The sequence below is a fragment of the Coccinella septempunctata genome, chromosome 5 (assembly GCF_907165205.1).
Source record: "Coccinella septempunctata chromosome 5, icCocSept1.1, whole genome shotgun sequence".
Classification (NCBI taxonomy): domain Eukaryota; kingdom Metazoa; phylum Arthropoda; class Insecta; order Coleoptera; family Coccinellidae; genus Coccinella; species Coccinella septempunctata.
Genome location: NC_058193.1, coordinates 11,676,466 through 11,748,554, shown reverse-complemented (window position 1 = coordinate 11,748,554; position 72,089 = coordinate 11,676,466). Strand labels below are relative to the sequence as shown.

General features: G+C 39.1%; 7 protein-coding genes across 7 annotated transcripts; 6 read left to right on the top strand and 1 right to left on the bottom strand.

Moving 5' to 3' along the window:
• The first annotated feature begins 6,518 nt into the window (after positions 1 to 6,518).
• On the top strand, positions 6,519 to 8,525 carry LOC123314004. Its single transcript, XM_044899115.1, has 2 exons — positions 6,519 to 7,433; positions 7,572 to 8,525. The coding sequence occupies exons 1-2, from the start codon at positions 6,519 to 6,521 to the stop codon at positions 8,523 to 8,525; spliced, it is 1,869 nt and encodes a 622-aa protein (XP_044755050.1).
• Positions 8,526 to 31,518: 22,993 nt separating this feature from the next.
• LOC123313380 (NADH-ubiquinone oxidoreductase chain 2-like) lies at positions 31,519 to 35,082 on the top strand (the record flags this gene model as incomplete). Its single annotated transcript, XM_044898241.1, is given in 1 exon segment — positions 31,519 to 35,082. A coding segment is annotated over 1 exon segment (1,110 nt), but the record flags the coding sequence as incomplete, so codon positions are not given.
• Positions 33,509 to 35,082, top strand: LOC123314002 (cytochrome c oxidase subunit 1-like; the record flags this gene model as incomplete). Its single annotated transcript, XM_044899114.1, is given in 1 exon segment — positions 33,509 to 35,082. A coding segment is annotated over 1 exon segment (708 nt), but the record flags the coding sequence as incomplete, so codon positions are not given.
• LOC123314001 (cytochrome c oxidase subunit 2-like) lies at positions 34,347 to 35,082 on the top strand. Its single transcript, XM_044899113.1, is given in 2 exon segments — positions 34,347 to 34,357; positions 34,388 to 35,082. Coding segments are annotated over 2 exon segments (693 nt in total). The 3' UTR covers positions 35,070 to 35,082.
• A 148-nt stretch (positions 35,083 to 35,230) lies between these two features.
• Positions 35,231 to 36,021, top strand: LOC123313379 (ATP synthase subunit a-like). Its single transcript, XM_044898240.1, is given in 1 exon segment — positions 35,231 to 36,021. A coding segment is annotated over 1 exon segment (657 nt). The 5' UTR covers positions 35,231 to 35,362; the 3' UTR covers positions 36,020 to 36,021.
• Positions 36,022 to 40,578: 4,557 nt separating this feature from the next.
• On the bottom strand, positions 40,579 to 41,648 carry LOC123313895. The gene is made up of 2 exons (XM_044898997.1): positions 41,331 to 41,648; positions 40,579 to 41,176 (listed from the first exon to the last, which is right to left on the bottom strand). Exons 1-2 carry the CDS (start codon positions 41,527 to 41,529, stop codon positions 40,989 to 40,991), a joined length of 387 nt encoding a protein of 128 aa, XP_044754932.1. The 5' UTR covers positions 41,530 to 41,648; the 3' UTR covers positions 40,579 to 40,988.
• Positions 41,649 to 58,663: 17,015 nt separating this feature from the next.
• On the top strand, positions 58,664 to 60,875 carry LOC123314000 (aminopeptidase Q-like). The gene has a single exon (XM_044899112.1). It carries the CDS (start codon positions 58,664 to 58,666, stop codon positions 60,836 to 60,838), a length of 2,175 nt encoding a protein of 724 aa, XP_044755047.1. The 3' UTR covers positions 60,839 to 60,875.
• The last annotated feature ends 11,214 nt before the right edge of the window (positions 60,876 to 72,089 follow it).

Genomic DNA, 72,089 nt, shown 5'->3' with positions numbered 1-72,089 from the left:
ATTTATGCATAAGCAAGGGACAGCTATCCTCTGCCCCTGTCATCATCGGGCCAAAATATAGGTCACATCAACCATAACAGCTAGGTTACTGCCGTGGTCTGGAATGTACTGTAGATGATAAGTAGTATTCCAACCACTGGATAGGGGTTGTGACCACCCTAGTCAATTTATGCATAAGCAAGGGACAGCTATCCTCTGCCCCGAGTCCGAGACGAGACTAGTCTGACAGGTGTCCAGTTGCTTGTTGGTCCGGTGGGTGAGATTTCAAATCCTTAACATGCCAAACACCCTGGTATTTACCATCCTCACCCTGCAATTCATAGGTCCAAGGGGAGACTCGCTTCGAGACCAAGAAAGGCCCAACATACTTCGGTGCCAACTTAGCTGAAAAATACTTCGCCTCATCGGACAACACCTGATTCCTCCTCCACACCAATTGGTTAACCGTATACTGAACATCCCGTCGTCGAAGATTGTATGTGCGGCTATTGGTTTCGTACGCTCGCGACAACTTTCTCTGGACATCCGCGTACAGCCTCGCGAAGGCTTGTTCGCGCTCCTTAGTCAAGGCTGATCTGTCGAACTGAATCCGATCAGGGCAGGCGTTTTCACCCTTTAATGAAATTTCTCTTCCGAAGACAATCATATTTGGGGAATGACCGGTTACTTCATGCTTTGAGGAGCGAATGGCCAAACCAACCTGGCTCAACTGTCTATCCCAACCTCTCTGATCTTCTGAAAGATATGACCTCAACATAGTTTTAATAACCCTATTAATTCTCTCGACCGGATTCGCTTGAGGATGATATAAGGCCGTATACTGAATGTGAACATTATAAGACTTCAGAAAATTAGTAACTTCCTTGGAACGAAACTGCACGCCATTATCCAAAATGATGGAATTTGGACACCCAAAGATAGGAAAAACATGGGTATCCAATATCTTCACAATCGCCGATGCGGTAGCGAAACGTAACGGGAACAGTAGAGGGAACTTACTGAAACAATCAGCGATAACAAAAATATATTGGTTACCTGAGCGAGTTAGAGGCAAAGGTCCAACCAGATCGGCAGACATAAGTTCGAATGGTCGATGGATTGATACCTGTTTAGAGAGCATGAAACCAGGAGGTTTTCGCTGCTCCGTTTTGATGGCATGACAAGTGATACATCGACGAATAAACGAGGCTACGTCGGATCGCATTTTGGGCCAATAATAGCGCTCGGCCAACTTATGATAGGTCTTATACACGCCAACATGCAAAAGAGATTCATGAACCTTTCCAATCAAGGCCTTCCGATGAGGTCGCGGAACAACTTCTCTCCAGTAGTCAGAAGGAGATGCCAATTCGGGAATGCGGGGAGTGAAATTTTTGAAAAGTTTACCCTGGATCAACTGCCATGCAGGGAAACGGTGCGGGGTTTTGACTATCCCGTCCAAAAGCTTTCTGTACCACGGATCCGAGGAACAACCCAAGGTAGTGTCGATGGTATCGAGTACGGGTACCGACCTAGACAAAACGTCAGGTACGATGTTATATTTACCTTTTCGATGAATAATGGTATAATCATATTGTTGGAGCCGGATCGCCCAACGGGCTAGTCGACCAGAAGGTGATTCCAATCGGTCCAGCCAGAGCAAAGATGCATGATCGGTGATCACTGTGAAATGGGTGCCTTCAATATACGGCCGCAGCTTTTCAATCGCCCATAGAACGGCAAGACATTCACGTTCCGTGGTGGTATAGTTGCGCTCTAACCGAGTCAAAGACCTAGAAAGATAACATATCACCTTTTCTCCATCCTCTTGTTGTTGAGTAAGGACTGCACCTATTCCATAACCTGAAGCATCACACTGTATAGTGAATGGCTTCGAAAAATCAGGACAAGACAACACAGGGGCACCAATCAACCGCTCCTTCAAGTTATTCAGAGCCCCATCACATTGGGCACTCCACTTGAAAGGTCTACCCTTTTTTAATAACTCCGTCAGAGGAGCAATTAGATCCGCAAAATTTGGTACGAATCGTCGATACCATGAAGCTAGTCCCAGCAGACGTCGAACCTCCGAGACACTTGTAGGCACCGGTATATTCAAGATGGCTTGGACCTTAGCTGGATCCATTCTTAACCCTGTAGAATCCACCACATATCCCAAATATAAGAGTTTCGGTCGGCAGAAATGACACTTCTTCTTAGAAACCGTTAAATTGGCAGCCTTCAGGCGCTTGAAGACCTCCTTTAATACCTCAACATGCTTCTCAAAGGTATCCGTGATGATAATGATGTCGTCCAAATACGAATACATAAGGCTCCAGATCGGGACCAAGGACTCTGTCAACCAAACGCTGGAAGGTGGCTGGACTATTAGATAATCCCATAGGCAGGCGAAGGAAGTGGAACAGACCTCTATTGGGAACTGTAAAGGCAGTCAGAGGGCGAGAAGATTCCTCCAGGGGCACCTGAAAATATGCCGACTTGATGTCCATTGACGATAGGAACTTGGCATTGCGAAGTCGATCCAAAGTGGCATTTATATAGGGGAGGGGATACGCATCTTTTTCCGTAACCGCGTTTAGTTTCCGGTAATCGACGCAGAACCGGTACGAGCCATCCTTCTTTTTCACGAGAAGAATGGGAGATGACCAGGGGCTGGTCGAGGGCTCGACAATACCTTGCTCGAGCAATTTATCCAACTCAGCATCAATATGACCCTGCATCACCGGACTAACCGGATAATACCTCTGTTTGATGAGACGACAAGAAGTTTTTATCTCATGCTCCACCAAATTAGTACACCCCAACTCGTCACCCATGTCCCTGAAAGCCTCCTGCACAACCTCATTCAGAATTCTGGTCTGGTCGGGCTTCAGATGTTCCTCCGAGGCAATTGCACCCACAGACACCTCAGCATCACGCCGGAAGACCCAGTTCCCTCCATGAAGATCTGGTACGATACCAAACTTCCTCCAGAAATCAACGCCCAAAATCAAGGTGTGCGGCAAATCTGGAACTACCAAGGCTGAAATCATCTTAACCCGATTCTCAAGCTTAATTGGCAGATCAACCGAACCGATACTTGAACAACTTTGACCATTAGCGACCCTACAAGAAGCAACATTATCAGAATTGATCTTAAGCTTCAACTTTTTTAATATATCCCATCCTGGACCTCCTATAATCGTGCTCGAAGCACCCGAATCTAATAAACCTAAGAATTCAACATCAAGAACCGAAACGGACAAATATGGACGTTCATCATTATGCGCATGCGCCAACACATAATCCAAGATGGCTTTCTGACATCGAGGCAAACGAACACTGGCAGTCGATTGAGGGAAGGCACACGTACTGCCATGAGAGGTCTTCCCCATCAGTTTTCCGACGGCTTACACCCCGGACAAGTCCGAACAGTGAAATCTGGACGACCACAGCGGAAGCAATACTTCTTCCTCGCCGAGCGGCAGTCCCTAGCGGCATGACCAGGCTGCCGACAATTCCAACAGGTCAAAACTGCATTCACCTGAGGAGAAGAGGAGGAGGGGGTTTCGGCATATACGTAAGCCAGATCTGGCTCTACCAAAGAGCTTCTATTTCGTGGAGGGGGGACATATGATTCAATTGACTCTTTGCGAGCCTCCAGTTGTCTTCCGATATCCAGAAGTTGCGAGATTGAGGTTATGTTGGTCAAACCTATCTGACTCTGATAGCAAGGGGAAAGATTACGGAGAAGGATCTTCAGTCGGACATCGTCATTAACAGGGACAGTGAGGCGCTTGAACAGGTTATCCATCATGGCAAGGTACAAACCTATGTTCTCGTCAGGACCTTGAGTTCGGCGCTTAATTTCATCGAAAAGTTTCTCGTTATAATTGGGGGGTAAAAACTGTTTCCGTAATTCCTCCACTAATTGAGACCAGGTTGACACGGTGGCTCGAACCGATCTGAACCAGATAAGAGCCTTACCTTCAAAAAGATCGCTAGCAGACGAAAACAACTGCTCTTTAGTAACGTTCCGTGAAATGCACAATTCCTCCACATTTTCTAGGAAGGAGCTCAGAGAGCACCTATCATTATTCCCACTGAATTTAGTGATACTCCACTTAGCCACCGATACAGAAGGGGCCCTACAATTATGGACGGCAACCGGAGCCGCGGATTGGTGAGCGATATCACTATCTATATCAACATCCGAGCCAGATTCCGAAGCTGAATCCGACGCATCAACCGAGGCCATCAAAGTGCTCAACTCCAAAGGGGTCTGTGCCTGCAACGAAAATCTTCGATATTTCCTCGCGCGCGCACGTAACTCCGACTCTAGCCCAATAATCTGCGCCAAATATCCCGACCTGAGAACTTGTTCCGTCTCAGAGAGTGCTTGAGAACGTTCAGCCCGCTTAAATAAATGCACCAAACGAGAAGACAGCTTAAGGAAAGATGAACTCCTCTCATCACCCGAAAATTCTGATACCTCTCTTTGAAGGACCGATATCGTACCTCCGATTACTCCCGAGTCATCGGCGAACTTAAATGGATACGGTGGGTATTTGGTTTCAATTCCCGATCGTTCTAACCTTAAATAGCCCCTAAGACTTTTCCTCATCTCGACAACCGTAGTTACATCGTCTACGCCTCTAATTGCCAACTCATACCCTAACTCATCTTTATCAAGACGACCTACATCCATACGGCCCTCCATACTTAAGTCGATACTCAAGAACGAATATGACCGAAACAAAATTACTATACCTAACCTCACAACACGGAAGAACTGTATCTAAAAGAGGAAGCAACAAAACTAAAATAATCACCACGACAAGTCACGAAGTTATTGATTGTAGGCCCCACGTTGGGCGCCAATTTGAGACCTTTCGTCACACCGAAATGCAAGAAATACCTGGGCTGCCAGGCGAGGGTATCCACGGCTCACTCAGTGAAGATGGGGTGGGTTCAATGTAAGGAACCGACAAAAGAGAAGTAGGGCGCCAGGTAGATTTATTTCCCCAGTAAATACCCTTAGGAACAGCAACAACCCCAAATCAACCAAACGAGTTGTACTGAAGAACGGTTTATTCAGGCAGCAAAGAAAATACACGGGCCTACTTGTATGGCTATAGTTGTATTGAACGCCAAGGAGGGTGTGTGGTGTCTAATAATAATTGTAATACTTCAAAAGGGATGGCCTTTATAAAATTAACCGAAATCGCGTCGCTTGAGCTCAGGCGCAGCGCGAAGTTCTTCAGAATTCCCAAATGTACGAGTAACACTAATTAACGTTCAATTTAACTGCACAGAATTATCAACGTCACCAGAGTGACGTGCTCTAACTAAATTAATCTATATCTCACTCCACAAGCAATAGAATGTGATAATAATAGCAATACGTTAAGGTTTTACAATATAAACCGTTGTCGTTAAGGAAAGCAACGATATAATACGATATGCAACTTCTATAATACACTTGCGTGTCCTGAGAGTGCTCTCTCCGCTCCTGAATGGGGAAGATGGTCTCTTCGTTATGAAATTCTACAAGGTTTCTGTTGTAACAGCTCCACTTGGACTGGATTTCACGAGTAGTTCTAGAAGGCTCGACTTGGACTGTGACTATACTAGGATTTATAGGACTTCTTCCCTACACGATGATTTCAGGGACTTCCTCTTTATACTACGATATGTCTCCCTACACTAGTATATGTCTCCCTACACTAGGATATGCCTCCCTACACTAGGAGATGTCTCCCTACACTAGGAGATGTCTCCCTACACTAGGACCCTGTCGATACGAAAGAACGTAAGAACTTAATCCTCACCATATAAGGAAGAATGAGTGACAAACATTGTATCACAAAAGATGGTTTTATACATACCCAGTTCTTCGGGGGGAACTATTCAAATCTAACGTGAATCCACCAAATCTTTCCAAGCTCGAATATGCAATTAGACAACCAGAACCTCGGTTCTATCACAATCAACGTAGGATGCTCTCAACTAATGCTTCCAATCAACGAATTTCACGGCAATAGCTGGTAATGGAGAGAAAATAACACACAATAAGGAATTTGCAGAACAACGTACGACGAACATACCTTTATGAAGAAAAACTTCACGTGCCACAGCGAAGAAAACTCTCGATCAATCCTCCTTAAGGAGATACGCCAATATAGAATCCAAATAAACCAGTTCGGCAGGAGATCACACAGATATCCGAAGATTAATCCCACAAATGGACGATTTTAATTATCGAAAACTCCAGAAATTCCTGATGGATACCTCCAAACTTACAAAATGGCTAATCACATAGAAAACTCATCTGACGCTGTCTAACCTTCAAAATTCTGTGAGCACGGAAAACTAAACTAAAACGTCAAGATCTAACCCCACTTGACCGGTAGCGGTAAAATAACAGTAGGCCGATCGCCCCACATCGACATAACCTGCAAATTCAATTCGTACCGTATTTATTGATGGTATTTGAAACCGTTACACCATCTTCATCCCCGTGGAGTTCACCGATAGTAATGGTCAAGAAAAAGGATGGTAAACCCCGATTTTGTATAGATTTCCGAATTGTTAACAATGTCTCCGTTAAAGATGCCTATCCGTTGCCTTATATTTCAGGAATTTTAGACAAGTTGAGAAAAGCCAAGTATATATCCACTATTGATTTGAAACAGGGTTATTGGCAGGTACCGTTAGCCCCCGAGAGTCGACCGATCACCGCATTTACCGTCCCTGGCCGTGGGCTGTTCCAGTTCAAAGTAATGGCTTTTGGTCTGCATTCCGCACCGGCATCCTTTCAACGTCTTTTAGACCGAGTTATTGGCCCTGAGATGGAACCATATGCATTTGCGTACTTGGATGACATAGTAGTTCTTGGAGAGACATTGGACGAACATCTTGACAACCTAAGGAAAGTTTTCCACCGCCTCAGGGAGGCCAACCTGCAATTAAATCCGGAAAAATGTGAGTTTGTAAGAAAATCATTGAAATATCTGGGACATGTAGTAACCGAGGACGGCATTTGTACCGATCCTGATAAGATTTCAGCCATAAATGAGATGCCTGCACCGAAATCCGTACGAGAATTGAGTTTCCTTGGTGTTGCTTCATGGTACCGAAGATTCATCGAAGACTTCTCCAAAGTTGTGACTCCGTTGACCGCATTACTCAAGAAGAAGCAAACCTGGAAATGGGAGACCGCCAAACAGACCGCTTTTGAGACCCTGAAACAGAAATTGACCCACTCACCGGTATTGGCCTGTCCGGACTTTTCAAAACCGTTCGTCCTTCAAACCGATGCATCCGATGCAGGACTGGGAGCTGCCCTGACACAGACCGTTGATGGACAGGAAAAAGTAATCGCTTATGCTAGCAGGACCTTGTCAGGTCCAGAGAAAAATTACTCTGTTACAGAAAAGGAATGTCTGGCAATAGTTTGGAGCATTGACAAGCTGCGTCCGTATCTAGAAGGCTACCGTTTCACCGTTATAACCGACCACATGAGCTTGCGATGGCTGCAATCTATCAAGTCTCCCACCGGAAGAATTGCGTGATGGGGCATATTTCTACAGCAATACGACAGTCTATCCAGAAATCCGTTACCGACCACCGAGACTATATGTCTGACCGAGGAGACAGTAAGTTGTAAATGGTACCGAAAGAAATTGGCTGAGGTAAGAGCGAGTCCCGCAGCGTTTCCCGATTACAGTATTGTGTCCGGAAAATTATACCGCCATTTTTGGGATGCTGATGATTTTACCGAGCCTGAATTCCGCAGTCCTTGGAAGCTATGCGTTCCAAAGGACGACCGAATAGATATTTTACAGGAAAACCACGACCGACCGACCGCTGGACACCTGGGGATAGCGAAAACCATAACCCGTATAGCCCGAAATTACTATTGGCCAGGAATGTTCAAGGAAATAGCCCGATATGTCCGTAAATGTGGTACGTGTCAGAGATACAAAGTTCCGCAACAGAAACCCCCTGGAAAAATGCATCCGTATGTGGTAAGAGAACCTTGGGATACCGTTAGCACCGATATTGTGGGACCGCTTCCTCGTTCGAGAAAGGGAAATTGTTATTTAGTTGTGATGCAGGACCGATTTTCGAAATGGGTGGAGGCCAGGCCCCTGAGAAGAGCAACCGCAAATGGTGTGTACCAGGCTTTATATGAGGATGTAATCCTGAAGTTTGGATGCCCGAAAACCGTGGTCAGTGATAATGGTTCACAATATGATAGCCGATTGTTCAAGGGAAGTCTGCGAGACCTTGGGATCCGACATTGTTTAGCACCAGTATATTCTCCCCAATGTAACCCCGTAGAAAGAGTCAATCGTACCCTCAAAACAATGATAGCCCAGTTCTGTGAAAAGGATCAGCGTACCTGGGATGAGCATCTGAAGGAATTGACATTCGCAATAAACTCTGCAAGGCAGGAGTCGACCGGATACACCCCAGCGTTCCTGAATTTTGGTAGGGAGATGCCGTTTTATTTTTCTTGCACACGGCAGAGGGGAGTGTGACGAACCAGATTTTGCTCCGCCACAAAAATAAATTTTTCAACCGATACTTGCATAATAATGCCTGATAACCGAAATATTTTTGAAGAAAACCGTAATACTGTCATAGGGGGTGTACCGATAACAATAGTTGTGTGTTAGATTGAAAGGAGCCTTACCGATAATTGTTAGTTCATAGCTTTCCACCGGTCAGTCCATGTTAGTAGGAAAGACCGTATCTCTTATGTTTTCAGAAATAATTTATTTTAATAATTCTTTTCGTTCTACCATTTTTTGTTTGCTCTGAAAAAGTTCTCATAACTTTTTCTACTTTCCTTCTCATCCGTTGCCTCTGTCTTTTTCTGGGCCAATTGAATAACCGTATTATTTTGCTTTATCCAATGGATTGGTGAGTTTCCCATAGGGGGGAGAGTTTTTCCGAGTAGAGAGGGGATATTTCTTCGCGGCCCTGGAAGGTGAAGAGAAAAAAAAAGAGACAATCGTTGTTGAGAGTTGAGCGAGTGAGGTGATTGTCAAGTGAAAACGTACTTACGAGACACAAAGGAAATTCTAAGGCAAAAGAGAGTCTATTTATTAAATCAGTTTCATAAGAGTTTAGTTAGAAGAGGTAAGTACTCTTTCTGACGCCTAAAGACCGTTGAAAAGCAGACACTTAGAAGACGCTACCGCCCTAGTCTTCATCGATACCCTTCTCCACTGATACTAGAGTCTACCCGGGCTCTCCAATTCTTTGGGGATTCTGTGAGAGACGTGGGGTTTGACTGATTGCCCCACTGGCGCCCGAGTAACCGTAAGGATCTGCCAGAGTACAAAAAGTCTATCACAGGTTTCGTTGATAATTGTTCGGTCCAGAATTGTTCAATGGCTTCCTTTGGTGGTAACTTTCCATTTTCTCCATCCGACGATGTGAGTGACCGGTAGAAAGATTCTTCCGACTTTTGGAATGAATTATTGTCTCTTTTCCGGCTATAATTGCTTTTATATCTCCTCCGGCGTTCTGCATACAGACTTTATTTTTGCTTCAGAGTGTCGAGGCAATGGTGAGCTGTAGAATTCTCCGTCTCTCGTTCTGTGTGTGTCCTGTTTCTATCCATGATCTCTTTGGCAGCTTTCACAACCTTTCTTCCTCGATTCCCTTTCAAGTACTCCGTCAGTCGTCCAATGTCTCTTCTTAGCCTTTCTGTTTTGTGTTGAAGACGTTTCTGCCATGCTGGCGCGTGTAATTTGTGTAATTTTGGACCATCGTTGTTCGTTCGGCGAATTTTTGCCCCTATGGTTTTCGCTGTCGTTAGCGCTGCACAGTGAAAAACTAGATGCAGATATTCCAATGAACTTCCGTTCTGTAGGTATTCAGGTGAAACGTCCTTATTCAAGATGTCGATTATAAGTTACAGTTTCTTGGATGTATTGAGTCGTGGAGGTGCTACTCGATGAAGAGGATCTGTTCCTTCCAGTTCGGCAAAGTATCTCCTCATGTCAGAGTCAATTTGTCGGTGGAGCTCTTCCCTATCGTCCTGGTGTTCAGGCTCACTTGCGTTGCAAGATGGACTTTCAGTATCAGTTTCTTCTGCGTGTTGTTGCCCAGGCATGTGAATTTCATCAGAGGTGTTGGTGTTATTCTCTATTGCAGGCAGACGCTGAAGTTCTTGTTTAATTGCGTCGATTCGGGCCGTTGGTATTAGTTCATTTCTCAGAATTACGCGGTACTGGTCTGCCACTCGTTGTTCAGTGACAATGAGATTTGGGTAGGCGTTGCAGAATTCCTCATGGAGCCTTTTCCTATAGTTGTTCGTGTTCTGCCCTAGTCCCGTGATGGAGTTATATATGCGCACAATAGTTTCATTCATGGACGTTGTCCACTTCATGCGCTTTCTAACTAACCTCGCTTGGGTGACCACTGGCTGAATATCCTGCGCAGCACCTTCAGCGGTTCGAATCGGCAATTGAATTGGACTCGTTGGTTTCTGTTGTTGCTTTGGAGCTGTAACTTCTTTTGCAGCAGGAGCCTGCTTCCTCAACATCCTGTCACCGACGTCCCGCATGCTGTCATGTCCAGCGCCGGCTCCAGACATGCCCTGACGATCCCCAGGCAGCGACTTGTTTCCGAGGCTTCTCGTTATCACCATTCTCATGGGTTTGTGCTCCCCTTTCTCGGTTTGGGTGAGGGGTAGAGAAATGAGAGCAGAAAGAGCACCCCTATTAAGGATGTGAAAGAGAGAGTAAAAAGGAATGGGACTGCGGACAGCAGGCCATCTACCAGATAGCTGTCAGGCAGGCCAGACATATTATTATTATTATTATTATAAATGGATCTATCCAGTTTCTATTCTGAACTGAACCGAAATTATTGTACCGTCAATTTAACACTGTCTACCTGAAGAAAACACCGTCTACCTGAAAACAGGAAACAGAAAAAACCTTTCCAAGAAGAAAAGTGGACCACGAGGAACGATGAAGATTAAAGAAGTTACTGTTAGAAGTTACCCACCTCCAAGTCTCATGCCGGATCCGAGAGTCCCAACGTCAGTGCAACCGGGTCGGAAGGGCTAAACCAGTCCATTGAGCCCCTACGTCGAGTTGTCGGAGGCTCTCCACCTGTTGCAGCTTCCAAGAATACGGGATAACCTACAAAACCATGATGGAATTCCAACATCCGCCAAACACGATTAAATTGGGTACTCACCGGGAAAATGGAACATAGCACGTTTCCGACCAGCGATAAAGATGGATTTCCACATAGAGAAAGAAGATTTTCCACTATAATAATGGTACACCCACACCATGTACCGGCGTACCGTCCTTTAACTCGGAACCACGGAACCGCTGAACAAAATGGCGGAGACCTGCGCCGAAATAGCTGACGCTGACGTTTCTGCGTGCGCATTGGAACTACCACTGCCAACCATAGAGAAGAATAGGACCTTCATTGACAAGGTTATTTCACTTGTAAGTCCGGTCACATGCACATATATAGATGGCGCACGCGAAAGTTAGGTCATCATTTCTTGGGGTAGATAGAGTCGTGAAATTAAACTCACTATTTCATCGTAAGTTAATTTCTTCCCAGCTGCGAGTGTTGTGTAATGAATCCCAGTTTTTCTGAGGAAAATTGGAGTTCATTTTAGTGCATTCCTTTCGTTTTCATATTTCCACCTTTAAAAATATTTAATTCTCAAATATTCAGTACATTCATTCCGATAGGCAGAGTAAATGTAAAAAACCGTTTATCTGTGTTTAACGTTGTTTTTCTTGCATGCCGTTTGTAACGGTTTCAAATACCATCAATAAATACGGTACGAATTGAATTTGCAGGTTATGTCGATGTGGGACGATCGGCCTACTGTTATTTTACCGCTACCGGTCAAGTGGGGTTAGATCTTGACGTTTTAGTTTAGTTTTCCGTGCTCACAGAATTTTGAAGGTTAGACAGCGTCAGATGAGTTTTCTATGTGATTAGCCATTTTGTAAGTTTGGAGGTATCCATCAGGAATTTCTGGAGTTTTCGATAATTAAAATCGACCATTTGTGGGATTAATCTTCGGATATCTGTGTGATCTCCTGCCGAACTGGTTTATTTGGATTCTATATTGGCGTATCTCCTTAAGGAGGATTGATCGAGAGTTTTCTTCGCTGTGGCACGTGAAGTTTTTCTTCATAAAGGTATGTTCGTCGTACGTTGTTCTGCAAATTCCTTATTGTGTGTTATTTTCTCTCCATTACCAGCTATTGCCGTGAAATTCGTTGATTGGAAGCATTAGTTGAGAGCATCCTACGTTGATTGTGATAGAACCGAGGTTCTGGTTGTCTAATTGCATATTCGAGCTTGGAAAGATTTGGTGGATTCACGTTAGATTTGAATAGTTTCCCCCGAAGAACTGGGTATGTATAAAACCATCTTTTGTGATACAATGTTTGTCACTCATTCTTCCTTATATGGTGAGGATTAAGTTCTTACGTTCTTTCGTATCGACAGGGTCCTAGTGTAGGGAGACATCTCCTAGTGTAGGGAGGCATATCCTAGTGTAGGGAGACATATACTAGTGTAGGGAGACATATCGTAGTATAAAGAGGGAGTCCCTGAAATCATCGTGTAGGGAAGAAGTCCTATAAATCCTAGTATAGTCACAGTCCAAGTCGAGCCTTCTAGAACTACTCGTGAAATCCAGTCCAAGTGGAGCTGTTACAACAGAAACCTTGTAGAATTTCATAACAAAGAGACCATCTTCCCCATTCAGGAGCGGAGAGAGCACTCTCAGGACACGCAAGTGTATTATAGAAGTTGCATATCGTATTATATTGTTGCTTTCCTTAACGACAACGGTTTATATTGTAAAACCTTAACGTATTGCTATTATTATCACATTCTATTGCTTGTGGAGTGAGATATAGATTAATTTAGTTAGAGCACGTCACTCTGGTGACGTTGATAATTCTGTGCAGTTAAATTGAACGTTAATTAGTGTTACTCGTACATTTGGGAATTCTGAAGAACTTCGCGCTGCGCCTGAGCTCAAGCGACGCGATTTCGGTTAATTTTATAAAGGCCATCCCTTTTGAAGTATTACAATTATTATTAGACACCACACACCCTCCTTGGCGTTCAATACAACTATAGCCATACAAGTAGGCCCGTGTATTTTCTTTGCTGCCTGAATAAACCGTTCTTCAGTACAACTCGTTTGGTTGATTTGGGGTTGTTGCTGTTCCTAAGGGTATTTACTGGGGAAATAAATCTACCTGGCGCCCTACTTCTCTTTTGTCGGTTCCTTACATTGAACCCACCCCATCTTCACTGAGTGAGCCGTGGATACCCTCGCTTGGCAGCCCGGGTATTTCTTGCATTTCGGTGTGACGAAAGGTCTCAAATTGGCGCCCAACGTGGGGCCTACAATCAATAACTTCGTGACTTGTCGTGGTGATTATTTTAGTTTTGTTGCTTCTTCTTTCAGATACAGTTCTTCCGTGTTGTGAGGTTAGGTATAGTAATTTTGTTTCGGTCATATTCGTTTTGAGTATCGACTTAAGTATGGAGGGCCGTATGGATGTAGGTCGTCTTGATAAAGATGAGTTAGGGTATGAGTTGGCAATTAGAGGCGTAGACGATGTAACTACGGTTGTCGAGATGAGGAAGAGTCTTAGGGGCTATTTAAGGTTAGAGCGATCGGGAATTGAAACCAAATACCCACCGTATCCATTTAAGTTCGCCGATGACTCGGGAGTAATCGGAGGTACGATATCGGTCCTTCAAAGAGAGGTATCAGAATTTTCGGGTGATGAGAGGAGCTCATCTTTTCTTAAGCTGTCTTCTCGTTTGGTGCATTTATTTAAGCGGGCTGAACGTTCTCAAGCACTCTCTGAGACGGAACAAGTTCTCAGGTCGGGATATTTGGCGCAGATTATTGGGCTAGAGTCGGAGTTACGTGCGCGCGCGAGGAAATATCGAAGATTTTCGTTGCAGGCACAGACCCCTTTGGAGTTGAGCACTTTGATGGCCTCGGTTGATGCGTCGGATTCAGCTTCGGAATCTGAGTCGGATGTTGATATAGATAGTGATATCGCTCACCAATCCGCGGCTCCGGTTGCCGTCCATAATTGTAGGGCCCCTTTTGTATCGGTGGCTAAGTGGAGTATCACTAAATTCAGTGGGAATAATGATAGGTGCTCTCTGAGCTCCTTCCTAGAAAATGTGGAGGAATTGTGCATTTCACGGAACGTTACTAAAGAGCAGTTGTTTTCGTCTGCTAGCGATCTTTTTGAAGGTAAGGCTCTTATCTGGTTCAGATCGGTTCGGGCCACCGTGTCAACCTGGTCTCAATTAGTGGAGGAATTACGGAAACAGTTTTTACCCCCCAATTATAACGAGAAACTTTTCGATGAAATTAAGCGCCGAACTCAAGGTCCTGACGAGAACATAGGTTTGTACCTTGCCATGATGGATAACCTGTTCAAGCGCCTCACTGTCCCTGTTAATGACGATGTCCGACTGAAGATCCTTCTCCGTAATCTTTCCCCTTGCTATCAGAGTCAGATAGGTTTGACCAACATAACCTCAATCTCGCAACTTCTGGATATCGGAAGACAACTGGAAGCTCGCAAAGAGTCAATTGAATCATATGTGCCCCCTCCACGAAATAGAAGCTCTTTGGTAGAGCCAGATCTGGCTTACGTATATGCCGAAACCCCCTCCTCCTCTTCTCCTCAGTTGAATGCAGTTTTGACCTGTTGGAATTGCCGGCAGCCTGGTCATGCTGCTAGGGACTGCCGCTCGGCGAGGAAGAAGTATTGCTTCCGCTGTGGTCGTCCAGATTTCACTGTCCGGACTTGTCCGGGGTGTAAGCCGTCGGAAAACTGATGGGGAAGACCTCTCATGGCAGTACGTGTGCCTTCCCTCAATCGACTGCCAGTGTTCGTTTGCCTCGACGTCAGAAAGCCATCTTGGATTATGTGTTGGCGCATGCGCATAATGATGAACGTCCATATTTGTCCGTTTCGGTTCTTGATGTTGAATTCTTAGGTTTATTAGATTCGGGTGCTTCGAACACGATTATAGGAGGTCCAGGATGGGATATATTGAAAAAGTTGAAGCTTAAGATCAATTCTGATAATGTTGCTTCTTGTAGGGTCGCTAATGGTCAAAGTTGTTCAAGTATCGGTTCGGTTGATCTGCCGATTAAGCTTGAGAATCGGGTTAAGATGATTTCAGCCTTGGTAGTTCCAGATTTGCCGCACACCTTGATTTTGGGCGTTGATTTCTGGAGGAAGTTTGGTATCGTACCGGATCTTCATGGAGGGAACTGGGTCTTCCGGCGTGATGCTGATGTGTCTGTGGGTGCAATTGCCTCGGAGGAACATCTGACGCCCGACCAGACCAGAATTTTGAATGAGGTTGTGCAGGAGGCTTTCAGGGACATGGGTGACGAGTTGGGGTGTACTAATTTGGTGGAGCATGAGATAAAAACTTCTTGTCGTCCCATCAAACAGAGGTATTATCCGGTTAGTCCGGTGATGCAGGGTCATATTGATGCTGAGTTGGATAAATTGCTCGAGCAAGGTATTGTCGAGCCCTCGACCAGCCCCTGGTCATCTCCCATTCTTCTCGTGAAAAAGAAGGATGGCTCGTACCGGTTCTGCGTCGATTACCGGAAACTAAACGCGGTTACGGAAAAAGATGCGTATCCCCTCCCCTATATAAATGCCACTTTGGATCGACTTCGCAATGCCAAGTTCCTGTCGTCAATGGACATCAAGTCGGCATATTTTCAGGTGCCCCTGGAGGAATCTTCTCGCCCTCTGACTGCCTTTACAGTTCCCAATAGAGGTCTGTTCCACTTCCTTCGCTTGCCTATGGGATTATCTAATAGTCCAGCCACCTTCCAGCGTTTGGTTGACAGAGTCCTTGGTCCCGATCTGGAGCCTTATGTATTCGTCTATTTGGACGACATCATTATCATCACGGATACCTTTGAGAAGCATGTTGAGGTATTGAAGGAGGTCTTCAAGCGCCTGAAGGCTGCCAATTTAACGGTTTCTAAGAAAAAGTGTCATTTCTGCCGACCGGAACTTTTGTATTTGGGATATGTGGTGGATTCTACAGGGTTAAGAATGGATCCAGCTAAGGTCCAAGCCATCTTGAACATACCGGTGCCCACAAGTGTCTCGGAGGTTCGACGTCTGCTGGGACTAGCTTCATGGTACCGACGATTCGTACCAAATTTTGCGGATCTTATTGCTCCTCTGACGGAGTTATTAAAAAAGGGTAGACCTTTCAAGTGGAGTGTCCAATGTGATGAGGCTCTGAATAACTTGAAGGAGCGGTTGATTGGTGCCCCTGTGTTGTCTTGTCCTGATTTCTCGAAGCCATTCACTATACAGTGTGATGCTTCAGGTTATGGAATAGGTGCAGTCCTTACTCAACAACAGGAGGATGGAGAAAAGGTGATATGTTATCTTTCTAGGTCTTTAACTCGGTTAGAGCGCAACTATACCACCACGGAACGTGAATGTCTTGCCGTTCTATGGGCGATTGAAAAGCTGCGGCCGTATATTGAAGGCACCCATTTCACAGTGATCACCGATCATGCATCTTTGCTCTGGCTGGACCGATTGGAGTCACCTTCTGGTCGACTAGCCCGTTGGGCGATCCGGCTCCAACAATATGATTATACCATTATTCATCGAAAAGGTAAATATAACATCGTACCTGACGTTTTGTCTAGGTCGGTACCCGTACTCGATACCGTCGACACTACCTTGGGTTGTTCCTCGGATCCGTGGTACGGGAAGCTTTTGGACGGGATAGTCAAGACCCCGCACCGTTTCCCTTCATGGCAGTTGATCCAGGGTAGACTCTTCAAAAATGTCACTCCCCGCATTCCCGAATTGGCATCTCCTTCTGACTACTGGAGAGAAGTTGTTCCGCGACCTCATCGGAAGGCCTTGATTGGAAAGGTTCACGAATCTCTTTTGCACGTTGGCGTGTATAAGACCTATCATAAGTTGGCCGAGCGCTATTATTGGCCCAAAATGCGATCCGACGTAGCCTCATTTATTCGTCGATGTATCACTTGTCATGCCATCAAACCGGAGCAGCGAAAACCTCCTGGTTTCATGCTCTCTAAACAGGTATCAATCCATCGACCATTCGAACTTATGTCTGCCGATCTGGTTGGACCTTTGCCTCGAACTCGCTCAGGTAACCAATATATTTTTGTTATCGCTGATTGTTTCAGTAAGTTCCCTCTACTGTTCCCGTTACGTTTCGCTACCGCATCGGCGATTGTGAAGATATTGGATACCCATGTTTTTCCTATCTTTGGGTGTCCAAATTCCATCATTTTGGATAATGGCGTGCAGTTTCGTTCCAAGGAAGTTACTAATTTTCTGAAGTCTTATAATGTTAACATTCAGTATACGGCCTTATATCATCCTCAAGCGAATCCGGTCGAGAGAATTAATAGGGTTATTAAAACTATGTTGAGGTCATATCTTTCAGAAGATCAGAGAGGTTGGGATAGACAGTTGAGCCAGGTTGGTTTGACCATTCGCTCCTCAAAGCATGAAGTAACTGGTCATTCCCCAAATATGATTGTCTTCGGAAGAGAAATTTCATTAAAGGGTGAAAACGCCTGCCCTGATCGGATTCAGTTCGACAGATCAGCCTTGACTAAGGATCGCGAACAAGCCTTCGCGAGGCTGTACGCGGATGTCCAGAGAAAGTTGTCGCGAGCGTACGAAACCAATAGCCGCACATACAATCTTCGACGACGGGATGTTCAGTATACGGTTAACCAATTGGTGTGGAGGAGGAATCAGGTGTTGTCCGATGCGGCGAAGTATTTTTCAGCTAAGTTGGCACCGAAGTATGTTGGGCCTTTCTTGGTCTCGAAGCGAGTCTCCCCTTGGACCTATGAATTGCAGGGTGAGGATGGTAAATACCAGGGTGTTTGGCATGCTAAGGATTTGAAATCTCACCCACCGGACCAACAAGCAACTGGACACCTGTCAGACTAGTCTCGTCTCGGACTCGGGGCAGAGGATAGCTGTCCCTTGCTTATGCATAAATTGACTAGGGTGGTCACAACCCCTATCCAGTGGTTGGAATACTACTTATCATCTACAGTACATTCCAGACCACGGCAGTAACCTAGCTGTTATGGTTGATGTGACCTATATTTTGGCCCGATGATGACAGGGGCAGAGGATAGCTGTCCCTTGCTTATGCATAAATTGACGAGGGTGGTCACTACCCCTATCCAGTGGCGGGAATTCCCCTTATCATCTATGGTACATTCCAGGCCACGACAGTACCATCGCTGTTGTATTTTCCTCCACTTGCCCTCAGGTAGATCGTTTGTCGGGGTAGGGAGATTTTTAGATTGAGTGTGACCTTGAGCCTTTGTATTTTCGATTTTGACGTTTCGGTTCCGATTTTGACGTTCCTTGATATTTTCCTTTATCGATATAGATTTTGATGTGGATTTGGTCTACCTTCGCTGCTGGCGGATTCGCAACGTTCTATGTTGTCTGAGGTGACTTTTCCTTCTGATTTTGATTGCTGATAATTTGACGTTCCTTGATATTTCCGTTTATCGATTTTGATGCGTATTTGGTCTACCTTCGCTACTGGCGGATTCGCAACGTATCTATGTTGTTTGAGGTGACCTATCCCAATTTTGATTGCTAATTTCTTTACCGGATTATGACGTGTCTTGGTTGACACTTACCTTCCCGATTTTGAGTACATCGTTTTTTTTTTCCTTTTTGGATTGTCCGTTTTGGGTTTGCCTTCGCTTCGGCGGATTTGCGACGTGTGTTGCCTGAGGCGACCCTTCTTACCGATTTTGAAACAATAACTGCCGTAAGACTCCCGACGAGTTATGACTCTCAGCGGGTCGTGCATTGAGCCGTTGCTCTTTGCCCACGAGGACCCCTGATTTAAAGCTAACTTCCCGATTTTGACTAAAGATTATTTTTTTTTGTATTACCGTAGGACTCCCGACGAGTCAAGACTTGCGGTTGGTCGTGCACTGAGCCGTTGCTCTTTGCCCACGAGGACCACCGTTCTGCCGATTTTGACTATCTTTCCCGATTTTGTCGTTTTCCCGATTGTGACAACCGATTGTGACATCACTTCCTAAGGTTGTGGTGGGAGTCGTTGAGGTTGCGACTTTGAGAATAAATGAAGTCCTCCAGGTCCAGCGCCTTTTCCGTGGTCTTCGACTCGGGCTGCGGAAAAGTTCTCTTTTTAGTTCTTGAAAAAAAAGTATTACATAAAAATTTCGGCCCTTTCTTAGTTTTCTTTTTAGTTGAGTCGGTACTTTTCCTGTCATTTAGCTGGACCTGTCGGTATCTGGTCACCTTCAGTGGTCAGATATCTTTCACTTTTTCATGACGGTATCTGGTCACCTTCAGTGGTCAGATATCTTTCACTTTTTCATGTCGTTTGATGTGATGGTTGGAGGCTCTTCGATGTCTGGATACCTTCGGCGGGGGATGCTGTGTTTTTTTTTTATCGTAAGGGGAGAGTTGTAACGGTTTCAAATACCATCAATAAATACGGTACGAATTGAATTTGCAGGTTATGTCGATGTGGGACGATCGGCCTACTGTTATTTTACCGCTACCGGTCAAGTGGGGTTAGATCTTGACGTTTTAGTTTAGTTTTCCGTGCTCACAGAATTTTGAAGGTTAGACAGCGTCAGATGAGTTTTCTATGTGATTAGCCATTTTGTAAGTTTGGAGGTATCCATCAGGAATTTCTGGAGTTTTCGATAATTAAAATCGACCATTTGTGGGATTAATCTTCGGATATCTGTGTGATCTCCTGCCGAACTGGTTTATTTGGATTCTATATTGGCGTATCTCCTTAAGGAGGATTGATCGAGAGTTTTCTTCGCTGTGGCACGTGAAGTTTTTCTTCATAAAGGTATGTTCGTCGTACGTTGTTCTGCAAATTCCTTATTGTGTGTTATTTTCTCTCCATTACCAGCTATTGCCGTGAAATTCGTTGATTGGAAGCATTAGTTGAGAGCATCCTACGTTGATTGTGATAGAACCGAGGTTCTGGTTGTCTAATTGCATATTCGAGCTTGGAAAGATTTGGTGGATTCACGTTAGATTTGAATAGTTTCCCCCGAAGAACTGGGTATGTATAAAACCATCTTTTGTGATACAATGTTTGTCACTCATTCTTCCTTATATGGTGAGGATTAAGTTCTTACGTTCTTTCGTATCGACAGGGTCCTAGTGTAGGGAGACATCTCCTAGTGTAGGGAGGCATATCCTAGTGTAGGGAGACATATACTAGTGTAGGGAGACATATCGTAGTATAAAGAGGGAGTCCCTGAAATCATCGTGTAGGGAAGAAGTCCTATAAATCCTAGTATAGTCACAGTCCAAGTCGAGCCTTCTAGAACTACTCGTGAAATCCAGTCCAAGTGGAGCTGTTACAACAGAAACCTTGTAGAATTTCATAACAAAGAGACCATCTTCCCCATTCAGGAGCGGAGAGAGCACTCTCAGGACACGCAAGTGTATTATAGAAGTTGCATATCGTATTATATTGTTGCTTTCCTTAACGACAACGGTTTATATTGTAAAACCTTAACGTATTGCTATTATTATCACATTCTATTGCTTATGGAGTGAGATATAGATTAATTTAGTTAGAGCACGTCACTCTGGTGACGTTGATAATTCTGTGCAGTTAAATTGAACGTTAATTAGTGTTACTCGTACATTTGGGAATTCTGAAGAACTTCGCGCTGCGCCTGAGCTCAAGCGACGCGATTTCGGTTAATTTTATAAAGGCCATCCCTTTTGAAGTATTACAACATGTGCATCTCAATTCGAAAACTGTGTACAGTTTCGGGATTTTGGTCGAATTGATCCAATAGTTCCAAAGGAATTGAAATGATATTTTGTCGAATCGACTACTGAAATCTCCATTCCTATCAGAACTATCGATCTGAAATTCAATATGTGCATCTCATTTCGAAAACTATGTGCAGTTTCAAGATTTGGTTCGAATTTATCCAACAGTTTTCGAGGAATTGAAATCACACTTCGCCGAATTGACCACTGAAATATCAATTCCTATCTGAACTATCGAACTGAAATTCAACATGTGCATCTCGATTCGAAAACTGTGTAAAATTTCAAGATTTGTTTCGAATTGATCTAACAGTTTTCGAGGAATTGATATCACACTTTGCCGAATTGACATCTGAAATCTCAATTCCTATCTGAACTATCGAACTGAAATTCAATATGTGCATCTCATTTCGAAAACTATGTGCAGTTTCAAGATTTGGTCCGAATTGATCCAACAGTTTTCGGGGAATTGATATTACACTTTGCCGAACTGACCACTGAAATCTCAATTACTATCTGAACTATCGAACTGAAATTCAATATGTGCATCTCATTTCGAAAACTATGTGCAGTTTCAAGATTTGGTTCGAATTGATCCAACAGTTTTCAAGGAATTGATATCACACTTTGCCGAATTGACCACTGAAAACTCAATTCCTATCTGAAATATCGAACTGAAATTCAACATGTGCATCTCAATTCGAAAACTATGTGCAGTTTCAAGATTTGGTTCGAATTGATCCAACAGTTTTCGAGGAATTGATATTACACTTTGCCGAATTGACCACTGAAATCTCAATTCCTATCTGAACTATCGAACTGAAATTCAACCTGTGCATCTCAATTCGAAAACTGTGTAAAATTTCAAGATTTGGTTCGAATTGATCCAACAGTTTTCGAGGAATTGATATCACACTTTGCCGAATTGACCACTGAAATCTCAATTCCCATCTGAACTATCGAACTGAAATTCAACATGTGCATCTCAATTCGAAAACTGTGTACAGTTTCGGGATTTTGGTCGAATTGATCCAATAGTTCCAAAGGAATTGAAATGATATTTTGTCGAATCGACTACTGAAATCTCCATTCCTATCAGAACTATCGATCTGAAATTCAATATGTGCATCTCATTTCGAAAACTATGTGCAGTTTCAAGATTTGGTTGGAATTGATCCAACAGTTTTCGAGGAATTGATATCACACTTTGCCGAATTGACCACTGAAATCTCAATTCCCATCTGAACTATCGAACTGAAATTCAACATGTGCATCTCAATTCGAAAACTGTGTACAGTTTCGGGATTTTGGTCGAATTGATCCAATAGTTCCAAAGGAATTGAAATGATATTTTGTCGAATCGACTACTGAAATCTCCATTCCTATCAGAACTATCGATCTGAAATTCAATATGTGCATCTCATTTCGAAAACTATGTGCAGTTTCAAGATTTGGTTCGAATTTATCCAACAGTTTTCGAGGAATTGATATCACACTTCGCCGAATTGACCACTGAAATGAAATATCAATTCCTATCTGAACTATCGAACTGAAATTCAACATGTGCATCTCAATTCGAAAACTGTGTAAAATTTCAAGATCTGGTTCGAATTGATCTAACAGTTTTCGAGGAATTGATATCACACTTTGCCGAATTGACCACTGAAATCTCAATTCCTATCTGAACTATCGAACTGAAATTCAACATGTACATCTCAATTCGAAAACTATGTGCAGTTTCAAGATTTGGTTCGAATTGATCCAAAAGTTTTCGAGGAATTGATATCACACTTTGCCGAATTGACCACTGAAATCTCAATTCCCATCTGAACTATCGAACTGAAATTCAACATGTACATCTCAATTCGAAAACTATGTGCAGTTTCAAGATTTGGTTCGAATTGATCCAAAAGTTTTCGAGGAATTGATATCACACTTTGCCGAATTGACCACTGAAATCTCAATTCCCATCTGAACTATCGAACTGAAATTCAACATGTGCATCTCAATTCGAAAACTGTGTACAGTTTCGGGATTTTGGTCGAATTGATCCAATAGTTCCAAAGGAATTGAAATGATATTTTGTCGAATCGACTACTGAAATCTCCATTCCTATCAGAACTATCGATCTGAAATTCAATATGTGCATCTCATTTCAAAAACTATGTGCAGTTTCAAGATTTGGTTCGAATTTATCCAACAGTTTTCGAGGAATTGAAATCACACTTCGCCGAATTGACCACTGAAATATCAATTCCTATCTGAACTATCGAACTGAAATTCAACATGTGCATCTCAATTCGAAAACTGTGTAAAATTTCAAGATTTGTTTCGAATTGATCTAACAGTTTTCGAGGAATTGATATCACACTTTGCCGAATTGACATCTGAAATCTCAATTCCTATCTGAACTATCGAACTGAAATTCAACATGTACATCTCAATTCGAAAACTATGTGCAACTTCAAGATTTGGTCCGAATTGATCCAACAGTTTTCGGGGAATTGATATTACACTTTGCCGAACTGACCACTGAAATCTCAATTACTATCTGAACTATCGAACTGAAATTTAATATGTGCATCTCATTTCGAAAACTATGTGCAGTTTCAAGATTTGGTTCGAATTGATCCAACAGTTTTCAAGGAATTGATATCACACTTTGCCGAATTGTCCACTGAAAACTCAATTCCTATCTGAAATATCGAACTGAAATTCAACATGTGCATCTCAATTCGAGAACTGTGTAAAATTTCAAGATTTGTTTCGAATTGATCTAACAGTTTTCGAGGAATTGATATCACACTTTGCCGAATTGACATCTGAAATCTCAATTCCTATCTGAACTATCGAACTGAAATTCAACATGTACATCTCAATTCGAAAACTATGTGCAGTTTCAAGATTTGGTTCGAATTGATCCAACAGTTTTTGAGGAATTGATATCACACTTTGCCGAATGGACCACTGAAATCTCAATTCCTATCTGAACTATCGAACTGAAATACAACAAGTGCATCTCCATCCGAAAACTATGTGCAGTTTCAAGATTTGGTTCGAATTTATCCAACAGTTTTCGAGGAATTGATATCACACTTCGCCGAATTGACCACTGAAATATCAATTCCTATCTGAACTATCGAACTGAAATTCAACATGTGCATCTCAATTCGAAAACTGTGTAAAATTTCAAGATCTGGTTCGAATTGATCTAACAGTTTTCGAGGAATTGATATCACACTTTGCCGAATTGACCACTGAAATCTCAATTCCTATCTGAACTATCGAACTGAAATTCAACATGTACATCTCAATTCGAAAACTATGTGCAGTTTCAAGATTTGGTTCGAATTGATCCAACAGTTTTCGAGGAATTGATATCACACTTTGCCGAATTGACCACTGAAATCTCAATTCCCATCTGAACTATCGAACTGAAATTCAACATGTGCATCTCAATTCGAAAACTGTGTACAGTTTCGGGATTTTGGTCGAATTGATCCAATAGTTCCAAAGGAATTGAAATGATATTTTGTCGAATCGACTACTGAAATCTCCATTCCTATCAGAACTATCGATCTGAAATTCAATATGTGCATCTCATTTCGAAAACTATGTGCAGTTTCAAGATTTGGTTCGAATTTATCCAACAGTTTTCGAGGAATTGAAATCACACTTCGCCGAATTGACCACTGAAATATCAATTCCTATCTGAACTATCGAACTGAAATTCAACATGTGCATCTCGATTCGAAAACTGTGTAAAATTTCAAGATTTGTTTCGAATTGATCTAACAGTTTTCGAGGAATTGATATCACACTTTGCCGAATTGACATCTGAAATCTCAATTCCTATCTGAACTATCGAACTGAAATTCAATATGTGCATCTCATTTCGAAAACTATGTGCAGTTTCAAGATTTGGTTCGAATTGATCCAACAGTTTTCAAGGAATTGATATCACACTTTGCCGAATTGTCCACTGAAAACTCAATTCCTATCTGAAATATCGAACTGAAATTCAACATGTGCATCTCAATTCGAAAACTATGTGCAGTTTCAAGATTTGGTTCGAATTGATCCAACAGTTTTCGAGGAATTGATATCACACTTTGCCGAATTGACCACTGAAATCTCAATTCCCATCTGAACTATCGAACTGAAATTCAACATGTGCATCTCAATTCGAAAACTGTGTACAGTTTCGGGATTTTGGTCGAATTGATCCAATAGTTCCAAAGGAATTGAAATGATATTTTGTCGAATCGACTACTGAAATCTCCATTCCTATCAGAACTATCGATCTGAAATTCAATATGTGCATCTCATTTCGAAAACTATGTGCAGTTTCAAGATTTGGTTCGAATTTATCCAACAGTTTTCGAGGAATTGAAATCACACTTCGCCGAATTGACCACTGAAATATCAATTCCTATCTGATCTATCGAACTGAAATTCAACATGTGCATCTCAATTCGAAAACTGTGTAAAATTTCAAGATTTGTTTCGAATTGATCTAACAGTTTTCGAGGAATTGATATCACACTTTGCCGAATTGACATCTGAAATCTCAATTCCTATCTGAACTATCGAACTGAAATTCAACATGTACATCTCAATTCGAAAACTATGTGCAGTTTCAAGATTTGGTCCGAATTGATCCAACAGTTTTCGGGGAATTGATATTACACTTTGCCGAACTGACCACTGAAATCTCAATTACTATCTGAACTATCGAACTGAAATTCAATATGTGCATCTCATTTCGAAAACTATGTGCAGTTTCAAGATTTGGTTCGAATTGATCCAACAGTTTTCAAGGAATTGATATCACACTTTGCCGAATTGACCACTGAAAACTCAATTCCTATCTGAAATATCGAACTGAAATTCAACATGTGCATCTCAATTCGAAAACTATGTGCAGTTTCAAGATTTGGTTCGAATTGATCCAACAGTTTTCGAGGAAATGATATTACACTTTGCCGAATTGACCACTGAAATATCAATTCCTATCTGAACTATCGAATTGAAATTCAACCTGTGCATCTCAATTCGAAAACTGTGTAAAATTTCAAGATTTGGTTCGAATTGATCCAACAGTTTTCGAGGAATTGATATCACACTTTGCCGAATTGACCACTGAAATCTCAATTCCTATCTGAACTATCGAACTGAAATTCAACATGTGCATCTCAATCCAAAAACTATGTGCAGTTTCAAGATTTGGTTCGAATTGATCCAACAGTTTTCGAGGAATTGATATCACACTTTGCCGAATTGACCACTGAAATCTCAATTCCCATCTGAACTATCGAACTGAAATTCAACATGTGCATCTCAATTCGAAAACTGTGTACAGTTTCGGGATTTTGGTCGAATTGATCCAATAGTTCCAAAGGAATTGAAATGATATTTTGTCGAATCGACTACTGAAATCTCCATTCCTATCAGAACTATCGATCTGAAATTCAATATGTGCATCTCATTTCGAAAACTATGTGCAGTTTCAAGATTTGGTTCGAATTGATCCAACAGTTTTCAAGGAATTGATATCACATTTTGCCGAAATGACCACTGAAAACTCAATTCCTATCTGAACTATCGAACTGAAATTCAACATGTGCATATCAATTCGAAAACTATGTGCAGTTTCAAGATTTGGTTCGAATTGATCCAATAGTTCCTTAGGAATTGAAATGATATATTGTCGAATCGACTACTGAAATCTCCATTTCTATCAGAACTATCGATCTGAAATTCAACATGTGCATCTCATTTCGAAAACTATGTGCAGTTTCAAGATTTGGTTCGAATTGATCCAACAGTTTTTGAGGAATTGATATCACACTTTGCCGAATGGACCACTGAAATCTCAATTCCTATCTGAACTATCGAACTGAAATACAACAAGTGCATCTCCATCCGAAAACTATGTGCAGTTTCAAGATTTGGTTCGAATTTATCCAACAGTTTTCGAGGAATTGATATCACACTTCGCCGAATTGACCACTGAAATATCAATTACTATCTGAACTATCGAACTGAAATTCAACATGTGCATCTCAATTCGAAAACTGTGTAAAATTTCAAGATCTGGTTCGAATTGATCTAACAGTTTTCGAGGAATTGATATCACACTTTGCCGAATTGACCACTGAAATCTCAATTCCTATCTGAACTATCGAACTGAAATTCAACATGTACATCTCAATTCGAAAACTATGTGCAGTTTCAAGATTTGGTTCGAATTGATCCAAAAGTTTTCGAGGAATTGATATCACACTTTGCCGAATTGACCACTGAAATCTCAATTCCCATCTGAACTATCGAACTGAAATTCAACATGTGCATCTCAATTCGAAAACTGTGTACAGTTTCGGGATTTTGGTCGAATTGATCCAATAGTTCCAAAGGAATTGAAATGATATTTTGTCGAATCGACTACTGAAATCTCCATTCCTATCAGAACTATCGATCTGAAATTCAATATGTGCATCTCATTTCAAAAACTATGTGCAGTTTCAAGATTTGGTTCGAATTTATCCAACAGTTTTCGAGGAATTGAAATCACACTTCGCCGAATTGACCACTGAAATATCAATTCCTATCTGAACTATCGAACTGAAATTCAACATGTGCATCTCAATTCGAAAACTGTGTAAAATTTCAAGATTTGGTCCGAATTGATCCAACAGTTTTCGGGGAATTGATATTACACTTTGCCGAACTGACCACTGAAATCTCAATTACTATCTGAACTATCGAACTGAAATTCAATATGTGCATCTCATTTCGAAAACTATGTGCAGTTTCAAGATTTGGTTCGAATTGATCCAACAGTTTTCAAGGAATTGATATCACACTTTGCCGAATTGTCCACTGAAAACTCAATTCCTATCTGAAATATCGAACTGAAATTCAACATGCGCATCTCAATTCGAGAACTGTGTAAAATTTCAAGATTTGTTTCGAATTGATCTAACAGTTTTCGAGGAATTGATATCACACTTTGCCGAATTGACATCTGAAATCTCAATTCCTATCTGAACTATCGAACTGAAATTCAACATGTACATCTCAATTCGAAAACTATGTGCAGTTTCAAGATTTGGTTCGAATTGATCCAACAGTTTTTGAGGAATTGATATCACACTTTGCCGAATGGACCACTGAAATCTCAATTCCTATCTGAACTATCGAACTGAAATACAACAAGTGCATCTCCATCCGAAAACTATGTGCAGTTTCAAGATTTGGTTCGAATTTATCCAACAGTTTTCGAGGAATTGATATCACACTTCGCCGAATTGACCACTGAAATATCAATTCCTATCTGAACTATCGAACTGAAATTCAACATGTGCATCTCAATTCGAAAACTGTGTAAAATTTCAAGATCTGGTTCGAATTGATCTAACAGTTTTCGAGGAATTGATATCACACTTTGCCGAATTGACCACTGAAATCTCAATTCCTATCTGAACTATCGAACTGAAATTCAACATGTACATCTCAATTCGAAAACTATGTGCAGTTTCAAGATTTGGTTCGAATTGATCCAACAGTTTTCGAGGAATTGATATCACACTTTGCCGAATTGACCACTGAAATCTCAATTCCCATCTGAACTATCGAACTGAAATTCAACATGTGCATCTCAATTCGAAAACTGTGTACAGTTTCGGGATTTTGGTCGAATTGATCCAATAGTTCCAAAGGAATTGAAATGATATTTTGTCGAATCGACTACTGAAATCTCCATTCCTATCAGAACTATCGATCTGAAATTCAATATGTGCATCTCATTTCGAAAACTATGTGCAGTTTCAAGATTTGGTTCGAATTTATCCAACAGTTTTCGAGGAATTGAAATCACACTTCGCCGAATTGACCACTGAAATATCAATTCCTATCTGAACTATCGAACTGAAATTCAACATGTGCATCTCGATTCGAAAACTGTGTAAAATTTCAAGATTTGTTTCGAATTGATCTAACAGTTTTCGAGGAATTGATATCACACTTTGCCGAATTGACATCTGAAATCTCAATTCCTATCTGAACTATCGAACTGAAATTCAACATGTACATCTCAATTCGAAAACTATGTGCAGTTTCAAGATTTGGTCCGAATTGATCCAACAGTTTTCGGGGAATTGATATTACACTTTGCCGAACTGACCACTGAAATCTCAATTACTATCTGAACTATCGAACTGAAATTCAATATGTGCATCTCATTTCGAAAACTATGTGCAGTTTCAAGATTTGGTTCGAATTGATCCAACAGTTTTCAAGGAATTGATATCACACTTTGCCGAATTGTCCACTGAAAACTCAATTCCTATCTGAAATATCGAACTGAAATTCAACATGTGCATCTCAATTCGAAAACTATGTGCAGTTTCAAGATTTGGTTCGAATTGATCCAACAGTTTTCGAGGAATTGATATCACACTTTGCCGAATTGACCACTGAAATCTCAATTCCTATCTGAACTATCGAACTGAAATTCAACATGTGCATCTCAATCCAAAAACTATGTGCAGTTTCAAGATTTGGTTCGAATTGATCCAACAGTTTTCGAGGAATTGATATCACACTTTGCCGAATTGACCACTGAAATCTTAATTCCCATCTGAACTATCGAACTGAAATTCAACATGTGCATCTCAATTCGAAAACTGTGTACAGTTTCGGGATTTTGGTCGAATTGATCCAATAGTTCCAAAGGAATTGAAATGATATTTTGTCGAATCGACTACTGAAATCTCCATTCCTATCAGAACTATCGATCTGAAATTCAATATGTGCATCTCATTTCGAAAACTATGTGCAGTTTCAAGATTTGGTTCGAATTGATCCAACAGTTTTCGAGGAATTGATATTACACTTTGCCGAATTGACCACTGAAATCTCAATTCCTATCTGAACTATCGAACTGAAATTCAACATGTGCATCTCATTTCGAAAACTATGTGCAGTTTCAAGATTTGGTTCGAATTGATCCAACAGTTTTCAAGGAATTGATATCACATTTTGCCGAAGTGACCACTGAAAACTCAATTCCTATCTGAACTATCGAACTGAAATTCAACATGTGCATATCAATTCGAAAACTATGTGCAGTTTCAAGATTTGGTTCGAATTGATCTAATAGTTCCTTAGGAATTGAAATGATATATAGTCGAATCGACTACTGAAATCTTCATTCCTATCAGAACTATCGATCTGAAATTCAACATGTGCATCTCAATTCGAAAACTATGTGCAGTTTCAAGATTTGGTTCGAATCGATCCAATAGTTCCTTAGGAATTGAAATGATATTTTGCCGAATCGACTTATGAAATCTCCATTCCTATTAGAACTATCGATCTGAAATTCAACATGTGCATCTCATTTCGAAAACTATGTGCAGTTTCAAGATTTGGTTCGAATTGATCCAACTGTTTTCGAGGAATTGATATCACACTTTGCCGAATTGACCACTGAAATCTCAATTCCTATCTGAACTATCGAACTGAAATTCAACATGTGCATCTCAATTCGAAAACTATGTGCAGTTTCAAGATTTGGTTCGAATCGATCCGAAAGTTCCTTAGGAATTGAAATGATATTTTGCCGAATCGACTTCTGAAATCTCCATTCCTATTAGAACTATCGATCTGAAATTCAACATGTGCATCTCATTTCGAAAACTATGTGCAGTTTCAAGATTTGGTTCGAGTTGATCCAACAGTTTTCGAGGAATTGATATCACACTTTGCCGAATAGACCACTGAAATCTCAATTCCTATCTGCACTATCGAACTGAAATTCAACATGTGCATCTCAATTAGAAAACTATGTGCAGTTTCAAGATTTGGTTCGAATCGATCCGAAAGTTCCTTAGGAATTGAAATGATATTTTGCCGAATTGACCACTGAAATCTCAATTCCTATCTGAACTATCGAACTGAAATTCATCTCAATTCGAAAACTATGTGCAGTTTCAAGATTTGGTTCGAATCGATCCAATAGTTCCTTAGGAATTGAAATGATAAACAAAACAACAAAAAGAAAGAACAAAAATTTCAAAATTTCAAAAATTTCAAAAAAATCGCAAAATTTTGAAAATTTTGCATCTAAAATCGCGAAAATTGCAAAAATTTCGAAAATTTTGAAATTTCAAAAATTTCCAAATTTTGCAAGTGAAAAAATCTAACAAAATTTTTCAATTTTTCAATTTAAATGAAAATTTAAAATAAATTTACCGTCAAATGAAAAACCCTAACATTTTTTTTTGATAAATTTACGATTTTTTTTTCTGGAACCTCAAATATTTAATGTTCCAAAAATTTGCACAGACAATACATTTTTTGTAAAATAAGATTACCCATCAATCTAAATTTTTAAATTTTATGAAATAACTAAAATATTTACATTTGAAATAATACTATAATTTTAACCAAAATTTTGAAAATTTAAAAAATATATAATTTTCAATCTATAAGAAATTTATACTATGTTAATAAAGTAAAGTTGAGTTTGTGTTAGTAAATCCCTAATTTATTATTTAGGTTTTACTCGTAGTTAATTAAAAATAGTATTATATTCAATAAAATTTAATTATTTCTTTAAGTTTCAAAAACCTACGTACATCATATACTAGAATATAAAGATAAGCTAAAGAAGCTGTTGGGTTCATACCCCATTTATAAAGGTGTACCCCTTTTCTTTATAATTAAATTGATGAAATCCCTATTTTTAATTATTATAATACTTGGAACTTTAATTTCCGTTTCTGCTTATTCCTGAATTAATGTTTGAATTGGTTTAGAAATAAATCTTCTTGCTTTTATCCCCCTTATTAATTCTGATAATTATAAATACTCTTCTGAAACTTCAATAAAATACTTTTTAGTTCAAGTTTCAGCCTCAATATTTATCATATTTGCAATTCTTTACTCTTTCTTTGATTTAAACTCATTTGATAAACTAAATGAAATATCAAATTTTGTGTTTAATTGTGCAGTATTAATAAAAATAGGAGCTGCCCCGTTTCATATATGATACCCAGAAGTTGTTTGAGGAATAAGTTGAGCTAATGCTTTATTAATATTAACTTGACAAAAAATTGCCCCTATAATTTTAATTATATATAACTTTAAAATAAATACACTTTTCTATCTAATTATTCTAATTTCTATAACAGTAAGAGGAGTAAAGGCATGAAATCAAACTAGGATAAAAAAAATTTTAGCCTTATCATCAATCAACCATATAGGATGAATAATAGGAATAATATTTTTAAACCAATCTTTATGAATCTTATACTTTATTGTATACCTATTTATTACTACTAATTTAATTTTAGTTTTAAATAAATATAATATTAATTCAACTTATGAATTATTTAGTTTAATAAACTTAAATAAAACAACAAAATTTTTTTTCTTCATAAATTTAATCTCATTAGGAGGGATTCCTCCTTTTTTAGGATTTTTCCCTAAATGAATAGTTTTAAAAATTTTAATAGAAAATGAAATATATTTTTTAGCATTTCTAATAATTTTCCTTACTTTAATTAGATTATATGTTTATATTCGAATAATTTTCCAACCTATAACCTTTAAGGCACCCGAAAAAAAAAATACTTTCAAAAATTACGACTCTTTTTTTATTTTCGTAATAAACTTCATTAACTTAGCTGGATTAATTATTTTTACGCTAATCTTCAATTTGTATTAAGGATTTAAGTTAAAAAAACTATTAACCTTCAAAGTTAAAAATAGAAATATTCTAAGCCTTAGGATGTATCCACCTATAAATTTGCAATTTATAATCATATTTGAATATAAGGCTTTGATAAAGGAGAATTCTCATGAATAAATTTACAATTTATCGCTTATTATCGGCCACTTTATCGAATAAATGATTATTTTCTTCTAATCATAAAGATATTGGAACATTATATTTCTTATTCGGAATATGAGCCGGAATAATTGGGACCTCTTTAAGAATTTTAATTCGTCTTGAATTAGGAACTACTAATAGATTAATTGGAAATGACCAAATTTATAATGTAATTGTAACAGCTCATGCCTTCATTATAATTTTTTTTATAGTTATACCAATTATAATTGGAGGATTTGGAAATTGACTTGTTCCTTTAATAATTGGAGCACCTGACATAGCTTTCCCTCGATTAAATAATATAAGATTTTGACTACTCCCACCTGCCTTAACCTTACTTATTATTAGAAGATTAGTGGAAATAGGTGCAGGAACTGGATGAACTGTCTACCCTCCTTTATCCTCTAACTTAGCTCATAATGGGCCTTCAGTAGATTTAGTAATTTTTAGTTTGCACTTAGCAGGTATCTCATCTATTTTAGGAGCCGTAAATTTTATTTCAACTATTATAAATATACGACCATTTGGCATAAACCTTGATAAGACACCTCTTTTTGTATGATCAGTACTAATTACTGCTATTTTACTTTTATTATCATTACCTGTATTAGCCGGGGCAATTACAATATTATTAACAGATCGTAATATTAATACTTCTTTTTTTGATCCAATAGGAGGGGGAGATCCCATCCTTTATCAACATTTATTTTGATTTTTTGGACATCCTGAAGTTTATATTTTAATTCTTCCAGGATTTGGGATAATTTCTCATATTATTACCCAAGAAAGAGGTAAAAAAATTGCATTTGGGGCATTAGGAATAATTTATGCTATATTAGCCATTGGACTTCTAGGATTTGTAGTATGAGCTCACCATATATTTACGGTAGGAATAGATGTAGATACACGAGCATACTTTACTTCAGCTACTATAATTATTGCTGTACCTACAGGAATTAAGATTTTTTCTTGATTAGCAACCTTGCATGGGATTCAATTTAATTTAACTCCCTCATTACTATGAACTTTAGGATTCCTATTTCTATTTACTATTGGAGGATTAACAGGTGTAATTTTAGCTAATTCATCTATAGATATTATCCTTCACGATACTTATTATGTAGTAGCCCATTTCCATTACGTACTTTCCATAGGAGCTGTATTTGCTATTATAGCAGGATTTGTACATTGATTTCCTTTAATAACAGGATTTAATATAAATAATAAACTACTAAAAATTCAGTTTTATTTAATATTTTTAGGGGTAAATATAACCTTTTTCCCTCAACATTTTTTAGGATTAAATGGTATACCTCGTCGTTACTCAGATTATCCTGATGCTTACTGCATATGAAATAAAATTTCCTCTATTGGTTCTGTATTCTCTTCAATTAGAGTAATTTTTATACTAATTATTATATGAGAAAGATTTTACTCTATACGAATAAGAAAATTTAATTTTAACATTCCTACTTTAATTGAATGATTCCAACTCAGTCCTCCAAATGAACATAGATATTCAGAGATCCCTATATTAGCTATAAAATTCTAATATGGCAGAATAGTGCATTGGATTTAAACCCCAATTATAAAGTTACCTTTTTTTAGAAATAGCTACCTGAAAATCTAGTTTATTTTTAGATAGATCTTCATTTCTTCTAGAACAATTAAGATTTTTCCACGATCACGCATTATTAATTTTAACAATAATTACCTGTACTGTAGCTTATATCATATTAAGATTACTATTTAATAAATTCAATCATCGATTTTTATTAGAAGGACATACTATTGAAACTATTTGAACAATTCTTCCAGCTTTTACTTTAATTTTTATTGCTTTACCTTCTCTTAAATTAATTTACCTTATTGATGAAATTCGTAATCCATTGATTACCTTAAAAACTATTGGGCATCAATGATATTGAACCTATGAATATTCAGATTTTAAAAATTTAGAATTTGACTCCTATATAATTCCTTCCAGAGATATTAATAATTTTAATTTTCGATTATTAGAAGTTGATAATCGAACTGTTTTGCCATATCTTTCTCATGTTCGATTAATTACCTCTTCTGCTGATGTAATTCATTCATGAACTATCCCTTCTTCAGGGGTAAAAATTGATGCTTCTCCCGGACGACTAAATCAAATTAGATTTACACTAAACCGTACAGGGATTTTTTATGGGCAATGTTCTGAAATTTGTGGGGCAAATCACAGATTCATGCCTATTTCTATTGAAAGAATTTCCCCTAAAAATTTTATCAAATGAATTGAAAACTTTTCATTAGATGACTGAAAGAAAGTAATGGTCTCTTAAACCAATTTATAGTAATTAACGCCTACTTCTAATGAAAAATTTAGTTAAAATTATAACATTAGTTTGTCAAACTAAAATTATTTAAAAAAATAATTTTTAATCCCTCAAGCTATACCAATAAATTGAATCATTTTATTTTTATTATTTACTTTTATTTTTATACTAATTAATATAAAATTATATTTTAATAATAAAATAACCCCACAAATAAAAATAATTAGTTTTAAAAAATTAAACAATTGAAAATGATAGCTAACCTATTTTCTTCTTTTGACCCTTGCGCAAATTTTAATATTCCTTTAAATTGAATAAGATCAATAATTAGATTTTTCTTTATCCCCTCATTATTCTGAATAATACCTAACCGAATAAATTTTATTATTCAAAAATCATTAATCTTATTACATATAGAATTTAAAATTTTAACAAAAAAAAATAATACTTTAATATTTATCTCTTTATTTTTTTTTATTTTAATTAATAATTTTATAGGTCTATTTCCTTATATTTTTACAAGTTCTAGTCATTTAATTTTTACCTTAACCTTCGCTTTACCTTTATGATTAACATTTATAATTTTTGGTTGGCTAAATAATACATATCATATATTTGCTCACTTAATACCCCAAGGTACCCCTCCAATTCTAATACCATTTATAGTGTGTATTGAAACTATTAGAAATATCATTCGTCCTGGAACATTAGCTATTCGATTATCAGCAAATATAATTGCTGGGCATCTATTAATAACTTTACTAGGAAACACAGGATCTTTAGTAAATTTTTTAATTTTTATTGTAATTATAATTCAATGTTTATTAATTATTTTAGAATCAGCAGTAGCAATAATTCAATCATATGTATTTGCTATCCTAAGAACTCTTTATTCTAGAGAAGTTTAAAATGATAAAAAATCATCCCTTTCATTTAGTAGATTATAGCCCTTGACCTATCTTAGGAGCTTTTAGTGCTATAACAACTATAATTGGAATTATTAAATGATTTAATTTTTTTAATACAAACTTATTTTTAATTAGAAATATCATTCTTTTGATAATTATAGTACAATGATGACGAGATGTTATTCGTGAAAGAACATTCCAAGGTAATCACACCTTTATAGTTTCTATAGGATTACGATGAGGAATAATTTTATTTATTACTTCTGAAGTATTCTTTTTTATTAGATTTTTTTGAAGATTCTATCACAGAAGATTATCTCCTTCAATTGAAATTGGAATAAACTGACCACCTAAAGGTATTAATTCTTTTAATCCTAATTTTGTTTTGTCGATTGCTTGTTTGATATGACTTTTCCAAGTAAGTCCTTTGTCAAGTGTTATTCCTAAATATTTGGCTTCATTTTTCCAGTCGATTTCTTCGCCGTCAACATCCAGTTTCGTTGTGGGTCGCAGTCTTCTCTTCTGTAGTAATATTGCTTGGCTCTTTTGTCCATTGAGCTTGATTTTCCACACTATGCACCAGTCATTTGTTTCGTCAATCGACTCTTGTAGAACTCGTTCTATTATTTCAGGATTTCGGTGTCGAGTTGCTATGCCTGTGTCGTCAGCATATAACGTTAGCATGGTTCTTGGATTTTTCGGAATATCGTGGATGTATATGTTGTACAGAAGTGGCCCAAGTACTGATCCTTGGGGTACTCCAGCCTCTATATCTCTTGTTGAGGAGCATTCTCCTCCCACTTTCACGTAAAATCTTCTATTTTTGAGATAATTCCGTATCAACTTGCATATTTTGATCGAATATCCAGCACATCTCATCTTATATATTAATCCTTCATGCCATACTCTGTCGAAAGCTCTGGCGACGTCTAGTAAAACAAGACCTGTAGCTTGTTTATTTTGGAATCCCTCTGTTATGTACTCTGTGAGCCTTAATAATTGTTGTTCTGTTGAATGCTCTCTTCTGAATCCGAACTGTTCTGGTGGAATTAGTTTCAGATTTTCGGTTTCCTCATTTAGCCTCGTGGCGATAATTCTTTCTACTACTTTTCCTAAAGCCGACAGTAGACTTATCGGTCTATAGTTTTGTGGAAACTTCTTCTCTTTGAATGGTTTATCGAATACTATGACTTCTGCTGTTTTCCATTTTTCTGGGTAGTGTTCTGTCCTCATAATTCCATTCGCGATATTAGTTAGAGCGGCTATACCTTTTCTAGGTAATTTCTTTAACATAACATTCGTTATTTTATCGCTTCCGGGAGCTTTCCTCTTCTTCAAACTTCTAATTATTTCCCTGATTTCATTTGGCGATGTTGGCTTGTCTATTTCAGCAGTCGCTGGTAATTCATCCATTTCTTCATCATTTTCTTCAACCAGTTCTCCCAAATCTTCATTATCGTCGTCTATCCTGTAATTTATTCTCGATTCTCGTTCGATCGAGTCCGCCAATGCATCTGCCTTATCAGTATTGGTATAAGCCATTCCCCTTTCTCCGTGTAGGGGTGGAATTTTAGTCTTTTCTCCTCGTAGGCTTTTTTGCATTCTCCATGCAGAATGATCGATTGTATTCAGTTCTTGAACCCTTTTGTTCCATCTGCTTGTTCTTAGATCTTTCAGGGCATTTTTCAGAACTTGGCTATGTCGGTTGAGGTTCCTTCTATTTAGATCATTTTTGTTCATCCTATATATTCTTCTGAGTCTTCGATTTTCTTGTATAAGATCTTTTACTTCTTTAGGCGTATCGCCATGCGGATGACTTGGAGCTGGTCTCTTCACTCTTCTCGTGCTTTTTTCGTAAGCTTTCAATATAATCTCTTCCAGTTTATCAACCGCACATTCCAGATCGTCTGGAGTGTTTATTGTTGGAATTTCTGTTATTTCCGATTGTATTAAATGGCTGTATTTAGTCCAATTGGTATATTCTCTCATTTCCAGCAGTTCTTCTCTTGGTTCTTCTCCAATTGTCAATTCCACGGGATTGTGGTTTGAGGTTCCATCTTCCAAAGTTTCAATCGAGAATTCTTGAGTTATATTTTTCAATATCGCGATATCTATTACATCTGGTATTCCTCCTCCAAAAGCAAGATATGTCGGTAGCTCTGGTCCAATAACTATGGCATTTTGTTTTTCGGCGAAATTCCTTGAGTTTTTTGCCATTTCTATTCTCTGTTATGCTATTCCATAATGGGGATTTACAGTTGAAATCTCCGATGGAGATTTTCGGGTTTGATCCTTCCAACATGTTGTTTATCTCTTCTTCCAATAGATTGTTTTGTGGTGGCTTATACGCCGAGGTTATTTCGACTCTTTGCCGATTTAATTCGGCAACAATCGTCACTTTTTCTGTTTTTCCTTGTGTTTCGTCGGATCTACTTTTAAAGTAGTGTTTCAGATCTGTTCTCACCAATATTGCTACTCCTCCTCCGGTGTTTGTAATTCTGTCACATCTATATGTTTCATAATTCATGAAATTCAGTCTTCTGTTCCGGTTTATTCTTGTTTCCTGTAGGGCTATAATATCAGGTTGTCTTTCTGATATTATTTGTTCTATCTCGGCTTTCCGAGTGTTGATCCCGTTTATGTTCCACGAGATTATCTTGAGGGATTTCTTCCTAATATCCGTAAGGTCCATTAATTCAGTTTACTGAATAATGCTTGGAGTTTTTTCTCCATTTCCCTCTCAATTTTCAACATTATCTTGTTGAAAATTTTTTCCGTGAAGATATCTAAATCATCGGCTGATTCAGATATCTTTTTCTTCTCCTGTTGACTGTTCACAGCTTGTTTCATTGTAAGCTTTTTCTGTCCTTCTTTTTTCTGGACGGATTTTGGAGTCTCCCTCTTCTTTTCCTGCTCTGTAGGTTGGATCTTCGCTACTTTCTGAATTTTTTGTTCAGAAGTTGTTGTTTTTGTTACCTTCTTTTTCTGTTCAACTGATTTTCGGGAATTTTTCTTTCTGGTCACCAACTTGAACTCGCTACATCCTTTGTAGCTAGCTGGATGGCCCTCTTCTCCGCATAAGACGCATGTGGCATTTCTCTCTTCACCTTTTCTGGTGAGTGTGCAGTCATTGCTGCTGTGGCTTCCTGAGCACTTCACGCATCTCCACGGGAAGGAGCATTTGTTTTGTGCATGCCCGTACCTTTGGCACCTAAAGCACTGGCTTGGACTTTCAGGCCTCTTTTTATGCTCAACCACAATACAGAGGTTGTAGAGTCGCTTCACTTCGAATATTTCCTTTTTCTGGGTTTTAACCAGGTAGAGAGGTATTTGTTTCTTTGTCTTGTTCGATGTCATTCTGGACACCTCAGCGTCTGTTATTCCCTGGAATATCAGGTCGTCCTTAATCAACGCAAGATCAGCGTCGATTGGTAAATGCCTAATAACGGCATATATCTTCTTCTCCTCCTCCATTTGGTAGGTAAAAAATTCTTTACCATGCTGCTCGAAGAATGTAGTGATTTTTCTAAAATCATCTACGGTTGACGGGATGATTTTTATACCGTCTTTAACTGTAGTTGCACGGTTGTAATTTATCCTTTTTGTGTAGAGAGCTTTAGATATCTCTACCCAATCTGAGGTGCCCATCATCGTGATGGGTGGAATTTTATCTCTTTTAGGCACTTCCGTTGCCTTCTTGACAGTCTCCTCATCAGAAGAGGAGCTTTCTTTTCGCGCGCGTTTAGTTGGGGGCGCGTTTGGGGCCTTCGCGACCTGCGTTGAATCATTTTTCCTTGTTTCGGGTTGTGAAACAATTCCATTAAGGGAGTTATTTTTGGAACCCGCTACCGGCTTTGTGATTGCGGCGTAAGTGGGAGATTTCGTCATATTATTGCGGGTCATTTTCTCCCTCAAGAGGCGCATCTCACCGACCAACTGTGACACAGTTTCAGTCAGTTTGACTATTTGAGCTTTCAACTGCCCATTTTCTTCTCTGAGCTTTACAAGCTCCTCGTGTTCGCCTTCGCTGAACTCTTCAGCATCGGTCGCTTCCATGTAGGAGCCCTCATTATCTGAGGTTTCCGACATGGTTTTATAATCAAAAATCTCAAAATATCAAATAATTTGAAAATAATAAAATATTCAGAAATCTTCACTAAAATAGTCTAATATAAAACTATGGTATAAAGCCGAATGTTTTATACGCTATGATAAAAATCAGAAAAGAGATACGAAAAATAAGCTCACCTGATGTTTTCTGCAGTACCAACGAGAAAATAAAAAAAATTCTCTGGACACTTAGGATGAACACCAACTTTGAAAATTTTAACGAATTAAAATTCCGATAACAAATATAGAACCTACACAACTTCACAGACGGAATCGCTGTTCCTAAGGGTATTTACTGGGGAAATAAATCTACCTGGCGCCCTACTTCTCTTTTGTCGGTTCCTTACATTGAACCCACCCCATCTTCACTGAGTGAGCCGTGGATACCCTCGCCTGGCAGCCCGGGTATTTCTTGCATTTCGGTGTGACGAAAGGTCTCAATAGTTCTATAATACCTTCGGCCAGCATTCGGTCGACCTCATTGTTTATTATCTCCTGCATCTTCGGATTTTGGGGACGGTAACGTTGCTTGATCGGTTCGGTGCCTGGTTTGAGTTTAATTCGGTGTTGCATCAGTGGAGTTGTTCCTCGCAGATTTTCGAATGCCTTCAATTCGGTCTGTAGAAACTCCTCCAGCCTGACTTTCTCTTCTCCACTCAGGTTCGACAAAAGCGGTTCTATCGCATGTAGTTGTCCTCGGTTCTCTGGCTCGCTGAGCCGGGCTTGGATGGACCTTCCATTCAGGAAACATTCGGCGGTTTGAAGATTGATTGAAAAGTTGTGTGTCCTCAGTATATCCATTCCCAGTACTACATTGATCGGTAAATCTGAAACTAACAACAATTTAGCTTCCATAATTTCAGACCCAATTCGGACCGGTGCGGTATATATTTCTTTTCGGTATTGAACTTCCGTTAGCGACGGTGGTGGTAACGTCCCTAACATAATCCGGTTGTATACCCACTACCCTGCAGTAGGCGGCCACTTCACTGCTGATAAAGGACCTGGTGGCTCCGGTGTCCAACAGTGCTGGGAACTCCTTGTCTCCTACAAAAACATTAATTATCGGACGGTAATCGGTAGGTTTTTCTTTCTCATGGACCGAGGATGGGGTTGCTTGGAACTGACGGATCCCGGTTTCGGACAGTTCCTTAGTAGTTTAACGGACACTTACAATCCCTAGACATGACACCCCTCTCACCACATCGAGAGCAGAACAGCAGCGGTTTCGAGGTGCATTGTGCTCGGAGATGACCCTTGCCACCACATCTCCAGCACTGGGGTTCGGTTGACGGTCGGTTCGACTTTTTCGGTTCATCCTGTCGCTGGGGTATTGCAGAGCTCTGAGCTACCTTCGGTTTTTCAGACGGTTCGGTGCGGTTCGGAGTGTTCAGGTGCATTCCGATCGGTTTGACGTTCGGTGGGGAATTTCGGAAGGTAAGATGCGGTTCGTTGATGAGACTCTTTTGGATCGGTGGCGAAGCATAGTTAGCGGTTTGCCATTTGACCAATTCAAAAACTTTTCCTTTTCGGAGCAGTTCTTCTATGGTTGAAGTCGGTTGGAAGGCCAGGGCGGTTTGCAGTTCTGGCAGTAAACGTCGTGATATTCACCTGTTCTTCCTCGGTCGGTCGCTTTACGGTCAGCTTCTGAAACAGGTTTTGCATTTGAGTTACATACAACAAGAGTCGTTCATCGGTTCCTTGAGTGCGTTTCTTTATTTCCTCCAAAAGGATGTCCTCGTAGTCGGGAGGAAGAAAGGCCTCTCGGAGTTGTTCTTTGAAATCGGTCCAGTCGGTGAAGGTGCCTCTCCGAGGAATGTACCAGTCTCTTGCATCCCTACGTAACAGCTCGTATATTGACTCGAATAATTGTTCGTGGCTCACCTTTCTAGCCTCGGCAAGATACTCAGCCTCCTCCAGGAATGAGGTCACACTGGTTGACCCATCGAACGACAGGTTCCATTTCCACACAGGAACGGTAGGAACGATGGAATGGTCGGTGGTTTTCGGCGGTTTCATCGGCGGGTATTCGGTCGTCAGTTCGGCTTCCTTGGTCGTCGGTACTTCGCTTCTTACTTCTCTCATCCCAGCGGTATCGGTAGGAGATGAGGCAAATGAAACTCTCCTGGTTGATTCGGCAAACTCCCTCGCTAATCGCCTTGACTCAGGGGATGTTATTAGCGGTCTGTTTTCCTCACTGGTTCGGTCGGTTGGCAGTGCTTGTTCAACGGTAAATGGGAGGATGTCGGCGGGCGGTCGGTGGTATGAAGGTTGTTTCTGCAAAAAAGTACGTTCAATTTGTTCGGTTATTAATCTGCAAACTTCTTGTCGGTTTTGCTGCAGCCGGTCATCATGAGTGGTCGGTCGGGATATGTTACAATCTTCTCCCAAATTCAACAAGTCTGCTTCTCCAACGGTGGTTGAGCACGGAATCAGACCTGGACCAAGTCTAGATGCGCAGTCCGGTAATTCCTGGTCAATCAGCGACGGTGTGCCGGCTGACAGGTTCTCCGGAATACCACCTAACCAGTGAGTATTCTCCAGCAATCTCATAGCCATCTTCAGAGAGTGCTCCAGCTCGGTTTTCTTGTGAAGCAGACTGACAGCTTCCGGAGATAGACTTCTCAGTCGGCCTTGAACGTGCAGTAGCCGGCTCCTAATGCGCTGCAACTCATTGTCTCTATTATTAAAATCGAACTCACATATCTCTCCCAACTTGGCAGCACATACACGAATTTCCTGTGCCTGGTCAATTTCATCTCTTGGAATGAACGGTATGTCGGAATGGATGGCCCTTCTCAGTTGAGCTCTTTTCTCCTGAACGGTGTGTCCCACGGTGCAGCCTCTTGCCTCTAACTCCCATGTAAGTTCGTCACTTTTCAGTCGGTTGACATCCATTTTCACGGTACCAGAAACTCAGAAGAAAGATTTACAATATGTACTATACGGCTATATGCCAGAAACAAAGAACGGTTACCAATTTGCCAGTGAAGAGTATTTAAAGAAAATGGTACGGTTACGGTAACATGAACTACTCACAGAACAGCAGAAGTCCCTGCTCGGGCGCCAGATGTGATAGACTTTTTGTACTCTGGCAGCTCCTTACGGTTGCTCGGGCGCCAGTGGGGCAATCAGTCAAACCCCACGTCTCTCACAGAATCCCCAAAGAATTGGAGAGCCCGGGTAGACTTGAGTATCAGTGGAGAAGGTTATCGATGAAGACTAGGGCGGTAGCGTCTTCTAAGTGTCTGCTTTTCAACGGTCTTTAGGCGTCAGAAAGAGTACTTACCTCTTCTAACTAAACTCTTAGATGAAACTGATTTAATAAATAGACTCTCACTTGCCTTAGAAATTCCTTTGTGTCTCGTAAGTACGTTTTCACTAGACAATCACCTCACTCGTTCAACTCTCAACAACGATTGTCTCTTTTTTTTTTCTCTTCACCTTCCAGGGCCGCGAAGAAATATCCCTTCTCTACTCGGAAAAACTCTCTCCCCTATGGGAAACTCACCAATCCATTGGATAAAGCAGAATAATACGGTTATTCAATTGGCCCAAAAAAAGATAGAGGCAACGGATGAGAAGGAAAGTAGAAAAAGTTATGAGAACTTTTTCAGATCAAACAAAAAATGGTAGAACGGAAAGAATTATTAAAATAAATTATTTCTGAAAACATAAGAGATACGGTCTTTCCTATTAACATGGACTGACCGGTGGAAAGCTATGAACTAACAATTATCGGTAATAGTCCGAGAGCTGGCAGCAAAAACAACTACCTCATAAGTTACCAAAGGTTTGGTTTGGCACTTTGGTTCAACTTTATTACCAAAACTTGAAACCGCTCGTCTGCCGGGCGTGAGTGGTCGTCTTATGGGATAAAAAAAATTGAAAAGATGAGAAAAAATCGATTGGAACATCCTAATAGTTACCAAGATGAATGTTGTGTCAAAATGGTCTAGGATCTTAACTGAATTGAAATCGTAAGCGTCTGCCAACAGGGGTTGTCGCTATTTCAAAACAGACGCTGTCAAATACAGGGTGGTCCATATCATAACCAAGAAATTTTAACCACGTATTCTACATCAAAAATAAGCTCTAGTTTGTCATATGAACATATGTCGAGAAATGTTTCCTCTCCGAGATACGGGGTGTTAAAATTATAGAAAAAAAAATGTTTTTTATTAATAACTTTCACACTGCTTGGAATATTTTTATGAAATTTGAGACATAGTTTTTGAGCGTCAAGGAGCACTTTTTGCATAATATCATTTCTTTTCTATTCTACCTGTGGCCTCCGTACTGCAGCGAGACTGAATATTTTCAGATAAAAAAATGATACGCCACTGGTTTTTCCGACAATAAAAATTACTTTTCAAATCCTTATTTAATTTGGAGCAAATTCGGTCTCCTGACTTTTTGCTGTACGAGGCACCGTTTCCGGTTAAAAAAATAAAACACATTCTCATGCAGGAAGAAATCGCAAAAATTTGATATAGCAATAAAAAGCTTACTACGGTTTTGTAGCAATTTTCTCCTATTTTTAGGGTAGATTAATTTGATTAGAAAACTTGAATGACAGTTTTGGTTTCCAATTACTCGTTTCAATACAAGCATAACCATAAAAGACTGTAATTTCTTTATTGTGGAAAGCAAAGTGTGCCATGGAGGATACTTCGTGAATTTGATAGGAATCCAACAACAAGCAGTCGAATAGCAGCTCGCACAATTCGATTTTCTAAGTCAAAAATTCTTGCAACCCGTCCAAGGTTTACGAGAAGGTGATGAACAGCGAAGGTTATTTTTTTGCCAATGGATTCTTCGTTCAATTGAGCAGAATAAATACTATATTATGGACTGATGAATCGTGTTTTAGTCGTCTGGGCGTGGTAAACTTTCATAACCAGCATGTATGGGCCACGAAAATCCACATCCCATTCGACCAAGAATTTAGTGTTAATGTTTGACTTGGAGTTTATAATAATCACCTATTTGCACCCTATTTCTTGCCAGAACGAGTTAGTGGTGAAAATTGTTTACAATTTCTAATGGCAGAGCTTGCAAATATGTGGGAAAATATTCCAGTAGAATCAAGATTAGCGGCTTGGTTTCAACTTGACGGTTGTCCAGCCCACTTTCATAGAAATGTGAGGAACTGGTTAGATAATAATTTTCTAGAAAGATGGATCGGACGTAATGGGCCAGTCAGTTGGCCTCCACGGAGCCCCGATATTACCCCTTTGGACTACTTCGTATGGGGGTTTTTGAAATAAATCGTATATATGACTCCTGTGAACTCAAGGGAAAAACTTATTGGCCGTATTCAAAATGCTTGCGACGAATTGAGAAATCGAAATTTAGCTGCTGCTGTCGGATCTATTAGACGTCGATGTGAATTATGTGTTCAGCAAAATGGGTCATACTTCGAACATCTTCTTTAAGTTCGTTTCGACTGTGGTTGTTAATGCTAATTTTTTTTTTAGTTACACGTTTCGTTCACAAAAATAGTCTTATTATTATAATATACCTACCATATCAAATTTTGGCGATTTCTTTATGCATGATAATGTGTTTTATTTTTTTAACCGGAAACGGTGCTTCGTACAGCAACAAGTCAGGAGACCGAATTTGCTCCAAATTGAATAAGGATTTGAAAAGTAATTCTTATTGTCGGATAAACCAGTGGCGTATCATTTTTTTATCTGAAAATATTCAGTCTCGCTGCAGTACGGACGCCACTGGTAGAATAGAAAAGAAATGATATTATGCAAAAAGTGCTCCTTGACGCTCAAAACCTACGTCTCAAATTTCATAAAAATATTCCAAGCAGTGTGAAAGTTATTAATAAAAAACATTTTTTTTTCTATAATTTTAACACCCCGTATCTCGGAGAGGAAACATTTCTCGACATATGTTTATATGACAAACTGGGGCTTATTTTTGATGTAGAATACGTGGTTAAAATTTCTTGGTTATGATCTGGACCACCCTGTATTTGACAGCGTCTGTTTCGAATTAGCGACCACCCCTGTTGGCAGACGCTTACGATTTCAATTCAGTTAAGATCCTAGACCATTTTGACACAACATTCATCTTGGTAACTATTAGAATGTTCCAATCGATTTTTTCTCATCTTTTCAATTTTTTTTATCCCATAAGGCGACCACTCACGCCCGGCAGACGAGCGGTTTCAAGTTTTGGTAATAAAGTTGAACCAAAGTGCCAAACCAAACCTTTGGTAACTTATGAGGTAGTTGTTTTTGCTGCCAGCTCTCGGACTATAAGGCTCCTTTCAATCTAACACACAACTATTGTTATCGGTACACCCCCTATGACAGTATTACGGTTTTCTTCAAAAATATTTCGGTTATCAGCCATTATTATGCAAGTATCGGTTGAAAAATTTATTTTTGTGGCGGAGAAAAATCTGGTTCGTCACAAACCTCAATTCAAAGGAGATACCGGATGGATTGAAGATGAAAAATCTGAAGCTATAAAATATGAGCCGATGCAGCATGACATGATCACAATTGAAGAAGTAAAATCAGCTATCAGAGGACTGCACAACTGGAAAGCACCTGGGCCTGATGGATTACAGAACTTCTGGATCAAGAAACTTTGGATCATGCATGACAAATTGACCTCCGCAATAAATGATGTCATTGAAAATCCCGAAAGAATGCCAGTATTCCTTACACATGGCACAACATACCTGTTACCTAAAGACCAAAGGAATACAGAAGACCCATCCAAGTACCGACCAATCACATGTCTTCCAACGATGTAAAAATTAATCACATCGTGCATTTCAAACCGAATTCACAACCATTGCGAAAGGAATAACATCATTGCCATGCAACAGAAAGGATGCACCAAAGACAGCCGAGGGTGCAAAGGAATGAATCTTTACGCTGCGTACATAGACTACAAAAATGCATTCGATTCTATACCTCACGAATGGCTCTTGACGATCTTGAAGATTTACAAAGTGGATCCCAATATTGTTAAGTTCCTGAAACGCCATGTCAACCCGGCGTACTAGTCATCAAATGAAAGCAGCAGATTGCTCCATTACAACAGGACCTATTCCAATAAGACGCGGAATTTTCCAAGGAGACTCGCTGAGCCCTCTGTGGTTCTGCATGGCCCTGAATCCCTTGTCTCATAGATTGAATTCTACGGACTACGGATTTTCCATCAAGAGCGGCAGTAGAACTATGATGAAACTGAATCATCTCCTTTACATGGACGATTTGAAACTCTTCGCATCCACCAAAATACAAATGCAACTGATGCTGAAAATGGTGGAAGGATTCTCGGAAGACATCAAAATGAAGTTTGGACTAGAAAAATGTCGACTGCTAAACATAACGAGAGGGAAAATAGAAGATGGTACGTTCAAACTCAAGGAAGGTGCAGAAATTGAAGCATTAAAGGAAGGAGACACATACAAGTATCTAGGCATAAAACAGGCAAGAAAAATCAATCAGACCCAGATGAAGAAAGAATTAACGGAGGAGTTCACCCGAAGATTGAGGAGGATAATGAGAACTGGTCTTAACAGCAAGAATCTGATAAAAGCGATTAACACCTACGCTTGCTCGGCGCTGAGCTATTCATTTGGTATTATCTCTTGGACGACCACCGATTTAGCAGCTTTACAGAGAAAAATAAGGACGATGCTGACTAAACACAATAAATATCACCCCAAAGGCTCAATAGAACGGACAGAGCTGCCACGACATCTTGGGGGTAGAGGAATTGTTGATTTGTCCAACCGTATGTCCCAGGAAATTGAAGGACTTCGAAAATATTTCTTGAGAAAGGCAGCTTCGTCAGAACTCTATCGAGTAGTTTTTGTTGCTGATACTTCTACACCGTTAAAGCTACACCAGGATCACTTTGAAACCGTCGAACACTCTGCAGAAAGTAAAATGCAGAAACTGATTGGCAAACCTTTGCATGGGAGGCACGAGAATGATGTCAACCATGATTACGTCGACATATCTGCGTCGAACTACTGGTTGACTTCCGGAAGGTTGTTTCCTGAGACAGAGGGCTTCATGCTCGCCATCCAGGATCAGGTGATTCCAACAAGGAACTACAGGAAATATATCGCCAAGGATGCCTCAGTGGCGGACGATAGCTGTCGTTATGTCTGTGCGACACATGAAACTATCCAGCACATCACCAGGGGATGTCAGAAGTTCGCGGGCACGGAGTACAAAAATAGACATGATGCTGTTATCAAGATTCTTCACCAAGCATTGGCACTAAAATAGCAATTTCTAACTTCGAAAAAGGTTCCTCATTACAATTACCAACCAGATGCTGTGCTGGAAAACGAACATCACAAGCTCTACTGGGATCGCACTGTTCTCACAGACCGGAAAATAACCCACAATAGACCAGACCTCATATTGCTCAATAAAGATGAGGACACAGCACTATTCATCGACGTGGCAATTCCAAATAATAACAATCTTCTAGATAGACACACGGGAAAAATTTCAAAATACAGAGATCTCGAGGAACAAACCAGAAGACAGTGGAAGCTGAAAGATATAAAGACCATCCCTATTGTCATTTCATCTACAGGCCTGATACCAAAGAAACTACTAGAGAACTTGAGAAAACTTCAGTTGGACGAAAATATTTATAAAGTCATGCAGAAGGTGGTACTGCTCGGAACGGCGAGAACTGTACGCAAGTACATGGGAATGCAGAGCAACACCGTCTGCCCAGACAGGAAATGCGGTTGGAGCAGGAATCCAACCTACAGCAGGGAGCCGAGGAGCGACCCGGACCCGACCACCACGAGCCCGAAAACCTGGAAAGGGCTCCAACAGAGCTTAATCCTTTTGATATCTGAGATATCTGGGATAAGTGAATTTTCCTCTGGAGAGGAGTGTGAAAGCCGCAAGGCTAAAGTCATAATAATCATTCATTTCTAACAGGTTGTAACCCAATTACAGGAAAATTAATTTAACAAATAAACCATATGTGCTATAAAATCGGCGTGTCATTGAATCAGAAGAACACGCACATAAAACAAAAAACTGAAGAATCAAAAAGGCAAAGATGACATTACATATTCAAATATATACTTGTACATATATTGATATTTACAAATAACCAGCGTCAGAGTTATCCCATCGAAACCACGATTAAAGCAATCATGAAAATTCAAAACTCAAGAACACCCGCAACAACCTATGAAGTGGATCCACGTTTATATCACACCCATTCGATATCAGATTATAAGTTTGGCACATAAAGTGAACCGGTGACTGCAAGCTAAGATTTGTTCTACCCATCCTCGAATAAAATGTGTATTTATTTCGGCTCCCTAATCTAGGTACGAAAATTGGGAACTACTCCAATAATGAGGGAAAGTCTATCCGGTCATGAAACAATTTATGAACCGTACTCAAAGCCATTAATTTCCTCCTAGTTTCCAGACACTGATATCCAAATCTTGCCAGAAGGGCCCCGTTATCACAGCCGATGGGTGGATATTCAGCATCCTGCCTGAATACTAAATAATGAATGAATGAATACTGATAAATGCATTGAACAGTGAATGGAAAGTGCTGATATTTTGAAAGTTTTTACCCTGTCTGATTATAAAACCATAAGTTCCAGACACCGAAGACAGCGACTGTCTTATATGTGGAACAAAAGTACACTTTTCATCAAATATGACACCCAAGTCTCTAATCAGCGTTAACCTTTCCAGGACTTTACCCTCCATCTCATACTCATACTTCATTATCTCTTTCTTCCGGGAATACGATATAACATGACATTTATCTACATTAAGTTTCAAATGATTACGACGGCACCAAGAAACCAAACGATCAACAGTAGACTGCAGAGTGACACCATCATCATAACCTATAACTCTGAGGAACAACTTCAGATCGTCCGCAAACATCAAGCCGAAAATCTCAATATCATCAAGTAGGTCGTTGATGAAGAGTATGAACAGGAGAGGGCCCAGAGTTGAACCCTGAGAGATACCAGAAGAAGAAACAAAACTATATGAACATTCACCCTCAATTAGAACAAACTGAAGCCTATTGAGTAAATAGGACTTCATCAAGTTAATCAGTTCGTCAGAGAACCCAAATTTAAGTTTTAATTTAGCTATGTGACGACAATGATCTACAGAATCAAATGATCTATGGAAATCAGTGTATATCACATCCAGTTGTTCGGATTGATCAAGGACTTCCACCAATATCTCCGAGAACAGCGCCAGATTACTCAGACACGAACGCCGGGGCATAAAGCCATGCTGTTCAGCACTTATCCTAACCCTAATCTGCGGAAAAATCGCACCATATAATACAATTTCGAAAAGTTTGGAGAAATTGGATAGAATGGAAATCGGTCTATAATTGCTGACCAAAGATTTATCACCTTTTTTCAGTATCCATTTGATTAATAGACGGATGTACTGGGTTGAAAGGTGAAACAGTATCCTTTATTAGTATTCCTTTCATGAATAGCAGATTTTTCAGACAGTTTTGATAGGTTTGATTTATATTTAATTGCATGCTGAACGGATGAAAATCTGTAGATACAATATTTCGGTCAACGGTGGTGCATGTACGGAATTTGAACGGAATTGTGACGGTGTAGTCGGTTATAATTATGTTCAATAACGGGCTTCAGATTTACGAGATTTCTCCTTGCTATTGGCCTTGGCTTCACGGATTTCTCGACATCTTGGACAGGCACGGAGGGCTAATTCCCTACTGGTTGGCATGCGGAACTTGTTCAACTTCTTTCGGGGTGGTTCAGATTGGGTGTATGCGCTGGGGATATCACGCTGGACGGCAGCCTCTCTTTGACGGTGATGAGAATGTCAAGGACAGTTTCTAGTCAGTGTACCTAGCAGGCCGCAACTGCTGCAGAAGAAAATCGGTGTACCGGTGCAGTGGGCTCGACTGTGCTCCCCTTGGCCACATCTCCAAGACATATTAGGTCGAAGCTCCAAGTAAACGTTGGGCCCCATTGTGCCAACGGTACGTACTCTGGCTGGAAGGTCTTTCTTGGTTGTTACATGAGCTGGTCGGATATTATGTCGATGGATGTCATGCTGACGAATATCAGGTTGACGGCTATTCGACTGGGTGGAAATCTTCTCCTTGTTTATAAAATAACGTTTATCCTTCTTACAAGTATTTTTCTTTTCAGCTGGAATGTCTATCTCCATTGCGCTCTGCTTCTGAGTCCGAACAGCCACCTGTTGTGGTTCCTGCTCCCTGAACGGTGACGGGGAACGGTCAGTGATAGATGTAGAGGTGATCGGTTTGGGGCGATCAAATGCTTTGAGTGGCAACGGCACGTGACAAGGAGGAGATTCCGGTTCCTGGTCTTTGAACGGATCGACAAAGCCCAACTCCTGGTCGAGTCGGTCTAGGAACTATGAATCGCTCATGTTGCAGTTGTCTAACGGGAGTCTGAAAAGAGGTAAAATCATTAATACCTGGTATTTCTTAACTTTGTATTTCAATACGGTGAACACACGGATTGACTGGCGCAATTTTTTTTTTTCAGGAAGATAATTCTTACGGATTCAGTCTACTGGCACCCAAAGACGGCGGACAGTGCCAGAGGGAAACCGGAGTTTAAGTCGGATCCGGCGTCTGCCCTCGAGGGTGGTTGGTAGTAGGGCGATCACCTCAGCCCGAAAACTGGGTGACCACAGACGGGGATTGGGCTGAGCCTGGATCTTGGATGCTAGCCATGATGGTAAAACCAGAGTCTTCCCTGGAGCTGGTGGTTCCTGTGGGACAGGTGACAGTTGGGGTTGTGGCGTTAACGGAGCAGCTGGTGGAAGCGATGCTGGCCTTAGTGTGGATAACGGTATCAGTGGGGGTGGCCGGGCTACGGTTTCAACTAACAGTATGGTATTTGTTACGGGCCACTCCCACTGTGCAGCAGGTCTCCGGTGGGACGGGTTATCCTGGAGCAAGCCCTCGATGTACCATCGGACGGGAAATCTCAACCGTTCTATCTCCGCCCGGTATATTTCGCCCAGGGATGAGGCCCAATGCTCCTCACCCTGACGGCACGGTAGGCCGGTTGCCACCTCTACGGCCACCAACCCCAACGCCCACAGGTCGACGGACGTGTCATACGGTTCCAGTCTTCCGTGAAGTCGGATGAGTCCCAGAAATGTCGTAACAGTTTTCCATTTTCAACGGCGTAGTCAGGAAAATTTGCTGGGTTTTTTTCCACCTCCTGTAACTTCTTGTTGTACCATTTGCATAGGGTTGTTTCTAACTCGGACAAACATACGGAATTCAGGGACTCCAATGGGTTTCGGGACAGGCTGTCGGCTACTTTGTTCATTGATCCTTTACCAAAGTCGAATTGCTGAAGGAAACCGGCCATCGAGCAATACTTCCGGAAGGTGACTTGATGGAGTTTAGCCATTTCAGGCTCATGTGATCGGAAATTACGGTGAAATGGAATCCTTCTAGGTACGGTCGCAGTTTCTCTATTGAAAATACTATAGCTAGGCATTCCTTTTCTGACACGGAGTAATCACTTGTGTTAGGGCACCTCCAAGGCCCATGTCACTGGCGTCGGTTTGCAGAACGAACGGTTGGGTGAAGTCTGGACAAGCCAGTATCGGAGATTCAGTGAGTTTTTGTTTCAGAAGCTCGAAGGCCTTCTGCTGGTCTTCTCCCCATTTGGCTGACGACATGTCCAAGGTATTTCAATGATTTCCGCACAAAGTCACACTTGTCGGGGTTGAGACAAAGATTTGCTTCTCTCAACCACCGAAATACTTCTCTTAAGTTCTCCAGGTGCTCCTCGAAAGTTTCCCCCAGGACGACTATATCGTCCAGGTAAGCGAACGCCTCCGGTTCCATTTCTGGGCCAATGACGGTGTCTAGGAATCTCTGGAAGGTGGCTGGGCTTGCATGCAAACCGAACGGCATCACGGTGAACTGGAACAGTCCTCTTCCGGGGACAGTAAATGCGGTAATCGGACAACTCTCTTTGGCTAACGGTATCTGCCAGTATCCTCGCTTTAGGTCCAGTGTGGAGATTGACTTCGCTTTTCGGAGTTTATCCAGAATCCCAGAAATGTACGGCATCGGGTATGCATCTTTCACAGACACCTGGTTAACAGTGCAGTACAGAAACGGTATTTTCCATCTTTCTTCCTGACCAGTACAACAGGTGAAATCCACGGTGACTTGGAGGTTTCAATCACTCCCTCAGCCAGCATACGGTCCACTTCCTGATTGAAGATCTCCTGCATTTTCGGGTTTAGGGGTCGATATCGTTGTTTCATCGGTTCGGTTCCCAGTTTCAGTTCGATCTTGTGTTCAATCAGGTCGGTTGTACCATATAGAGGTCTTCGAACTTCTTTAATTCCTCGGTCAGAAATGCCTCCAGCTCTTGTTTCTGAGATTCCGTCAGTTCCAATAGGTGTTCTTCAGCGGTGTGAACTTCTGCGATGGTTTCGACAGGAGTCATCGGTTTCGAGATCAGTCGGCCTTCCAGAAAGCACTCGGCGTTACTAAGATTCACGGAAAACTTGAATGTCGACAGAACATCCATCCCCAGAATAATGTCTACCGGTAAGTTTAGTACCAGTAAGAATTTCAAATCAGGCAGTGTGTAATCGGAAATTTTCAGGGATGTGGTGTACAGTTTCGGTGTGACAGTGGTCTGTCCGGTCGCTTTTACTGCGAAACTGTTGTGCATCGTTTGTCCTGTGATTCCTTTACTTTCACACTCGTGGGATACGGCCTGACTGCAGAAACTCCTGGTCGCTCCGGTATCTATCAATGCTCGGAGGTGTTTGCCGGCTATTCTGACCTCTACTAACGGACGATTGTCATTACAGGTTGTTGGTGCCAGTGCAGTCAGGATTCCGGGAGATGTGGTCGTTTTAACTCTCTGGATCTGAGTGGCTTTGGACGGCTTTCCCCCGGCGGAGAAAGTCGTGTCTGGTTGGCTTGCGTCGGCGGAACTGATTCCCTGGAGCCGATTGTTTGGTGAACCTGTTCTCCGGTATCCACAGAAAAACTTGCCTGATATCGGTTCAGTTGACGGGGACTGTACGTCAGGTGAGGTTCCTCCACGAAACCTGGTTTTGAGGGTGGCCGGGTGTACTGGCTCATCTGCCACTGGACCAGTTCAAAAACTTTTCTTTACGGAGAAGTTCATCATAAGTCTTGGTTTTCTAGAAGGCCAAGGCTTGCTGCAAGGGCGGAATCAACCTCTGTCGGATAAGCTGGATCTGCTCCATCTCGGATGGTTTTGTATAAGTGAGTTTCTGGAATAAGTTCTGCATCCGGGTAACATACAGAAGCAACTTTTCTTCAGGACCTTGTGTTCGTCTTTTTATTTCCTCCAACAGATTCTCCTCGTAGTTGACAGGCAGAAATGCTTCATTCAGTTGGTTACTAAAATCCTCCCAGTCGTTGAAAGTACCTCTCCTGGGAATAAACCAATCCCTAGCATCTTTTCGTAGTAATTCCTAAACTGATTTAAAAACTTGTCCAGGGATACTTTACGGAATTCAGCCAGCCTCTCCACTTCTTCAAGAAATCCGTTCACACTCCCAGTGCCATCAAAGGAAATGTTCCACTTGTGTACCGGGATAGTTGGTATTGTTGATCGGGACTCCGGCTCTGATCTGGCAGGTGTTGTGATAACTGGTCGGTCAGGACTTATCCAAGGTGCGGGTAAGTTTGGGAAAGACACCCTTCGTGTAGAATTAATCCATCTACATGACCTCTTCTAATATTGGATTCCTTACAGGTGTACCAGTACATGAGACATTGACTACTACAGGAGGATCGACACCATCTCCCAAGTCGATAAGTGATGTCTCAACCCTTGATATCCTCTCCGGCTGGATCGGCGACATCCCAGGTGAACTGGGCACCTCCACATCTAAAAGAGACTTCTGATCTCGGTTGGATGACTGCGGCTGTCCACGATTACTCTTCTTACGCAGCTCTTCCAGTGGTTCCAACGCCTTATCTGTAGTTGCCTTCATTTGTTCAACTAGTTGTAACTGTGTTGTGTCTGCAGTGACAATAAAGTCCAGCCTTCCTTGAATGTGTATTAATCTGGTGTAAATTCGCGAAAATTCGTTAGCTGCTTTTTCACGATTGAAGAGAACTTCAGAAAAGGGATTCCACTAAATCGGTGAGTTTATTTTGGCAAATCTCAATCTCCGAGGCGGGATTAAATGGTTTTGAGGGTAGTAGAGGTTCATTAGACTGAAGTACTTGTCGTAGCAGACTCCGTTTAGTCATCACAGTACCCGGTATCGATTGTCCTCTCCGTTGTAATTCGTATGTAAGTTCATCACTGAGTAACCGGTTCATGTTCGACATATTATATTCAACACTAAGTCCGATTCAGAACGCACCAATATTTCACACTCGGTATGTCTTTCACAATTCGTTTAAGTTCCAAGTTCGACCCGTTAAGTTAATCGTTAGCCAACCTATTCACTTGAGTTCGAAGTGGGTATCGGTGTACCCCATAAAAATAAAGTCTAAGTCCCGGTGTATCAGAAAAAAAAAAGTCTAAGTCCCGGCGCACCAAAAACAATCTGAGTCCCGATGTATCACAAAAAAAAATTTTACAGGTCCAACGGTACTCGAAGAACTTTCAATCAGTCTCATTAAAATCCGAAAATATTCGATAAATGCCGCACACAATCGCAAGTCGTTTCGTATAATCCGGAAAATGTCCCGAAATTCGAATAGCACCAGAAAGCACACGTTAAATTCCAAACAGTTTTTTAAGTTCAATGGCCAGAATATAAATCACACTAATCGAATTTCAGTTTTCAGAAGAATCAGAAATAATCGGTAAGTTTCAACAGTACAGGTCAAAAGAAAATGAAAAGCAGGTAGACTAGTTATCAACAGGGTAATAGGTGATTCACTACTAAACCGATAGGTAAATCAAACCTATCAAACTTTACCAATTGTGACAATAAATTTTCAATGTTCGGAAATTCACTCACCTTCAATACGAAATTTAAACAGTTCAATTCAATAAATAAGAAATCGGAAATAATTTCCACTGATATTACGGTGTAATAATAGTTCAGTTTTTAACAACTCAATACAATAATCGGCAAAAAAAATAATCACAAATTATTTCCAATGAGGTTCAACAGTAAGAAAATTTCCAAAATATAGTCCAATTCAATTCACAGTATAACAGTTCAATACAGAGTGGCAGGGAATAAAGCACAGATCTAGTTTATTGTTCACAGTTTTCCGTTCAAGAAATAGTTACTCACTGTTCTGAGGTTTTACTCTGTTTCGGGAATTCACTCAATGTCTGGTCAATTTTTCTCATCTCTGTTGTTTCCCACTAGATTTTGCACTGTCCCTGCTCGGGCGCCATTTTTTGTAACGTGGTCACCTCGGAGAATACTTATCTCGAGTGCCAGCTCTTTTTTTCACTAGGAAGAATAGCAAACCTACCAGAGTAGCTGCTAGTCGGAGACAGAGTTCGCTGTTATCTAGGGTGGTAGCGATAACGAAGTAGTCAAAATCAAATTATGTACTAGTTTATTCACACCTTCGGAAACTGATTATATGTAAAAGGGAGATATGTGTAGGTATGGAATATGAGCGAATCTATCAGCAAACATACATTCGGGAAATTCTATCCGGTCACGAGCACTTTATAAAGTTTATTCCGGATGCAGTGAAAAAATCAAAAGTTTTTCAATAAAATGCGCCAACCAGAACTGACGAAATGAATACTAAGGATGACCTCGCGAAGTGAAATGACTTGCTATACGGTATCGGGATGTAATTAATTGTATTTCTCCAATGAAAAGAAGCACATACAGGGCGGATCTATTCAAGACTTTTACTCGCTACCCCAAGGGCTATAACGCTCCATGACTGATAGCGAAGAAAAGGTCTATTTTAAGCGCAACTACGGGATTTCACTGACGACGAGCGGTATCTCTTATTCTATACCCCAAGGGCTTACGCGCCATGACTGATAGCGAAGGGAAAAGTCAGACTCGCGAAACAGGGTAAAGAACGATAAAATATAACAGAAAGCGATACAGTACAGCAGTGTCAAAGAAATAACCGGTGTAGGTCGAATTAAGAAACTGAACGGTAAAGACGGGGACCTACCTCCTTTATTCCAGGCACTCGAGGAAAATCAAACGAAAACTAAAAATCAATTTCTAATGGCACTAACTTCGTAATACAAAATTCATTTTATAAATTTGTTGAACGGTTTGTCGGACACACAATCAAAGTCGAATCGCAGAAAAGTACGGAGCGTAAACTAACTAAAGGAACTGAAGTAACAGAGAGTCAAAAATCTAAAGTCGAAGTGACCGTCGCAGGGAAAAATCTGCTTTTATAGGCAAATTCCCCCACACGTTAAAAATCTGAAAATTCCAGAATGCGACAAGAACGAAAAACGTCGTCAGCTCCGGTTTATCGCATATCAAAATCAGAAAAACGTCGAAATCTTCAACGGCATGCAAGAAAAACAACGTTAAACACAGATAAACGGTTTTTTACATTTACTCTGCCTATCGGAATGAATGTACTGAATATTTGAGAATTAAATATTTTTAAAGGCGGAAATATGAAAACGAAAGGAATGCACTAAAATGAACTCCAATTTTCCTCAGGAAACAGGGATTCATTACAAAATAATCACTTTTGTCCTTAGAAATCCCTTCAATATTCAAAGAAATAATTCCAATAATTCTACTCTCGAACTAGGAGGATCTTTTATATTTAAGAACAGGTCTGGTCTTCCAAATGATGATTCAATCATTCTTCAGGTGTTCGAGGAATGCTACAGGACCCTCATGTTGGGGAATCATCTCCCATAGATGTACGGTTATTAGCTTTGTTTTGGTCACATTCAGAACTATAAGAATCGATGGTGCGGGAACCTACGCTCGAGCTCACTCCAAACTTTGAGAATTCAAGGCTCTGAATGAATAAATGTGCGACTGTTTTGAACCGATTTGGAGTCATTGAAAAATCGAAACATATAGGCATGTTATTCATTGAAAAATAAATGAAAAATATCATAAGCAATTTATAAAATCTTCTGAAAACTATATTGACAATAGAGTACGACTCGATATTAATTTGTGAAGTCGTAGAGGTGAGGCCTACATGAACACTATGCCACCATCAATCTCTAGAAATGCTATTTTGGTTGAAATGATAGTGGCTAGAATAATGTTCATACTTGACGAGAAACAAATAAAAAAGGAAGACACATCGGCAGAATGGTCCGTGTTCATCCTCACCGATCTGTCGATGTGAAATCTTCAAGAATACATACATAAAATGATTCTAACAACAAGTGTATACGAACCGATCCGCCTAACCATTCAGCTAAATAGAAGGGGTTTTGGGGAACATGTCTCGTTATCTTAATTTCGAGAGGTATTGACTGTGGAATACTGATTTTATTAAAGCTACCTTTTCTTTTGATATTTCAGATTCCATCTCGTCTCCTGGTCTTATAATAATGCACGAAAACCAGTTGCTTTATGAAGCTTTCAGTATGAAACGAAGAGAGGTACACTCCATTCTCCAGAATGTAGCCAAAGAAATTACGCTACAGTGGATGTCAGAACTAGCTCTAGAATGGTGGTCGGATGTATGGATCAGAGGAAGTCTAGCCGAGTATAATGCACAAAATGCCTTGAGTGACATGTCTGAGAGTCAATCAGTTGAAAATGATTCAGCTGATTCTCTTCTAGAGTTTTTTCACTATACACTAGCATTACCATTTTCGAAGGAGTTGAATGGTGATTCAGCCTTCGTAAGGGCTACAATATCTTTAACTGATTACAAGAAGTTTGGATTGCTTCTTCGTATGGCACAAAGTTTGTCTAACAAAAATGATTTGAAAGATATTTCGATGAACTTCCTGAAGCAAAATTCGTTTCAGAAAATAAATCAAGATGATCTATGGAAAATTTTCGAGGGTTATGCCCCTAGAGGCACATTCGTTAAGCAAGTATCTTTCAGTGAAGTCATGGCTAGTTGCATGTATCAAGGTGGCTTTCCAGAAATAGAAGTCATAAGAGATTACAAATCTGGAACTGCAACTGTGAATCAGAAAGAATATCGCTCAAAGATCAATGGAAGTGGTTCCTGTTGGTGGATTCCAATTATCTATGCAACAAAAAGCGACAACCAGAAATTTAATAATGGCCTGGGGGAATGGTTGAAATGTCCACACAAAGCAGTTATATTGGAATACTTATCGTCATCCGATTGGCTCCTACTGAATTACAATGTGAATTTTTTATACAGAGTGAACTACGATCCGCTCAACTGGAAGCATCTACATTCGACACTCGAAAATCCCATGTCTTATAATGATATACCTTCTTTGAACCGAATGCAACTTATAGATGACCTTTTTGAGTTCACTGCAAGAGGAAATCTGACCTATGACTTCTTATATGAATTTTTGAATTATCTGAGGTTTGACAACAGCTATGCACCCTGGGCAGCATTTGCCGAAAATGTCTACATCTTGCATTGGCGAATATATCCTAATCGTGAAGCAATACATCTGTTGAATTTGTACGTGCAGAATGTATTGAGACGCCATTTTAATAACAGGAAATTGAACTCTCAGGGAGATTCCTATTCCACCTTCAATCTCCTCATCACCGAAATAGCTTGTTTTTTTGAACTGCCTGACTGTTTGAAAGAAGTTGAAGACGCTTTTTACAAATATCGAAAAATGAAACTCCCGTTTCATATCGAGTCACCCTTTTCAATAGATCTTCGAGAGATTGTGTTCTGCTATGCTATAAAACACGATAATAATGAAAACTTCAAGTTTCTTTCCGACGCGTTCAGAAACTCCACCAATATTTTCGAGAAACAAGATATGTTGAGTGCTTTATTTTGTACGAGGAAGGTCTCACTACTTGAAGGTATACCTATAAGTGGAAAAAAAGAAAAAAAAAGGAGCGTTGAACACAAGGAGGAAAGAAATTTTCAGATCAGAAATATAAGAGGACCATTACCAAGAACTGCCGAAAAACCTATAATGTTGAGATCAAACACACAGGGTGAAACCTCCAATATAGAAGTATCTACAGCAACTGAACAGAATTCAACTACATTTTTATCAGAAGAAAGCTCAACAGAGCCATCAGAGTCGTCCATTACGAATACAGATATGACTCCCTTAGACGAAAATACTACTATGAGTATTCAGGAACAATCATCTATAAAAACTGATACAGAAGTCAACAACAAGAGCAAGATAGATTCCGAACTCCCGAATCTCAAACATATTATTTTTCGTTGTGACTTCAGAGTTGTCTCAGATATTTTTTACAGAAACATAGTGCTAGTCGATCAACAAAGAGCACTTTATTACATCTCGCTTTTCACAGAGAGAATCAACACCAAAGAAGACCTTGATATTTTCAAAAGATTCTTAGATGAGAATAAAGAGAAATTAGACAATATAAGAAAAAATATTGAAGAAAGGATACATAACGTGGAACAAAATTTTGTGTGGCAGGGACAAAAAACTAAATCTGTCATTAGAGCTTTGAAGAAAAATTTGAAAGTTCGTAATACGAGATCAAATGTTCCGAAAAACTGTTTGAGTCACTCAGTGCATCTGCTGAGTATTTCAGGAGCACTCATTATTTTTTTGGGTCAATAATGAAATAATATTTAATAAAGCATAATTTTGATAAGAACTCCTTTTCATTATAAAATAATTGTTGTTGCATTTTATACCATCTCAGGAAGCGAGTATAAGCCATAATCATTGATTAAATGAACAGAGAATAGATGGACCACTCCAAAAACAAACTTCAGCGTCATCTGTTTTTACGGTACATGTACTAATTTTCGACGAAACAAAATAAAGAGGTAATCTGTAACGCTCATTTTTAATTTTCTTGTAATGATCATAGGAATCATAATATATATACTTACTCTAGAATGCTTATCCAGTAGTAAAAAATGCGGCGAAAAATTGACAGTTGTCGTTAAAGCGAATGCGCGACATTAGTTTATTTCAACTCGAACGTTGCCTAGACTTCCCTACCTTATGTCAGTCGAATTGTTTATTTGGTATAAATGAGAAATAAACATATTTCATTCGGTAAAAGAACTTATTTTTCGATTCATACAGGAGTTCTTGTCGGTATTGAACACATGCTTGGATGACTAATTGTGTTTTTATATGCTTTGTTTTAAAAAATCAGTACAATGATGTTGCAGGTTTCAATGAAAATATATCGGGATCTCGGAGGTAACGTGTTATTAATCCAAATCTAAATTCGTCGATAGAGGTATTATCGGGTAGTCATTGATTGTTTGACCAAATCAAATGGGCTGAAGATTGGAGTTTTATATCGAATTCCATGGTTACAACTACTAATTACTAAATATTTGGAACTCACAACAAAAATTCCAGAAGATCTTAACTTAATATCACCAATGCAATTCGATATTATCGCAGATTCGATTAGATGAACCTAAGTACCTAAGTATTGAGTGCGTATTATGAACTCCATGCAACAATTTTGAAATATCCTGATCTAGTGCAATACTTCTTTATACCATCAATGGAATTCACTATCAGTGGAACTCGATAATTCATTCAAGTTTTGAATTTTTTGTTTGCATTTATTATTTTCAATATGATAGATAAGTACACAAGTACATTTCAGAAAATGTGACTTGAAACTTCTTACCTCCGAGCAGATCGTGCAACAGTGAAAAATCAAATGACTGAAAGAAAACGCGTTGTTGTCCGACATACCTTCGTTACATTGCCACCTCTTCATAAGAATCGATCGACAGAATATTCAGAAACTCGGCAACGTTCTACTAGAAAATAAACTAATGATGCGCATTCGTATCAACGACAACTGTCAATTTTTCGCCGCATTTCTTACTACTGGATTAGCATTCTACAGTAATAATATATAATATGATTTCTATGGTACTGATCAAGGCAGAATATACTGAAAATATACTTGAAAATTTCTGAGTGGAAGTCACAGAAAGATTCGAATAAATTGCTCATTGAGAAATTGCAGTGGGATAACGAATAATACGAATCTCTATCTGGATTTTTCTCTGATCCGAAGAATCGAAAAAAAATCAGTTCATAATTGAAAAATTTATTGCATTGTTCTTCAAACACGGATTCATGTTATAATTGAAATTAGCTTTTAAATTCACTTAATTCTAATTACAAAACATTTCTCATAAACAACCATAATTCCTAATCACAAAAATAATTAAATATTTATACATAATATACGCATACTCTATTGAATATCAGTAATATATTTTTGAATATCAAACAATAAAGCATATGTATTACATGGAAAAGTTTCAGTAGAGGTTGATGTAAGGAGGTACCATACAATTCGGCGTATGATACAAGAGCTCTGAGAAGAAACCTCAGTGAGAAAACCCTGCCTCCTCGAGAGTATTGTAGGGCGGTGTTGTTGTTGGGGAAGTAGCGAACATCCTATGAACTTGTTTAATAAAGGTTTTAAGGTATTTTGAATTCAATATAATATCGCATAATTACCTTCTTCCTTCACGATTTTTGCACCCAACAACAAAGCACGACTTCACTCTTGCAGACATTTCGCTTCGTCTATTGAATAATTTATTAGTAAATTATGTCAATTCGAAAGAAAACAAGACTAGGCTCAATCGAAAGCTACTGTGAATGCAGATTTTTTCTATATATATTTTGAAGAAACCATGATAACAACCCTGTAGAACGGAAAAAGCAGCTAAGTGTGGATTTTACCCTGTTATCCCCTTCGTAAGAAAACAAGACTAGGCTCAATCGAAAGCTACTGTAAATGCAGATTTTTTCTACATATTCATATTTTGATGAAACCATGATAAAAACCCTGTATAACGAAAAAAACAGTTAAGGGTGGATTTCACCCCTATTCGTTATATTATGTCGTTCAACGAGAACAGATGTGTCAGTAGCGCTCCGCAAAACGAATTATTCTCCAAGTTTGATACTTGTAAGAATTCTATAACAAAAAGTGCTGTGCAATGCCCGTCATGACAGAAAATATTCCATCGAAGTTATGGAAAAAGAATAGAAAAATGCTGTGACAAAGATTTAATTGTCTTTGTACCAGCTACTCCGAGTGAAAAAATCGGAGAGCCGAGTGCGAGTACGATTGACGGATTCAGAAAGAATTATGTGTCAGCTGAATCAACAAATGTCGATTTGTTACTCAAAATAATAAATCAATTGGAAGAAAATGCGGACTTGTATAAGTTCAAAATATTAACATTGGAGAAAACCCTCGATGAGAAGGAATCTATATCACAGGAAATGAGAAAAAAACTCAAACAAAAAGTGATAAACAGTCAACGAAGATAAACATTGTTCCATCCCAGCCTTCAATTTCATGTGACACCGTGAACATTAAGCGATCTGCAAGTGATGATCCTGAACTAGAGGAACCACCAGTTTCGGTTCCCGTTTCCCAGTGCCGTGCGTAGAGAGTTCCGAGTTCCAGCCGTTCTAACCGCACCTATTCCAACTCAAATGTTCAAAACAAAAACAGTCAACAGGAAATAATCATTAATTCGAATGAGCAAACACCGTTTGAGTGGAGAACAGTATCCAAAAAAATCAAGAAAAAGGCAGAGTATCAGATTGGAAACAAATAGAATGGAAAATTCAGAAAACGGCTTCGTCGGTCAAGAAAAAAAGGCATGGTTCTATATAAATAGAGTGAAACCGCATGTGACGGAAGAACAAGTCAAAACCTACATCAATTCGAAAGAAAATTTTAGGAATGTAAATGTCGAAGTGAAGGAGCTATCTTTGGTCAAAAAGCGTGGACATCTTAAAAGTTTCTCAGTGAAAGTCCCGTTCAATTATAAAAATGACCTATACAATACTGACTTTTGGCCTGAAAATGTCGGGATCAAAAGATTCGATGTGTTGAGATAAATTCATCAGAGTAAAGCAAAACCAAATCCCTTACTCATTCAGAATTCTCGACAACTATAAATATGTCAAATGCGATTGGTTTATTAGTCAACAATATTAGTGCTGATTAAAAAAAAATAATAAAAAATTCAATTCTTGTATTCTTGAAATGAAGAGCCTGAACCATAATTTATAATTCCATAAGTAGTAATTGATAGTTTTCCGAAATCGGGACATTTCTTGTATATTTGAATTAAATGTTTTGAATGCATACATCGTTGCCAATATTAGATTTCGAACCAAAAAAATAAAAAAATAGTAAAATTGAGATTGAGTATCATTCAATATAGGAACCAGCTTCCGCATTTGCCTAAGCAAAAATATAATTTCAGGAGAAGCTGACATAAGTTGAAGTTATTTTCTTTGATTGGTGAAAGTAAAAAGTAGAAGTTCTGTTCAAGGGCATAAAAATAGGAGTTTATGATCATTATCGGAAATATAGCTTGAAAATGAATTGAGTATTCAATTTATTTTGAAATGTTCTAAAGGCTTCATAAAAAAAAATTTCAATTGAGTCTTCAATTATCTGAATAAGAATTGAAATATATAACTTTCATGACCTAATCTTCATATTATTCACACTATGATATGCTACTGTAGAAGTTCGAAAGCCAATCTCTTTAATGGTGAAAATATTATAGATTGCTGGAATAGCAAAATAGCTGAATATGTCTGTCTTCTAAATTGGTTGTTGAAGTCTGATTGTTGAGTAATTTGATTTATATTTCATTACTTGGCTGTTTCGAAGAATCTGATTCTCGATGAAAAAAAATAAATAAAAAAAATTCATAAAGCATTTTGAACAACTGCATATCTTGATAGAAGCTATTCTTACAAGAAAGGGATTCAATTGAGTCTTCAGAGTCTTGCTTATTTCAAATTATGATTCGAAATAATTATAATCATTTCAATACCCTGAAAAATAATGAAGTTGGAGTGACTCATTTCGTATTCAAATATAAAATAGAGATGTGATGATTATAAATTACAATGTCAAATTCACATTGACGATTCTCTCTAATATTCTGATTGAATTTGAATTTTATTAAACTTTGAAGAATTGCTAGTCAAAAGCTGATTAAAAAAAAATTATCTACCTTTCTGAAGAATGGGATCTGATAGTGAACTAAAATCCGAAATTTAATGCAATAACAAACTGGTATGAACTCTATTGAAGTGAAACCAGTAGGTGGTTCAAATGAAAATATACAGCAGTCATGGAAAGTCATATACATATTTGATGCAATAAGACGCAGGTACGGACTTCATTGAGTTGATAGCAAGGCTTCATGTAGAAATCTGATAGTGATTGAAAATCAGATATTCGGTGAAGTGAGAAATTGGTGTGTTTGATTTTGTATCAAAACCAGTAGGTAAACCTGATAACGATAAATCAGGTAACTCGAAGGTAATTGAGAATGAAACTGGTGAGTTCGATTTTGTATCAAATCCAGTAGGTAAATCTGATAACGATAAATCAGGTAACTCAAAAATAATTGAGAATGAAACTAGTGAGTTTGATTTTGTATCAAATCCAATAAGTAAATCTGATAACGATAAAGCAGGTAACTCAAAGGTAATTGATAATGAAATGAAACTGGTGAATCTGATTTTGTATCAAAACCAGTAAGTAAATCTGATAATGGTAAATCAGGTGAATGAATCGATAATAATTGAGAAAGAAACTGGTGAATCAAAACCAGTAGGTAAATCTGATATCAACACTTTGTCAAAAGCGAAAGAACGTGAAAATTTATGAAATGAAATTGGTGCAGTTAGTATATGAGAACAAAGTGATTGTGATGAATTGGCAATTTAAGGTGGAGGTTAATATGAATCTCATAAGAGTGAATTGGGTTGAATTTACCCAAAATAAGGACGAAGTGAAAGAATGTCCAGAGTATCGATCATGAAAATTTTTAAGTTATATGTGTTTAATATAGCATTCCTAAATATTTCTAGGCAATGAATGAAATGTTGGATGGTATGAAGCAATAACGTTATTGTTATTGTTGATGAATAAATCATGGTCTTTATTGAAGAGAATGAAAATATTGTTAATTGCAAATGGATAACAAGAATTAAAAATTATGCAAATTTGGAAATCCATTGAAATATAAACGCGTTTTGTTTTCCGGGGCTTCAAGCAGCGATAGTTGATTAGATAATGCTCAAACTTTTGAATCGGTCGTCAGAATTTCAAGCTTCAGATACATAGTAACTCTTGCAATCGATTTAATTCATTGATACATCATATAATATATAGATGTCTAAACTTTCTCTTCAAATAGCTGATAAGTTAAATAGTTTTCTTAGAGCAAGAAATTCTTAGGAAGGTTCCGTGAGGAAACGATTGTCAATTTCGTCAATTGAGTAAAGCCCAACACGTAGGAGTTAAAACAAACGAAAATTCGAAAAGGATCTAAAATGATTTCGGTTTTCGAAATTCATACTCATCGATGCATCTTATAGGTAGACAAAATATATCGCAAAATATATAATATAATTATGGTGTACTTTATCCGGATGATATATTGTAGTAGTTATACAACGAATGATGAAACATTGATAAGTTCTAATTGATGGATTTTCTATGACAAAAGCAATCAAGTTTTTTTTTGGGAATCAGAGTTGATGGAAAACAGAATGATATTATTCCTGATGAAAAAAAAAATTATTACATTATATAAGTGTTTTCAAAAGAAGATTATGAAGCACTGTGTAAAAAAATCTCATAGTATAATTAAAACGAATCTATATATTTTAAGTAGATTTTTCAATAAAAGAAGAACAAAAGAACTTTGGATGTTCTTATGGAGTTATCAGTTAATTCAAGATTGTAAAATAGGTTCGAATTATTTGAATTCAAATTTTTGGAAAATAATAAGTACAATTTATTTAAAAAAAAATGCAAACTTTAATCGCTGCCTCATCCACAGAAAAAGGTTATATACAATATGGTCCTATAAAAAGCCGTCATAATACGTGAGTTATGACTATAAAAAAAAATGTTTTAATTTGACTATTATGATGTCTATCATTATTATTATGAAGATAGAAATAATGGTTGTTTTAGCTTGTATTAGTTTTGGGAATAGTAGGTACTGCAAACCATACGAGATCAGAACATATTGACATCGAATATCTTTTCTCCCGAAATAAAAATTAGGATATATTATAAAACTCAAATAAAATTGCAGAGGTTATCAGCTCTCCGTTATTTAAATCAAACCATTACCAGACTAATGTCTGTTATTTCATAGCAGGTTTAGGTTTAGTAAATTGAAGTGTTAAATGTATATTTACTAGGTATTACTATTTAATACTAAAAGTTTAATAATATGTATGTATACAATTTCTAATAGCAATGGTCTGGTGTGGTTTTTCTGGGTTTCCCACACCCTTGCAATGAATATTGGACCATACTTGTATTGCCCTAGATAACAAATGGAGGGTCTTTCTATACTCAGGAATATTTTATTTTTGCATGCAATTTTGATATGTATAGGTAATTGAGCATTGTGTTATAAAAGATAAGAGATTTGATTTTGAGGCGGCGTGTTGAGATAAATTCATCAGAGTAAAGCAAAACCAAATCCCTTACTCATTCAGAATTCTCGACAACTATAAATATGTCAAATTCGATTGGTTTATTAGTCATCAATATTAGTGCTGGCGGTCAAAGTGTTGAATAACATACCCCAGCATTTTTCGACTGTGAGAACCATATTATGTACTTCGCTATTGGAACCTATATACTGTATATAAGCATCTTTTAGGAATAAGATATTTCTCTCCGTTTCAGTTAGTTCTGGTTTGATATTCATTGAGAGTATAGATCGACCTCCGTTGAATCGATTGAATCAATATACAGATTGTTTCACAAAGTGCGTTTCATTGAAGAAGAATTTATCCTAAACCAACCTAATTTCCAACACAATGTTTATGCATACGAAAAGAATAAAAGCTCCTCTGATTTTTTATAAATAAGGTGAACCAGATAAATACATCCAATAATAAAATCAGTATTATTCACCATAATGTTCAGGCCCTGGGTACTGCCTTCAATTCATTACAGCATCTACTTACCTTTCATAATGAATTGTGGTATATTATGCTTAACGGAACATTGGAAAACATATGATGAATTGGATAATTTCATAGACAATTTTGAATTGGTATCATCGGTTTGTCGAGAGAAGGGTGAAAATGGTGGTTCAGCAATCCATACAAGAAGAACAAATTACACCAGGGAAAGAAAAGATCTGAGCGATTTATCTGTTGTAGGTCATTTCGAATGTTCTGCTGTAGAGTGCCTCCTGGATAAAACATAGTTGGTCATCATATCTGTATATAGACCAGGCCGTGGAAGATTTGATATTCTGTTGGAAAAACTTGAGATGATTTTATCTTCTATAGGAGTGAGTGAAAAAATCATAATAGCTGGTGATTTAAATATTAACCTGTCTCCGTCCAGTGATGTTGGTGAGAAAATTGACTTTCTGTCCCTCATGAGCTCGTTTGAACTTTTGCAAACTATATTCGAACGCACAAGATAACCTATAATACAAGTAGTTCTTTAGACAATATTTTTACAAATTTCCATTTTTCAGAGTTCACGACCCAGGTTCTTCGGACTGATCTGTCAGATCACTTTGGAGTCCATTGATGCCTTCAAAAGCGATCTGGGGTAGCAGGACTGGGGGAATGTTTATCAGATCAGTGAGCAAGATATCAATGCGCAATGGGATGCGTTCATGGGAACTTTCAAATTGATTTTCAGTGAAAGATTTTTTTTTTAAATTGGTTCATTTAAAAAAGTCATCCTCCAATGAGATGTATAATACTATAGAAATTCAAGAATCTAAAAATAAATTAGACTGTTTATTATTGATGAGAAACAAACATAAACGCTATGACGATTCATACAAATTAGAGAAAAAACACTATGAAGCTTTACTCATGAAATCTAAAATCTCTTACATTCATAAGAAGGTGGAAACTTCAGATAATAAATCAAAAACAATGTGGTCACTGTGTGACGAGGCAGATTTTGCCCCGCCACGAAAAGGAAATTTCTTCACCTATACTTGCATAATAAGATCCATCATACGAAATATTTTCGAAGAAAACCGTTATGTTATCATAGGGGGTCTTTACCGATTTATATTATGCCATTGTTTTCCACCGACCAGTCCCATATTTGTAGCGGAAACCGTATATGTCTTTTGTTTTCAGTATTCATATATTTTAGAATTCTTTCCGTTGCACCGTACTTTTTCTGACTCAAAAAAGGTCTTTCAACTTGTTCTGTTTTTCCTTCTCTTCAATTGTTTGTCTCTTTCCGAGTCCGTTGATTTACCGAACAATTTGAGTTTATCCAATGGGGGACTGAGTTGCCCATGGTGGGGACAGTTTTCCGGGGTACCTACTTCTTCGAGTTCCGGCGCTGAAGGTCAAGATCAGTATGAATTGAGATCGACAGGCGAGTGAGTGACGAACGTGAGAAATTTCCCAAACTCACGAGAATATAAACTCCAAGGCAAGTAATTTGTCACATTTATTTCTGCTTTATTGCACCCTTGTAGAGTGATATTCTCTTCAGACTTTTTTTGCTTGTCTGAAAATCCGAATTAACCATGATCTATCTAACCATTCCCTGCTGTATATAGTGCTTTCCGTTACCGTAGGGTGGCATTTGGGTTCCAGGAGGACGTTGGGCCCCCTTACTTTTCCGATACTTGAATACTTGATACCGTTTCGTCCCGATTTCTAACCGTTTGAATTATAAGTTATAAGTTAGATTCGCCGAGCATAGAGTTGGGATTCTATAACCGTTAAATACCCTCACTGCCGGACTCTGAGGCCGCTGTTTGACAGTCAGCCATCTTGAAGTCACCGAGAGAGAGACTGAGAGACCGAAGGAAACCGACAGCGTACTCCAGCTGAACTGGTGACTTGTCTTAATTCCGTTTATTTTCCGAAACCGTACATATTTCTTCACACTTCGTTCATTTGGGACTTGACATACTTCCGTATATTTTTCCGAAACCGTTCATTTTCCTGAAGTGTGACCGTAGTTAACTGGGGGTTACTTTGCCAGCCGTCCTGCGCCGACCAGACCCAGCCGTTGACGTCCACGATTTGTTGTACATGTATATTTTCTTTTTGTGTACAGTTTATTTTAATATAAATAAAAAGTTGAACATTTATTTTCTTGCCAATTATTTTGTCAGTGAGAGTCTATTTATTTAATCAGTTTCATCTAAGAGATAGCTGTGAGAAGTTTTCTAATTTGCTCCTGATTTTTTTTTTATTATTTTTCAATGTATAATAACCGTACATCTACGGGAGATGATTCCCCAACATTAGGGTCCTGTAGCGTTCCTCGAACACCTGAAGAACGATTGAATCATCACTTTTAAGACCGGACCTGTTCCAAAAGAATCTCCCGGTCAGAGAGTGGAATTATTAGAGTTATTTCGTCAAATATTGAAGGAATCTCCAAAGACAAAAGCGATTATTTATCTAAATTATCGATGGATTGGCATGCAGACATTATTCTTCTCCAAGAAACCCACTGTGCGAACCAAGAACAACTCCAAGAAAGAGGCCTTTTAGCAGGTTATGTATTAATTGATTATCTATTGAGTCCCATTTATGGTCTGACGTTGAGAATTCTTTAATTGGTAATATTAACTTAATTCGAAAAAGTGATATTAACGGAGTTTTTTTCATTGCTTTCAAACTTAATAACATTTCTACCCAACAAACACAATATACAGCAACTGTACAAATACTGCACTACAAGTGCCACCAGAATGCAGCACAGAGATTGCTGTACTGAAACTGCACAGTTTCTGTATTGACAATTCTGCATTTTCAAAATGCAGTTTTTGATGTACAGTAAATGCACAGTTTCTGTATTGATAATTCTGCATTTTCAAAACGCAGTTTTTGATGTACAGTAACTGCACAGTTTCTTCTTTGATAATTCTGCATGTGCTGTAACTGCACAGTTTCTGTATTGATAATTCTGCATTTTCAAAATGCAGTTTTTGATGTACAGTGACTGCATAATTTCTGTATTGATAATTCTGCATTTTCAAAATGCAGTTTTTGATGTACAGTGACTGCATAATTTCTGTATTAATAATTCTGCATTTTCAAAACGCAGTTTTTGATGTATAGTGACTGCACAGTTTCTGTATTGATAATTCTGCATTTTCAAAATGCAGTTTTTGATGTACAGTGACTGCACAGTTTCTGTATTGATAATTCTGCATTTTCAAAATGCAGTTTTTGATGTACAGTGACTGCATAATTTCTGTATTAATAATTCTGCATTTTCAAAACGCAGTTTTTGATGTATAGTGACTGCACAGTTTCTGTATTGATAATTCTGCATTTTCAAAATGCAGTTTTTGATGTACAGTGACTGCACAGTTTCTGTATTGATAATTCTGCATTTTCAAAACGCAGTTTTTGATGTAGAGTGACTGCACAGTTTCTGTATTGATAATTCTGCATTTTAAAATGCAGTTTTTGATATGCAATAACTGCGCAGTTTCTGTATTTGCAAGTCTTCATTTCAAAAATGGAGTATTTGATATAGAGTTACTGCAAAGTTTCAACAATGATAATTCTCCATTTTTCAATTCTGAAGTCTGAAAATGCATTATTTGATGAACAGTAACTGCACAGTTTCTGTAATGCTGCAATGCGTCCAGTGTAGGAAGGTACGATCGGTAGAGTACGTTATTGACGATTATGCCCGAAACGTCTGTCCTTTGTTGGAAGTTGGAACGTTTAAAGTTAGTCGTTGGGCGTTATGAAGGTTAAAGAGACATTTCATAAACAGATTTAATTAAATAATTGAAGACTTCTTTCATTACCAAAATATGGATTATATTGT

What these genes read in the sequence shown, in the direction of transcription:
- LOC123314004 (XM_044899115.1), top strand. Translation starts at nt 6,519, where the DNA reads ATGGTCAAGAAAAAGGATGGTAAACCCCGATTTTGTATAGATTTCCGA. An exon ending in AAAAGGAATGTCTGGCAATA is followed by an intron (nt 7,434 to 7,571) that starts GTTTGGAGCATT and finishes ATATTTCTACAG; the next exon opens with CAATACGACAGTCTATCCAG.
- LOC123313895 (XM_044898997.1), bottom strand. Translation starts at nt 41,529, where the DNA reads ATGCACCTGAACACTCCGAACCGCACCGAACCGTCTGAAAAACCGAAG. An exon ending in GCTGTTCTGCTCTCGATGTG is followed by an intron (nt 41,177 to 41,330) that starts GTGAGAGGGGTG and finishes ATGTTTTTGTAG; the next exon opens with GAGACAAGGAGTTCCCAGCA.
- LOC123314000 (XM_044899112.1), top strand. Translation starts at nt 58,664, where the DNA reads ATGCACGAAAACCAGTTGCTTTATGAAGCTTTCAGTATGAAACGAAGA.